General features: G+C 39.9%; 2 protein-coding genes and 1 non-coding gene across 3 annotated transcripts; 1 reads left to right on the top strand and 2 right to left on the bottom strand.

The window, feature by feature from the left end:
• The first annotated feature begins 28,476 nt into the window (after positions 1-28,476).
• LOC131350510 (uncharacterized) lies at positions 28,477-33,174 on the top strand. The gene is made up of 7 exons (XM_058385507.1): positions 28,477-28,565; positions 31,689-31,758; positions 31,846-31,932; positions 32,041-32,136; positions 32,260-32,340; positions 32,478-32,576; positions 32,678-33,174. The coding sequence occupies exons 1-7, from the start codon at positions 28,513-28,515 to the stop codon at positions 32,816-32,818; spliced, it is 627 nt and encodes a 208-aa protein (XP_058241490.1). The 5' UTR covers positions 28,477-28,512; the 3' UTR covers positions 32,819-33,174.
• A 4,906-nt stretch (positions 33,175-38,080) lies between these two features.
• Positions 38,081-42,843, bottom strand: LOC131350509 (polyadenylate-binding protein 1A-like). The gene is made up of 5 exons (XM_058385505.1): positions 42,678-42,843; positions 42,264-42,457; positions 42,053-42,154; positions 38,352-38,361; positions 38,081-38,169 (listed from the first exon to the last, which is right to left on the bottom strand). Exons 1-5 carry the CDS (start codon positions 42,841-42,843, stop codon positions 38,081-38,083), a joined length of 561 nt encoding a protein of 186 aa, XP_058241488.1.
• A 1,180-nt stretch (positions 42,844-44,023) lies between these two features.
• Positions 44,024-44,096, bottom strand: trnaf-gaa (transfer RNA phenylalanine (anticodon GAA)). The gene has a single exon. It is a non-coding gene; the product is annotated as a tRNA-Phe (tRNA).
• Positions 44,097-72,089: the final 27,993 nt, after the last annotated feature.

Here is a 72,089-nt window from a genome sequence, read left to right as displayed (position 1 = left end):
TGCACTGTTATACATGATCAAACTAACACACACTGCACTGTTATACATGATCACACTGTAACACACACTGCACTGTTATACATGATCACACTGTAACACACCCTGCACTGTTATACATGATCACACTGTAACACACACTGCACTGTTATACATGATCACATTGTGACACACACTGCACTGTTATACATGATCACACTGTAACACACACTGCACTGTTATACATGATCACACTGTAACACACACTGCACTGTTATACATGATCAAACTAACACACACTGCACTGTTATACATGATCACACTGTAACACACACTGCACTGTTATACATGATCACACTGTAACACACACTGCACTGTTATACATGATCACATTGTGACACACTGCACTGTTATACATGATCACACTGTAACACACACTGCACTGTTATACATGATCACACTGTAACACACACTGCACTGTTATACATGATCACACTGTAACACACACTGCACTGTTATACATGATCACACTGTGACACACACTGCACTGTTATACATGATCACACTAACACACACTGCACTGTTATACATGATCACACTGTAACACACACTGCACTGTTATACATGATCACACTGTAACACACTGCACTGTTATACATGATCACACTGTGACACACACTGCACTGTTATACATGATCACAGTAACACACACTGCACTGATAATGATCACACTGTAACACACTGCACTGTTATACATGATCACACTGTAACACACTGCACTGTTATACATGATCACACTGTAACACACTGCACTGTTATACATGATCACACTGTAACACACTGCACTGTTATACATGATCACACTGTGACACACACTGCACTGTTATACATGATCACACTAACACACACTGCACTGATATACATGATCACACTGTGACACACACTGCACTGTTATACATGATCACACTGTAACACACACACTGCACTGTTATACATGATCACACTAACACACACTGCACTGTTATACATGATCACACTGTGACACACACTGCACTGTTATACATGATCACACTAACACACACTGCACTGTTATACATGATCACACTAACACACACTGCACTGTTATACATGATCACACTGTAACACACACACTGCACTGTTATACATGATCACACTGTGACACACACTGCACTGTTATACATGATCACACTGTGACACACACTGCACTGTTATACATGATCACACTAACACACACTGCACTGTTATACATGATCACACTGTAACACACACACTGCACTGTTATACATGATCACACTGTAACACACTGCACTGTTATACATGATCACACTGTGACACACACTGCACTGTTATACATGATCACACTGTAACACACACTGCAGTTATACATGATCACACTAACACACACTGCACTGTTATACATGATCACACTAACACACACTGCACTGTTATACATGATCACACTAACACACACTGCACTGTTATACATGATCACACTAACACACACTGCACTGTTATACATGATCACACTAACACACACTGCACTGTTATACATGATCACAGTAACACACACTGCACTGATATACATGATCACACTGTAACACACTGCACTGTTATACATGATCACACTGTAACACACTGCACTGTTATACATGATCACACTGTAACACACTGCACTGTTATACATGATCACACTAACACACTGCACTGTTATACATGATCACACTGTGACACACACTGCACTGTTATACATGATCACACTAACACACACTGCACTGATATACATGATCACACTGTAACACACTGCACTGTTATACATGATCACACTGTAACACACACTGCACTGTTATACATGATCACACTAACACACACTGCACTGTTATACATGATCACACTGTAACACACTGCACTGTTATACATGATCACACTAACACTGCACTGTTATACATGATCACACTAACACACACTGCACTGTTATACATGATCACACTAACACACACTGCACTGTTATACATGATCACACTGTAACACACACACTGCACTGTTATACATGATCACACTGTGACACACACTGCACTGTTATACATGATCACACTGTGACACACACTGCACTGTTATACATGATCACACTAACACACACTGCACTGTTATACATGATCACACTGTAACACACACACTGCACTGTTATACATGATCACACTCTGACACACACTGCACTGTTATACATGATCACACTGTAACACACACTGCACTGTTATACATGATCACACTAACACACACTGCACTGTTATACATGATCACACTAACACACTGCACTGTTATACATGATCACACTGTAACACACTGCACTGTTATACATGATCACACTAACACACACTGCACTGTTATACATGATCACAGTAACACACACTGCACTGATATACATGATCACACTGTAACACACTGCACTGTTATACATGATCACACTAACACACACTGCACTGTTATACATGATCACAGTAACACACACTGCACTGATATACATGATCACACTGTAACACACTGCACTGTTATACATGATCACACTGTAACACACTGCACTGTTATACATGATCACACTGTAACACACTGCACTGTTATACATGATCACACTGTAACACACTGCACTGTTATACATGATCACACTGTAACACACTGCACTGTTATACATGATCACACTGTAACACACTGCACTGATATACATGATCACACTGTAACACACTGCACTGATATACATGATCACACTGTAACACACTGCACTGTTATACATGATCACACTGTAACACACACTGCACTGTTATACATGATCACACTAACACACACTGCACTGTTATACATGATCACAGTAACACACACTGCACTGATATACATGATCACACTGTAACACACTGCACTGTTATACATGATCACACTGTAACACACTGCACTGTTATACATGATCACACTGTAACACACTGCACTGATATACATGATCACACTGTAACACACTGCACTGTTATACATGATCACACTGTAACACACACTGCACTGTTATACATGATCACACTAACACACACTGCACTGTTATACATGATCACAGTAACACACACTGCACTGATATACATGATCACACTGTAACACACTGCACTGTTATACATGATCACACTGTAACACACTGCACTGTTATACATGATCACACTGTAACACACTGCACTGTTATACATGATCACACTGTAACACACTGCACTGTTATACATGATCACACTGTGACACACACTGCACTGTTATACATGATCACACTAACACACACTGCACTGATATACATGATCACACTGTGACACACTGCACTGTTATACATGATCACACTGTAACACACTGCACTGTTATACATGATCACACTGTAACACACACTGCACTGTTATACATGATCACACTAACACACACTGCACTGTTATACATGATCACACTGTGACACACACTGCACTGTTATACATGATCACACTGTAACACACTGCACTGTTATACATGATCACACTGTAACACACACTGCACTGTTATACATGATCACACTGTAACACACACTGCACTGTTATACATGATCACACTAACACACACTGCACTGTTATACATGATCACACTAACACACACTGCACTGTTATACATGATCACACTAACACTGCACTGTTATACATGATCAGCGATTATTAGTTAATAATTACTTAATTGATTATTAGTCTCTAGTTAGGGGTTTATTCACTGCTATTCAGGTGTTATTTACCAGCTGTGACTGAGGTCATGTGACTGAGGGCGTGTTAGGACATTTGACTGAGGGCGTGTTAGGACATGTGACTGAGGGCGTGTTAGGACATGTGACTGAGGGCATGTGACTGACGTCATGTGACTGACGGCGTGTTAGGACATGTGACTGAGGGCGTGTTAGGACATGTGACTGAGGGCATGTGACTGACGTCATGTGACTGACGGCGTGTTAGGACATGTGACTGAGGGCGTATTAGGACATGTGACTGAGGGCGTGTTAGGGCATGTTTCTACTTTGGAGACGACCACAGAGATCTGGGTTTGGTCCCTGCTTCCAGCGAAGTCTCCTGATTATTACACACACAATGTTAGTTAAATGAATGTGATTTCTATTTCTATGCGCTGTTGCAATCATATGCACAGGCTGTGAACACACTGTGCATTGTACACTGTCTGTGCATATGACATGACATTCATCCTGTGAATCACATTTATACCTGTGCACTGTTATACATGATCACACTAACACACACTGCACTGTTATACATGATCACACTAACACACACTGCACTGTTATACATGATCACACTGTAACACACACTGCACTGTTATACATGATCACACTGTAACACACACTGCACTGTTATACATGATCACACTGTAACACACACTGCACTGTTATACATGATCACACTGTGACACACACTGCACTGTTATACATGATCACACTGTGACACACACTGCACTGTTATACATGATCACACTGTGACACACACTGCACTGTTATACATGATCACACTGACACACACTGCACTGTTATACATGATCACACTGTAACACACACTGCACTGTTATACATGATCACACTGTAACACACACTGCACTGTTATACATGATCACACTGTAACACACTGCACTGTTATACATGATCACACTGTAACACACACTGCACTGTTATACATGATCACACTAACACACTGCACTGTTATACATGATCACACTGTAACACACACTGCACTGTTATACATGATCACACTGTAACACACACTGCACTGTTATACATGATCACACTGTAACACACACTGCACTGTTATACATGATCACACTAACACACACTGCACTGTTATACATGATCACACTAACACACACTGCACTGTTATACATGATCACACTGTAACACACACTGCACTGTTATACATGATCACACTGTAACACACACTGCACTGTTATACATGATCACACTGTAACACACACTGCACTGTTATACATGATCACACTAACACACACTGCACTGTTATACATGATCACACTGTGACACACACTGCACTGTTATACATGATCACACTGTGACACACACTGCACTGTTATACATGATCACACTGTAACACACACTGCACTGTTATACATGATCACACTGTGACACACACTGCACTGTTATACATGATCACACTGTAACACACACTGCACTGTTATACATGATCACACTAACACACACTGCACTGTTATACATGATCACACTGTAACACACTGCACTGTTATACATGATCACACTGTAACACACTGCACTGTTATACATGATCACACTAACACACACTGCACTGTTATACATGATCACACTAACACACACTGCACTGTTATACATGATCACACTGTAACACACACTGCACTGTTATACATGATCACACTGTAACACACACTGCACTGTTATACATGATCACACTGTAACACACTGCACTGTTATACATGATCACACTGACACACACTGCACTGTTATACATGATCACACTGTAACACACTGCACTGTTATACATGATCACACTGTGACACACACTGCACTGTTATACATGATCACACTGTGACACACACTGCACTGTTATACATGATCACACTGTAACACACACTGCACTGTTATACATGATCACACTAACACACACTGCACTGTTATACATGATCACACTAACACACACTGCACTGTTATACATGATCACACTAACACACACTGCACTGTTATACATGATCACACTGTGACACACACTGCACTGTTATACATGATCACACTGTGACACACACTGCACTGTTATACATGATCACACTAACACACACTGCACTGTTATACATGATCACACTGTAACACACACTGCACTGTTATACATGATCACACTAACACACACTGCACTGTTATACATGATCACACTAACACACACTGCACTGATATACATGATCACACTGTAACACACACTGCACTGTTATACATGATCACACTGTGACACACACTGCACTGTTATACATGATCACACTGTGACACACACTGCACTGTTATACATGATCACACTAACACACACTGCACTGTTATACATGATCACACTGTAACACACACTGCACTGTTATACATGATCACACTGACACACACTGCACTGTTATACATGATCACACTGTAACACACACTGCACTGTTATACATGATCACACTGTAACACACACTGCACTGTTATACATGATCACACTGTAACACACACTGCACTGTTATACATGATCACACTGTGACACACACTGCACTGTTATACATGATCACACTGTAACACACACTGCACTGTTATACATGATCACACTGTAACACACACTGCACTGTTATACATGATCACACTGTAACACACACTGCACTGTTATACATGATCACACTGTAACACACACTGCACTGTTATACATGATCACACTGTAACACACACTGCACTGTTATACATGATCACACTGTAACACACTGCACTGTTATACATGATCACACTAACACACTGCACTGTTATACATGATCACACTGTGACACACACTGCACTGTTATACATGATCACACTAACACACACTGCACTGTTATACATGATCACACTGTAACACACACTGCACTGTTATACATGATCACACTGTAACACACTGCACTGTTATACATGATCACACTAACACACACTGCACTGTTATACATGATCACACTGTAACACACACTGCACTGTTATACATGATCACACTGTGACACACACTGCACTGTTATACATGATCACACTAACACACACTGCACTGTTATACATGATCACACTAACACACACTGCACTGTTATACATGATCACACTGTGACACACACTGCACTGTTATACATGATCACACTGTGACACACACTGCACTGTTATACATGATCACACTAACACACACTGCACTGTTATACATGATCACACTGTAACACACACTGCACTGTTATACATGATCACACTGACACACACTGCACTGTTATACATGATCACACTGTAACACACACTGCACTGTTATACATGATCACACTAACACACTGCACTGTTATACATGATCACACTGACACACACTGCACTGTTATACATGATCACACTAACACACACTGCACTGATATACATGATCACACTGTAACACACACTGCACTGTTATACATGATCACACTGTGACACACACTGCACTGTTATACATGATCACACTGTGACACACACTGCACTGTTATACATGATCACACTGTAACACACACTGCACTGTTATACATGATCACACTGTAACACACACTGCACTGTTATACATGATCACACTGTGACACACACTGCACTGTTATACATGATCACACTGTGACACACACTGCACTGTTATACATGATCACACTGTAACACACACTGCACTGTTATACATGATCACACTGTAACACACACTGCACTGTTATACATGATCACACTAACACACTGCACTGTTATACATGATCACACTGTAACACACACTGCACTGTTATACATGATCACACTGTAACACACACTGCACTGTTATACATGATCACACTGTGACACACACTGCACTGTTATACATGATCACACTGTGACACACACTGCACTGTTATACATGATCACACTGACACACACTGCACTGTTATACATGATCACACTGTAACACACACTGCACTGTTATACATGATCACACTGTAACACACACTGCACTGTTATACATGATCACACTAACACACACTGCACTGTTATACATGATCACACTGTAACACACTGCACTGTTATACATGATCACACTGACACACACTGCACTGTTATACATGATCACACTAACACACACTGCACTGTTATACATGATCACACTGTAACACACACTGCACTGTTATACATGATCACACTGTGACACACACTGCACTGTTATACATGATCACACTGTGACACACACTGCACTGTTATACATGATCACACTAACACACACTGCACTGTTATACATGATCACACTGTGACACACACTGCACTGTTATACATGATCACACTAACACACACTGCACTGTTATACATGATCACACTAACACACACTGCACTGTTATACATGATCACACTAACACACACTGCACTGTTATACATGATCACACTGTGACACACACTGCACTGTTATACATGATCACACTGTGACACACACTGCACTGTTATACATGATCACACTGTGACACACACTGCACTGTTATACATGATCACACTGTAACACACACTGCACTGTTATACATGATCACACTGTGACACACACTGCACTGTTATACATGATCACACTAACACACACTGCACTGTTATACATGATCACACTGTAACACACACTGCACTGTTATACATGATCACACTGTGACACACACTGCACTGTTATACATGATCACACTGTGACACACACTGCACTGTTATACATGATCACACTGTGACACACACTGCACTGTTATACATGATCACACTAACACACACTGCACTGTTATACATGATCACACTAACACACACTGCACTGTTATACATGATCACACTGTAACACACACTGCACTGTTATACATGATCACACTAACACACACTGCACTGTTATACATGATCACACTGTAACACACACTGCACTGTTATACATGATCACACTAACACACACTGCACTGTTATACATGATCACACTGTGACACACACTGCACTGTTATACATGATCACACTGTGACACACACTGCACTGTTATACATGATCACACACTAACACACTGCACTGTTATACATGATCACACTGTAACACTGCACTGTTATACATGATCACACACTAACACACTACACTGTTATACATGATCACACACTAACACACTGCACTGTTATACATGATCACACACTAACACACTGCACTGTTATACATGATCACACTGTAACACACACTGCACTGTTATACATGATCACACTGTAACACACACTGCACTGTTATACATGATCACACTGTAACACACACTGCACTGTTATACATGATCACACTGTAACACACACTGCACTGTTATACATGATCACACTGTAACACACACTGCACTGTTATACATGATCACACTAACACACACTGCACTGTTATACATGATCACACTAACACACACTGCACTGTTATACATGATCACACTGTAACACACACTGCACTGTTATACATGATCACACTGTAACACACCCTGCACTGTTATACATGATCACACTGTAACACACACTGCACTGTTATACATGATCACATTGTGACACACTGCACTGTTATACATGATCACACTGTAACACACACTGCACTGTTATACATGATCACACTGTAACACACACTGCACTGTTATACATGATCACACTGTAACACACACTGCACTGTTATACATGATCACACTAACACACACTGCACTGTTATACATGATCACACTAACACACACTGCACTGTTATACATGATCACACTGTAACACACACTGCACTGTTATACATGATCACACTGTAACACACACTGCACTGTTATACATGATCACACTGTAACACACACTGCACTGTTATACATGATCACAGTAACACACTGCACTGTTATACATGATCACACTGTAACACACTGCACTGTTATACATGATCACACTGTAACACACTGCACTGTTATACATGATCACACTGTAACACACTGCACTGTTATACATGATCACACTGTGACACACACTGCACTGTTATACATGATCACACTAACACACACTGCACTGATATACATGATCACACTGTGACACACACTGCACTGTTATACATGATCACACTGTAACACACTGCACTGTTATACATGATCACACTGTAACACACACTGCACTGTTATACATGATCACACTGTAACACACACTGCACTGTTATACATGATCACACTAACACACACTGCACTGTTATACATGATCACACTAACACACACTGCACTGTTATACATGATCACACTAACACACACTGCACTGTTATACATGATCACACTGTAACACACACTGCACTGTTATACATGATCACACTGTAACACACACTGCACTGTTATACATGATCACACTGTAACACACACTGCACTGTTATACATGATCACACTGTAACACACACTGCACTGTTATACATGATCACACTAACACACACTGCACTGTTATACATGATCACACTGTGACACACACTGCACTGTTATACATGATCACACTAACACACACTGCACTGTTATACATGATCACACTAACACACACTGCACTGTTATACATGATCACACTAACACACACTGCACTGTTATACATGATCACACTGTAACACACACTGCACTGTTATACATGATCACACTGTGACACACACTGCACTGTTATACATGATCACACTGTAACACACTGCACTGTTATACATGATCACACTAACACACACTGCACTGTTATACATGATCACACTGTAACACACTGCACTGTTATACATGATCACACTAACACACACTGCACTGTTATACATGATCACACTGTAACACACTGCACTGTTATACATGATCACACTGTAACACACACTGCACTGTTATACATGATCACACTGTAACACACACTGCACTGTTATACATGATCAATCTAACACACACTGCACTGTTATACATGATCACACACTAACACACTGCACTGTTATACATGATCACACTGTAACACACACTGCACTGTTATACATGATCACACTGTAACACACACTGCACTGTTATACATGATCACACTAACACACTGCACTGTTATACATGATCACACTAACACACACTGCACTGTTATACATGATCACACTGTAACACACACTGCACTGTTATACATGATCACACTGTAACACACACTGCACTGTTATACATGATCACACTGTAACACACACTGCACTGTTATACATGATCACACTGTAACACACACTGCACTGTTATACATGATCACACTAACACACACTGCACTGTTATACATGATCACACTAACACACACTGCACTGTTATACATGATCACACTGTAACACACACTGCACTGTTATACATGATCACACTCTAACACACACTGCACTGTTATACATGATCACACTGTAACACACACTGCACTGTTATACATGATCACACTGTAACACACACTGCACTGTTATACATGATCACACTGTAACACACTGCACTGTTATACATGATCACACTAACACACACTGCACTGTTATACATGATCAAACTAACACACACTGCACTGTTATACATGATCACACTGTGACACACACTGCACTGTTATACATGATCACACTGTGACACACACTGCACTGTTATACATGATCACACTGTGACACACACTGCACTGTTATACATGATCACACTGACACACACTGCACTGTTATACATGATCACACTGTAACACACACTGCACTGTTATACATGATCACACTAACACACACTGCACTGTTATACATGATCACACTGTGACACACACTGCACTGTTATACATGATCACACTAACACACACTGCACTGTTATACATGATCACACTGTGACACACACTGCACTGTTATACATGATCACACTAACACACACTGCACTGTTATACATGATCACACTGTAACACACACACTGCACTGTTATACATGATCACACTGTGACACACACTGCACTGTTATACATGATCACACTGTGACACACACTGCACTGTTATACATGATCACACTGACACACACTGCACTGTTATACATGATCACACTGTAACACACTGCACTGTTATACATGATCACACTAACACACACTGCACTGTTATACATGATCACACTGTAACACACTGCACTGTTATACATGATCACACTGTGACACACACTGCACTGTTATACATGATCACACTGTGACACACACTGCACTGTTATACATGATCACACTAACACACTGCACTGTTATACATGATCACACACTAACACACTGCACTGTTATACATGATCACACTGTAACACACTGCACTGTTATACATGATCACACTGTAACACTGCACTGTTATACATGATCACACACTAACACACTACACTGTTATACATGATCACACACTAACACACTACACTGTTATACATGATCACACACTAACACACTGCACTGTTATACATGATCACACACTAACACACTGCACTGTTATACATGATCACACTGTAACACTGCACTGTTATACATGATCACACACTAACACACTACACTGTTATACATGATCACACACTAACACACTGCACTGTTATACATGATCACACACTAACACACTGCACTGTTATACATGATTACACTGTAACACACACTGCACTGTTATACATGATCACACTCTAACACACACTGCACTGTTATACATGATCACACTGTAACACACACTGCACTGTTATACATGATCACACTGTAACACACACTGCACTGTTATACATGATCACACTGTAACACACTGCACTGTTATACATGATCACACTAACACACACTGCACTGTTATACATGATCAAACTAACACACACTGCACTGTTATACATGATCACACTGTAACACACACTGCACTGTTATACATGATCACACTGTAACACACACTGCACTGTTATACATGATCACACTGTAACACACACTGCACTGTTATACATGATCACATTGTGACACACTGCACTGTTATACATGATCACACTGTAACACACACTGCACTGTTATACATGATCACACTGTAACACACACTGCACTGTTATACATGATCACACTGTAACACACACTGCACTGTTATACATGATCACACTGTGACACACACTGCACTGTTATACATGATCACACTAACACACACTGCACTGTTATACATGATCACACTGTAACACACACTGCACTGTTATACATGATCACAGTAACACACACTGCACTGATAATGATCACACTGTAACACACTGCACTGTTATACATGATCACACTGTAACACACTGCACTGTTATACATGATCACACTGTAACACACTGCACTGTTATACATGATCACACTGTAACACACTGCACTGTTATACATGATCACACTGTGACACACACTGCACTGTTATACATGATCACACTAACACACACTGCACTGATATACATGATCACACTGTGACACACACTGCACTGTTATACATGATCACACTGTAACACACTGCACTGTTATACATGATCACACTGTAACACACACTGCACTGTTATACATGATCACACTAACACACACTGCACTGTTATACATGATCACACTGTGACACACACTGCACTGTTATACATGATCACACTAACACACACTGCACTGTTATACATGATCACACTAACACACACTGCACTGTTATACATGATCACACTGTAACACACACACTGCACTGTTATACATGATCACACTGTGACACACACTGCACTGTTATACATGATCACACTGTGACACACACTGCACTGTTATACATGATCACACTAACACACACTGCACTGTTATACATGATCACACTGTAACACACACACTGCACTGTTATACATGATCACACTGTAACACACTGCACTGTTATACATGATCACACTGTGACACACACTGCACTGTTATACATGATCACACTGTAACACACACTGCACTGTTATACATGATCACACTAACACACACTGCACTGTTATACATGATCACACTAACACACACTGCACTGTTATACATGATCACACTAACACACACTGCACTGTTATACATGATCACACTGTAACACACACACTGCACTGTTATACATGATCACACTGTGACACACACTGCACTGTTATACATGATCACACTGTGACACACACTGCACTGTTATACATGATCACACTAACACACACTGCACTGTTATACATGATCACACTGTAACACACACACTGCACTGTTATACATGATCACACTGTAACACACTGCACTGTTATACATGATCACACTGTGACACACACTGCACTGTTATACATGATCACACTGTAACACACACTGCAGTTATACATGATCACACTAACACACACTGCACTGTTATACATGATCACACTAACACACACTGCACTGTTATACATGATCACACTAACACACACTGCACTGTTATACATGATCACAGTAACACACACTGCACTGATATACATGATCACACTGTAACACACTGCACTGTTATACATGATCACACTGTAACACACTGCACTGTTATACATGATCACACTGTAACACACACTGCACTGTTATACATGATCACACTGTAACACACTGCACTGTTATACATGATCACACTGTGACACACACTGCACTGTTATACATGATCACACTAACACACACTGCACTGATATACATGATCACACTGTAACACACTGCACTGTTATACATGATCACACTGTAACACACACTGCACTGTTATACATGATCACACTAACACACACTGCACTGTTATACATGATCACACTGTAACACACTGCACTGTTATACATGATCACACTAACACTGCACTGTTATACATGATCACACTAACACTGCACTGTTATACATGATCAGCGATTATTAGTTAATAATTACTTAATTGATTATTAGTCTCTAGTTAGGGGTTTATTCACTGCTATTCAGGTGTTATTTACCAGCTGTGACTGAGGTCATGTGACTGAGGGCGTGTTAGGACATGTGACTGAGGGCGTGTTAGGACATGTGACTGAGGGCGTGTTAGGACATGTGACTGAGGGCATGTGACTGACGTCATGTGACTGACGGCGTGTTAGGACATGTGACTGAGGGCGTGTGACTGACGTCATGTGACTGACGGCGTGTTAGGACATGTGACTGAGGGCGTGTTAGGGCATGTTTCTACTTTGGAGACGACCACAGAGATCTGGGTTTGGTCCCTGCTTCCAGCGAAGTCTCCCGATTATTACACACACAATGTTAGTTAAATGAATGTGATTTCTATTTCTATGCGCTGTTGCAATCATATGCACAGGCTGTGAACACACTGTGCATTGTACACTGTCTGTGCATATGACATGACATTCATCCTGTGAATCACATTTATACCTGTGCACTGTTATACGTGATCACACTGTAACACACACTGCACTGTTATACATGATCACACTAACACACACTGCACTGTTATACATGATCACATTGTGACACACACTGCACTGTTATACATGATCACACTGTAACACACACTGCACTGTTATACATGATCACACTGTAACACACACTGCACTGTTATACATGATCACACTGTGACACACACTGCACTGTTATACATGATCACACTGTGACACACACTGCACTGTTATACATGATCACACTGTGACACACACTGCACTGTTATACATGATCACACTAACACACACTGCACTGTTATACATGATCACACTGTAACACACTGCACTGTTATACATGATCACACTGACACACACTGCACTGTTATACATGATCACACTGTAACACACACTGCACTGTTATACATGATCACACTAACACACACTGCACTGTTATACATGATCACACTGTAACACACTGCACTGTTATACATGATCACACTAACACACACTGCACTGTTATACATGATCACACTGACACACACTGCACTGTTATACATGATCACACTGTAACACACACTGCACTGTTATACATGATCACACTAACACACACTGCACTGTTATACATGATCACACTGTAACACACTGCACTGTTATACATGATCACACTGACACACACTGCACTGTTATACATGATCACACTGTGACACACACTGCACTGTTATACATGATCACACTGTGACACACACTGCACTGTTATACATGATCACACTGTGACACACACTGCACTGATATACATGATCACACTAACACACTGCACTGTTATACATGATCACACACTAACACACTGCACTGTTATACATGATCACACTGTAACACACTGCACTGTTATACATGATCACACTGTAACACTGCACTGTTATACATGATCACACACTAACACACTACACTGTTATACATGATCACACACTAACACACTGCACTGTTATACATGATCACACACTAACACACTGCACTGTTATACATGATCACACTGTAACACACTGCACTGTTATACATGATCACACTGTAACACACTGCACTGTTATACATGATCACACTGTAACACACACTGCACTGTTATACATGATCACACTAACACACACTGCACTGTTATACATGATCACACTGTGACACACACTGCACTGTTATACATGATCACACTAACACACACTGCACTGTTATACATGATCACACTAACACACACTGCACTGTTATACATGATCACACTGTAACACACACACTGCACTGTTATACATGATCACACTGTGACACACACTGCACTGTTATACATGATCACACTGTGACACACACTGCACTGTTATACATGATCACACTAACACACACTGCACTGTTATACATGATCACACTGTAACACACACACTGCACTGTTATACATGATCACACTGTAACACACTGCACTGTTATACATGATCACACTGTGACACACACTGCACTGTTATACATGATCACACTGTAACACACACTGCAGTTATACATGATCACACTAACACACACTGCACTGTTATACATGATCACACTAACACACACTGCACTGTTATACATGATCACACTAACACACACTGCACTGTTATACATGATCACACTAACACACACTGCACTGTTATACATGATCACACTAACACACACTGCACTGTTATACATGATCACAGTAACACACACTGCACTGATATACATGATCACACTGTAACACACTGCACTGTTATACATGATCACACTGTAACACACTGCACTGTTATACATGATCACACTGTAACACACTGCACTGTTATACATGATCACACTGTAACACACTGCACTGTTATACATGATCACACTGTGACACACACTGCACTGTTATACATGATCACACTAACACACACTGCACTGATATACATGATCACACTGTAACACACTGCACTGTTATACATGATCACACTGTAACACACACTGCACTGTTATACATGATCACACTAACACACACTGCACTGTTATACATGATCACACTGTAACACACTGCACTGTTATACATGATCACACTAACACTGCACTGTTATACATGATCACACTAACACACACTGCCACACACACATGTGACTGAGGGCGTGTTAGGACATGTGACTGAGGGCATGTGACTGACGTCATGTGACTGACGGCGTGTTAGGACATGTGACTGAGGGCGTATTAGGACATGTGACTGAGGGCGTGTTAGGGCATGTTTCTACTTTGGAGACGACCACAGAGATCTGGGTTTGGTCCCTGCTTCCAGCGAAGTCTCCTGATTATTACACACACAATGTTAGTTAAATGAATGTGATTTCTATTTCTATGCGCTGTTGCAATCATATGCACAGGCTGTGAACACACTGTGCATTGTACACTGTCTGTGCATATGACATGACATTCATCCTGTGAATCACATTTATACCTGTGCACTGTTATACATGATCACACTGTAACACACACTGCACTGTTATACATGATCACACTAACACACACTGCACTGTTATACATGATCACATTGTGACACACACTGCACTGTTATACATGATCACACTGTAACACACACTGCACTGTTATACATGATCACACTGTAACACACACTGCACTGTTATACATGATCACACTGTGACACACACTGCACTGTTATACATGATCACACTGTGACACACACTGCACTGTTATACATGATCACACTGACACACACTGCACTGTTATACATGATCACACTGACACACACTGCACTGTTATACATGATCACACTAACACACACTGCACTGTTATACATGATCACACTAACACACACTGCACTGTTATACATGATCACACTGTAACACACTGCACTGTTATACATGATCACACTGTAACACTGCACTGTTATACATGATCACACACTAACACACTGCACTGTTATACATGATCACACTGTAACACTGCACTGTTATACATGATCACACACTAACACACTACACTGTTATACATGATCACACACTAACACACTACACTGTTATACATGATCACACACTAACACACTGCACTGTTATACATGATCACACACTAACACACACTGCACTGTTATACATGATCACACTGTGACACACACTGCACTGTTATACATGATCACACTGTAACACACACTGCACTGTTATACATGATCACACTAACACACACTGCACTGTTATACATGATCACACTGTAACACACACTGCACTGTTATACATGATCACACTAACACACACTGCACTGTTATACATGATCACACTGTGACACACACTGCACTGTTATACATGATCACACTGACACACACTGCACTGTTATACATGATCACACTGTGACACACACTGCACTGTTATACATGATCACACTGTAACACACACTGCACTGTTATACATGATCACACTGTAACACACTGCACTGTTATACATGATCACACTAACACACTGCACTGTTATACATGATCACACACTAACACACTGCACTGTTATACATGATCACACTGTAACACACACTGCACTGTTATACATGATCACACTAACACACACTGCACTGTTATACATGATCACACACTAACACACTGCACTGTTATACATGATCACACACTAACACACTGCACTGTTATACATGATCACACACTAACACACTGCACTGTTATACATGATCACACTGTAACACACTGCACTGTTATACATGATCACACTGTAACACTGCACTGTTATACATGATCACACACTAACACACTACACTGTTATACATGATCACACACTAACACACTGCACTGTTATACATGATCACACACTAACACACTGCACTGTTATACATGATCACACTGTAACACACACTGCACTGTTATACATGATCACACTGTAACACACACTGCACTGTTATACATGATCACACTGTAACACACACTGCACTGTTATACATGATCACACTGTAACACACACTGCACTGTTATACATGATCACACTAACACACTGCACTGTTATACATGATCACACTAACACACTGCACTGTTATACATGATCACACTAACACACACTGCACTGTTATACATGATCACACTGTAACACACACTGCACTGTTATACATGATCACACTGTAACACACCCTGCACTGTTATACATGATCACACTGTAACACACACTGCACTGTTATACATGATCACATTGTGACACACTGCACTGTTATACATGATCACACTGTAACACACACTGCACTGTTATACATGATCACACTGTAACACACACTGCACTGTTATACATGATCACACTGTAACACACACTGCACTGTTATACATGATCACACTAACACACACTGCACTGTTATACATGATCACACTGTAACACACACTGCACTGTTATACATGATCACACTGTAACACACACTGCACTGTTATACATGATCACACTGTAACACACTGCACTGTTATACATGATCACACTGACACACACTGCACTGTTATACATGATCACAGTAACACACACTGCACTGATAATGATCACACTGTAACACACTGCACTGTTATACATGATCACACTGTAACACACTGCACTGTTATACATGATCACACTGTAACACACTGCACTGTTATACATGATCACACTGTGACACACACTGCACTGTTATACATGATCACACTAACACACACTGCACTGATATACATGATCACACTGTGACACACACTGCACTGTTATACATGATCACACTGTAACACACTGCACTGTTATACATGATCACACTGTGACACACACTGCACTGTTATACATGATCACACTGTGACACACACTGCACTGTTATACATGATCACACTGTGACACACACTGCACTGTTATACATGATCACACTAACACACACTGCACTGTTATACATGATCACACTGTAACACACACACTGCACTGTTATACATGATCACACTGTGACACACACTGCACTGTTATACATGATCACACTGTGACACACACTGCACTGTTATACATGATCACACTAACACACACTGCACTGTTATACATGATCACACTGTAACACACACACTGCACTGTTATACATGATCACACTGTAACACACACTGCACTGTTATACATGATCACACTGTGACACACACTGCACTGTTATACATGATCACACTGACACACACTGCACTGTTATACATGATCACACTGACACACACTGCACTGTTATACATGATCACACTGTAACACACTGCACTGTTATACATGATCACACTAACACACACTGCACTGTTATACATGATCACACTGTAACACACTGCACTGTTATACATGATCACACTGTGACACACACTGCACTGTTATACATGATCACACTGTGACACACACTGCACTGTTATACATGATCACACTAACACACTGCACTGTTATACATGATCACACACTAACACACTGCACTGTTATACATGATCACACTGTAACACACTGCACTGTTATACATGATCACACTGTAACACTGCACTGTTATACATGATCACACACTAACACACTACACTGTTATACATGATCACACACTAACACACTACACTGTTATACATGATCACACACTAACACACTGCACTGTTATACATGATCACACTGTAACACACACTGCACTGTTATACATGATCACACTGTAACACACACTGCACTGTTATACATGATCACACTGTAACACACACTGCACTGTTATACATGATCACACTGTAACACACACTGCACTGTTATACATGATCACACTGTAACACACTGCACTGTTATACATGATCACACACTAACACACTGCACTGTTATACATGATCACACTAACACACACTGCACTGTTATACATGATCACACTAACACACTGCACTGTTATACATGATCAAACTAACACACACTGCACTGTTATACATGATCACACTGTAACACACACTGCACTGTTATACATGATCACACTGTAACACACCCTGCACTGTTATACATGATCACACTGTAACACACACTGCACTGTTATACATGATCACATTGTGACACACTGCACTGTTATACATGATCACACTGTAACACACACTGCACTGTTATACATGATCACACTGTAACACACACTGCACTGTTATACATGATCACGCTGTAACACACACTGCACTGTTATACATGATCACACTGTAACACACACTGCACTGTTATACATGATCACACTAACACACACTGCACTGTTATACATGATCACACTGTAACACACACTGCACTGTTATACATGATCACACTGTGACACACACTGCACTGTTATACATGATCACACTGTAACACACACTGCACTGTTATACATGATCACACTGTAACACACTGCACTGTTATACATGATCACACTGTAACACACTGCACTGTTATACATGATCACACTGTAACACACTGCACTGTTATACATGATCACACTGTGACACACACTGCACTGTTATACATGATCACACTGTAACACACTGCACTGTTATACATGATCACACTGTGACACACACTGCACTGTTATACATGATCACACTGTAACACACTGCACTGTTATACATGATCACACTGTAACACACACTGCACTGTTATACATGATCACACTAACACACACTGCACTGTTATACATGATCACACTGTGACACACACTGCACTGTTATACATGATCACACTGTAACACACACTGCACTGATATACATGATCACACTGTGACACACACTGCACTGTTATACATGATCACACTGTAACACACACTGCACTGTTATACATGATCACACTGTAACACACACTGCACTGTTATACATGATCACACTGTAACACACTGCACTGTTATACATGATCACACTGTGACACACACTGCACTGTTATACATGATCACACTGTGACACACACTGCACTGTTATACATGATCACACTAACACACACTGCACTGTTATACATGATCACACTAACACACACTGCACTGTTATACATGATCACACTAACACACACTGCACTGTTATACATGATCACACTAACACACACTGCACTGTTATACATGATCACACTGTAACACACACACTGCACTGTTATACATGATCACACTGTGACACACACTGCACTGTTATACATGATCACACTGTGACACACACTGCACTGTTATACATGATCACACTGTGACACACACTGCACTGTTATACATGATCACACTAACACACACTGCACTGTTATACATGATCACACTGTAACACACTGCACTGTTATACATGATCACACTGTGACACACACTGCACTGTTATACATGATCACACTGTGACACACACTGCACTGTTATACATGATCACACTGTAACACACACTGCACTGTTATACATGATCACACTAACACACACTGCACTGTTATACATGATCACACTAACACACACTGCACTGTTATACATGATCACAGTAACACACACTGCACTGATATACATGATCACACTGTAACACACTGCACTGTTATACATGATCACACTGTAACACACTGCACTGTTATACATGATCACACTGTAACACACTGCACTGTTATACATGATCACACTGTAACACACTGCACTGTTATACATGATCACACTGTGACACACACTGCACTGTTATACATGATCACACTAACACACACTGCACTGATATACATGATCACACTGTGACACACACTGCACTGTTATACATGATCACACTGTAACACACACTGCACTGTTATACATGATCACACTAACACACACTGCACTGTTATACATGATCACACTGTAACACACTGCACTGTTATACATGATCACACCAACACACACTGCACTGTTATACATGATCACACTAACACTGCACTGTTATACATGATCAGCGATTATTAGTTAATAATTACTTAATTGATTATTAGTCTCTAGTTAGGGGTTTATTCACTGCTATTCAGGTGTTATTTACCAGCTGTGACTGAGGTCATGTGACTGAGGGCGTGTTAGGACATGTGACTGAGGGCGTGTTAGGACATGTGACTGAGGGCGTGTTAGGACATGTGACTGAGGGCATGTGACTGACGTCATGTGACTGACGGCGTGTTAGGACATGTGACTGAGGGCGTGTTAGGACATGTGACTGAGGGCATGTGACTGACGTCATGTGACTGACGGCGTGTTAGGACATGTGACTGAGGGCGTATTAGGACATGTGACTGAGGGCGTGTTAGGGCATGTTTCTACTTTGGAGACGACCACAGAGATCTGGGTTTGGTCCCTGCTTCCAGCGAAGTCTCCCGATTATTACACACACAATGTTAGTTAAATGAATGTGATTTCTATTTCTATGCGCTGTTGCAATCATATGCACAGGCTGTGAACACACTGTGCATTGTACACTGTCTGTGCATATGACATGACATTCATCCTGTGAATCACATTTATACCTGTGCACTGTTATACGTGATCACACTGTAACACACACTGCACTGTTATACATGATCACACTAACACACACTGCACTGTTATACATGATCACATTGTGACACACACTGCACTGTTATACATGATCACACTGTAACACACACTGCACTGTTATACATGATCACACTGTAACACACACTGCACTGTTATACATGATCACACTGTGACACACACTGCACTGTTATACATGATCACACTGTGACACACACTGCACTGTTATACATGATCACACTGTGACACACACTGCACTGTTATACATGATCACACTGACACACACTGCACTGTTATACATGATCACACTGACACACACTGCACTGTTATACATGATCACACTGTAACACACACTGCACTGTTATACATGATCACACTGACACACACTGCACTGTTATACATGATCACACTGTAACACACACTGCACTGTTATACATGATCACACTAACACACACTGCACTGTTATACATGATCACACTGTAACACACTGCACTGTTATACATGATCACACTAACACACACTGCACTGTTATACATGATCACACTGACACACACTGCACTGTTATACATGATCACACTGTAACACACACTGCACTGTTATACATGATCACACTAACACACACTGCACTGTTATACATGATCACACTGTAACACACTGCACTGTTATACATGATCACACTGACACACACTGCACTGTTATACATGATCACACTGTGACACACACTGCACTGTTATACATGATCACACTGTGACACACACTGCACTGTTATACATGATCACACTGTGACACACACTGCACTGATATACATGATCACACTAACACACTGCACTGTTATACATGATCACACTGTAACACACTGCACTGTTATACATGATCACACTGTAACACACTGCACTGTTATACATGATCACACTAACACACACTGCACTGTTATACATGATCACACTAACACACACTGCACTGTTATACATGATCACACACTAACACACTGCACTGTTTTACATGATCACACACTAACACACTGCACTGTTATACATGATCACACTGTAACACACTGCACTGTTATACATGATCACACTGTAACACACACTGCACTGTTATACATGATCACACTGTAACACACTGCACTGTTATACATGATCACACTAACACACACTGCACTGTTATACATGATCACACTGTAACACACTGCACTGTTATACATGATCACACTAACACACACTGCACTGTTATACATGATCACACTGTAACACACACTGCACTGTTATACATGATCACACTGTAACACACACTGCACTGTTATACATGATCACACTGTAACACACACTGCACTGTTATACATGATCACACTGACACACACTGCACTGTTATACATGATCACACTAACACACACTGCACTGTTATACATGATCACACTGTAACACACACTGCACTGTTATACATGATCACACTGTAACACACACTGCACTGTTATACATGATCACACTGTAACACACACTGCACTGTTATACATGATCACACTGTAACACACACTGCACTGTTATACATGATCACACTAACACACACTGCACTGTTATACATGATCACACTAACACACACTGCACTGTTATACATGATCACACTGTAACACACACTGCACTGTTATACATGATCACACTGTAACACACACTGCACTGTTATACATGATCACACTGTAACACACTGCACTGTTATACATGATCACACTGTAACACACACTGCACTGTTATACATGATCACACTGTAACACACTGCACTGTTATACATGATCACACTGTAACACACTGCACTGTTATACATGATCACACTGTAACACACACTGCACTGTTATACATGATCACACTAACACACACTGCACTGTTATACATGATCACACTGTAACACACACTGCACTGTTATACATGATCACACTAACACACACTGCACTGTTATACATGATCACACTGTAACACACACTGCACTGTTATACATGATCACACTAACACACACTGCACTGTTATACATGATCACACTGTAACACACACTGCACTGTTATACATGATCACACTAACACACACTGCACTGTTATACATGATCACACTGTAACACACACTGCACTGTTATACATGATCACACTGTAACACACACTGCACTGTTATACATGATCACACTAACACACACTGCACTGTTATACATGATCACACTAACACACACTGCACTGTTATACATGATCACACTGTAACACACACTGCACTGTTATACATGATCACACTGTAACACACACTGCACTGTTATACATGATCACACTGTGACACACACTGCACTGTTATACATGATCACACTAACACACACTGCACTGTTATACATGATCACACTAACACACACTGCACTGTTATACATGATCACACTAACACACACTGCACTGTTATACATGATCACACTAACACACACTGCACTGTTATACATGATCACACTGTAACACACACTGCACTGTTATACATGATCACACTGTGACACACACTGCACTGTTATACATGATCACACTGTAACACACACTGCACTGTTATACATGATCACACTAACACACACTGCACTGTTATACATGATCACACTAACACACACTGCACTGTTATACATGATCACACTAACACACACTGCACTGTTATACATGATCACACTGTAACACACACTGCACTGTTATACATGATCACACTGTAACACACACTGCACTGTTATACATGATCACACTGTAACACACACTGCACTGTTATACATGATCACACTGTGACACACACTGCACTGTTATACATGATCACACTGTAACACACACTGCACTGTTATACATGATCACACTGTGACACACACTGCACTGTTATACATGATCACACTGTAACACACTGCACTGTTATACATGATCACACTGTAACACACTGCACTGTTATACATGATCACACTGTGACACACACTGCACTGTTATACATGATCACACTGTAACACACACTGCACTGTTATACATGATCACACTGTAACACACTGCACTGTTATACATGATCACACTGTAACACACACTGCACTGTTATACATGATCACACTGTAACACACTGCACTGTTATACATGATCACACTGTAACACACACTGCACTGTTATACATGATCACACTAACACACACTGCACTGTTATACATGATCACACTGTAACACACTGCACTGTTATACATGATCACACTGTAACACACACTGCACTGTTATACATGATCACACTGTAACACACTGCACTGTTATACATGATCACACTGTAACACACACTGCACTGTTATACATGATCACACTGTAACACACACTGCACTGTTATACATGATCACACTAACACACACTGCACTGTTATACATGATCACACTGTAACACACACTGCACTGTTATACATGATCACACTGTAACACACACTGCACTGTTATACATGATCACACTGTAACACACTGCACTGTTATACATGATCACACTGTAATATACTGTGCCATGTCTACTGTGTATACTCTATAATAATGTATCATATGTCATTACCATACTGTTTATCCAAGTATATGTTTAGATTGCAATTTAGACTGTACAGGCTGATTACAGACTATATATAGAAGTATTTAAATTTGTACATTACATATTCTACTGCAATTTCTGGAGCTGTACTCAAGAATTTCACTCACTTCTACATGTGTGGATGGTGATGTGACAATAAAGTGATTTGATCTGATCTGAGTTAAAACTACAGACAGCTGTTTACAGACACCAAACTCCTGAAATATCACCTGTGTGCTGTTTATTTTGTGGGCATGTACTCCAATAATACAGCATAAATATTTTAATTTGTAGTGTTTCAATTAGAACTCCATCACCATATCATACAAAAATAATAATAAACATAATTTATTTAGAGTAAGCGCTCTGTGTGCTGCCATTGTCCAGTATAAAGTCCACTATGATTAACTCATGTTAATAATAAGAATATGAACAATAAAATAATTACAACACAGGACAGCTGTTCTAACTGTTAGATAAGCTTTATTTCAACTCCACTGATCAAAATGTTTGCTTACAGTTGCCTTTCAGTCCCACTGCCAACACGATTTTTCCATTTTCAGACAGTTCACATTTATCTATGACAAGAAGCAAGATATGCCACAAATGATCTAAAAGCACACCATCAGACTGAGCTTTGTCCAGCAACTTCCATGTACATTAGTGTCTTAAAAATCAATTTTAGCCACAGCAGTATGTCAGAGCTTGAGATGCATTTCCTCAAAACACCTGGAATCAGTTATAAATGTTGCCTGCACAGACAAAACAAGGACATTTTAAGACACATTGAGGCCATTTCTGTCAAAAATGAACACACTTAAATTAATACACTAGCCTTCAAAATAAGGGATGTACAAAACAGAAAAGAAATATATAAAAGGTGGACACTTTATAGCCTTGCTAAGGCCATAATAATATATATAGTGGGGTCCAAATGTCTGAGACCACTAGTAAAAATGCTTCTTTTTTGCATTTTTTTTCTAATTTAATACATTAATTTGTATTACACATTATATTATTTGACAACAATTTGAAGTCAAATCTTTGAAATTTATGCAAGATGCCTTTCTGAGTTTCTAGCATTTAGCATGTTGCCTTTTTTGCTTTAAATGAGTGTGTGCATGTGAGCTTTTTGTAATATTGCTAATGAATAAATGACATATTCTATGCGCCAATCGCGTTAGCTCTAGCAGCTAATGCTAATCGCTAATGCCAATAGCTAGCTTGGTCCTGCTGACTGAAACTTTCTGTTGGTGTTGACTTGTTAGTTCAATTATTATCTTGATGTGTGGTTTGCGGGCATTCCAGTTTCGGGGTGCAGCTAAATATATATATTTTTCTTTTATTACTTTTGGGTACTGATGGACAGACAAGCAGAGAGTCGAGCTGCTTCTTCTTCTTCTTCTTGTTTAATGGTGAATAACTCCTTAGGATCATTATCGCCACCTACTGTACTGGATGTGAAGTAAGTTGACATAGGTGATGAGTCTGAAATTTGAGAAGGGGATATTTTGGTGGATGTTCCGTTTTCCTTCCAATCTATGGCGCACTCAGTTCACATGCTCATGCTAGCGCTGCGTGTTTAGCTCCTCTAACACTCACAATTAGCTCTTCATGCCCCAGATTAGGTAGAATACATATATATAGGTAGGTAGATAGGTAGAATATATATATATAGTGCTTAATTTGTAATTGAATAATTTCCGGAACAAAACCAGCAGTCTCTCACCGCTGTGACCGACACCAACCACACAACTTAAGTTTTCCCGGAACATGACGTCACTAAACTGTGGTAGCGCAATTATAAACATTAACTTCTTCTTTCGGCTTTACCCTTCAGGGGTCGCCACAGCGAATCATCTCTCTCCACCTATCCCTATCTTCTGCATCCTCAACACTTACACCCACTAGCTTCATATCCTCATTTATTACATCCATATACCTCCTCTTTGGCCTTCCTCTTTTCCTCCTGCCTGGCAGCTCCATGTCCAACATTCTCCTACCAATATACTCACTCTCCCTCCTCTGGACATGTCCAAACCATCTTAACCTGGCCTCTCTAACTTTGTCCCCCAAACGTCCAACATGAGCTGTCCCTCTGATGTACTCGTTCCTAATCCTGTCCAACTTTGTCACTCCCAAAGAGCATGAAGCCATACTGCTGCTCACAAATTTCCACTACCTTCCTTAACCTAGCTTCCACTACTCTTTCCCATAGATCCTTGTATGGCTCATCAACTTTATCCCCCTATAGTTGCTGCAACTCTGCACATCACCCTTATTTTTAAAGATCGGCACTAATACCCTTCTCCATTCCTCAGGCATCTTCTCACTCTCTAAAACCCTGTTAAACAACAGTAACAAAGTTAAAATTCCACTGCCGCCTCTCCTAGACACTTCCAGACCTCCACCGGGATGTCGTCAGGACCAACTGCCTTTCCACTTTTCATCCTCTTCAAAGCATTCCTGACTTCATCCTTTCTAATCTTATCTACTTTGTTACACAGAGTTCTCCCCTTCAACTCTTTGTTCCCTCTCATTTTCCTTATTCATCAGTTCTTCAAAGTACTCCTTCCATCTCCTCCGTACACTCTCCTCACTTGTGAGCACCTTTCCATCTCTATCCTTAATAACTCTAACTTGCTGCACATCCTCCCCATCTCGAATCCTCTGCCTAGCTAACCTGTACAAGTCCTTCTCTCCATCTCTAGTGTCTAACCTAGTGTACAACTCATCATATGCCTTCTGCTTGGCCTTAAACACCTCCCTCTTCACTTTGCGCTGTAACTCCTTGTATTCCTGTCTATTCTCTTCAGTCCTGTCCATGTCCCACTTCTTCTTGGCTAACCTCTTCCTCTGAATACTATCCTGAACTTCCTCATTCCACCACCAAGTCTCCTTATCTTCCTTCCTCCTTCCAGATGACACACCCAGCACCTTTCTTCCTGTCTCCCTGATCACTTCTGCTGTAGTTTCCCAGTCATCTGGCAGCACTACCTGACCACCCAGAGCCTGCCTCAACTTCTGTCTAAGTTCCTCACAACATTCCTCCTTTTTCAGCTTCCACCACTTGGTTTTCTTCTCTGTCTCTATCTTTGACCTCTTCTTACAGACCTTCAAAGTCGTCCACCACACCACCATCCTATGCTGTCTGGCTACACTCTCTCCCACTACCACTTTACAGTCACTAATCTCTTTCAGATTGCCTCTTCTACATAGGATGTAGTCTACCTGTGTGCTCCTACCTCCACTCTTGTAAGTCACTCTATGCTCCTCCCTCTTCTGAAAATAAGTGTTAACCACAGCCATGTCCATCCTCCTAGCAAAGTCCACTACCATCTGTCCTCCAAGGTTCCTTTCCTTAACTCCAAACTTGCCCATCACCTCCTCATCACCTGTGTTCCCCTCACCAACATGTCCATTAAAATCTGCTCCTATCACCACTCTCTCACCCGTGGGAATAGTCTCTATCACCTCATCTAATTCACTCCAGAATCTCTCTTTCTCCTCTAACTCACAACCTACCTGTGGGGCATAACCACTAACAACATTCAGCATCACCCCTTCAATCTCTAACTTCAGACTCATCACCCTGTCTGACACTCTCTTCACCTCCAGAACATTCCTCACAAACTCCTCCTTCAGGATCACACCTACCCCATTTCTCTTACTATCCATACCATAAAATCCTGCTCCTATACTACGAGCCTTGCTACCCTTCCACCTGGTCTCCTGTACACACAGTATATCCACCTTCCTTCTGTCCATCATATCAGCCAGATCTCTACCTTTCCCTGTCATAGTGCCAACATTCAGAGTTCCTATTCTCAGTCCTACACTCTTACCTTTCCTCTTCTCTCTCTGTCTGCACACTCTCCTCCCTCCTCTACTTCTTCGACCAACAGTAGCCCAATTTCCACCAGCACCCTGTAGGTCAATGGCGCTGATGGCGGTCGTTGTTAACCTGGTTTTACACTAAATCATACTTTGCCTTGTGATTCTCCAGCTAGAGCGCTAACAGACTTTAGCCAATTTTTACCGATTTAAATGACACTGTAATAGTTGGACTAATCATATCTACAGCTTATCATATTCTCAAGCTCTAGAGAACCTGTCTATTTGTTGTAATTATTACAAAATTAATTGGTAAATATAATATAAATATAATGTTTAGCCTAATGTTAGTTAAGCTGCTAGCGAACTTGGCTGTTGGTTTAAATGACACTAAAATCCTGAACCAAGTTGATGAGCTTGAACAAGGAGAATTTCATTTATTTCTACAATATAATATTCATTATTAAAAAGTGAAAAATTAAAAAGTGACTTTTAACAACCCTGACTACTGGTTTTACACTAAATCATGTTTAGACTACTGATTAATCAGCTCTCCTAAAGAGCTTGGTTACAGGTGTATGTTATCTACCTATAGAACTTCACTAATCATTTTATTTACACAATATCATAGTGAGTATAAAGCTAGTTAGCTTGATGAACTCAGTTTTAATAATTACACAGTATAATATTTGTATAGATTTGGGTGGTGGACAGGGGCAGGAGGTTTTAGAGAGTTACATCTCTTCTTTCTTAGCTGCCATCTTTCAGAAAGAGGGGTGACTGACATCGGCCTGAAGGTGCCCGCTCTCCGTGAGGCATTCGCTGTGAGTAAAACCTTTCTTCAGCTGCTGTTATTGCGCAGGTAAAGTCCACTCTTCTTTAATGTATATTGTGTGCTGTCTTATATTCAGACTCTGCTTGCCAGCATCCACAACCAGGACTTCTTGTTTGTGGTGGGAAAAAGGATTGTCATGCGACTGGCAGCAGCTAACAACCAGGTGACTTCAGAATGATGAAAGACTGTTTGATTTTTGTGATGAAAATCCTTTCAGTTACTCAGTCATAGCCAAAGTTAGTTACAGAGATTTTTTTGTTTGTTTGAACAGGATGTAGTTGGTGTGCTGTTGGCCTACGAGGCCCTGATTCGATTCCTGAGGACGTCTTCCAATCAGGAATCGATTAAAGCAGAGCTCAGCTCCTGTGTAAGCTAACAAACGCCTGTGTGAAATGGCAGATGTTTAAACATAACCAATTTTGCTAATAAAGAAAACAGGAGTCCAATATGTAAAGCTAATTTATTTTTGTAATTTTTCTGCTCTGTGCAGGATCACCACTACAACTTCCTGGATGTTTTTTATGAGCTGATTCTCTTCGGCTGCTTTATAAATGGCTCAAAACCTCAGCCAGTAAGTGTCTTATCAGGAGATTTCTAGGCAATGTTTGAGTTTCAGAACATGGTCTATTTGATCTCCTTTTCCTTTTTCCATATTTTTAAAACCTGATAAGACATGGCATTAATGAAGCTTGTCTTTCTTTCCAAAAGTTTAAGGGAGGATTCTTGGAGCGCCTGCTTGCGCTCTTCAGCATGTGGGACGTGGACGTGTGGGAGCCTGCAGCAGAGCTGTACTTCACAGTGCTTATTGTAAGTGTTGAATATCTTCTGATGCCACGATACACAAATTCTCGGGATTGTATCTTAAACTCAGTGACACTATGTTGGATGTGTGTGTCATTTGTCAATAGGATTACCTTACAGAGCTTGTTGAAGTACTGTTCACTCAGCCTCTGGAGCTGACCAGTGACCCAGCAGCCTTAGCCACCACAGTTCAGCGACTCCTCAAGCTGCACGTCCAGCTGATGATGGACATTTTGGAGGAGCTCTGAGCAATGTCTTTCCCCTTACCCACTTCATCTTTTCTTCCACTTCATTTCATGTTCTTTTCTCTCACTTCTTTTTCCTACATTGCTCAGACTCCACATGTAAGTATGAATTAATTTTATTTCTATTTTTGATTAAATTAATATTTTAAAAATCTCTTCTCCTTTTTTACAGGTTTGTACAGTGAACCCCAGGACCTGAAGAAGGGCTTAGCCCTTAAGATCATTCTTCCCTTATTAATCTATCCCTTTTTAATCAGTCCCTCTGTTCCTATCCCTCTCCCCCTATTCCCATAAGTTATTATTATAGATAATATATAGATAAATAGAATTGTTTATGAATAAACTTATTTGTATAATGATTATATACTTTACCATTTTATGATATTACCTTCATCTCGATTTATCACTTCAATGTGGAGATCCTTTCTTTTCTGCCATTGTGTTTCTGTCTTTCTGTTATATACGTAATGTCATATACACATATGCTATAATGTTATTTGTTATTTTTCCACGTTTTAGTAAACCATTTAAAAGTTGTGAAATTCTTTAAAAATGATCTGTATATGAGTGAAACATTCTGTTTGTGTTTAAAGGAAAATTTTATACATATACTGATGACTAAAAATAATCAGAATGAGGCTCTAATAGGAACAAATATAAATATTTATTTAAGTAATCATAGTAATGTAAATAATAGGATAAAGCCTTCAACCCTCCCTCTGCTTAGTGCCAAGCTGTTCCCCACCCCTTCTACATGAGGTATCATGCTGACCAGAGTAGGGGTCAGTCTACTGATCATGATTTTTGACTCAGTGGTAAAGACAAGTCTCTTTCTGTTCCCATCCTTTCCTGCCTTCTCCACAGCCATGTAAGTTAAATGCTCTATCTCTCTCTCACTCTCCCTCATTGCCAAAGCAGAAAAATATATACTACAAAGTATAATTCATCACCTGCTACATTAATCACACAAAATACATTGAAATGTGAATTAAATTAAATTAAATTATAGGTTTGTGTGATTTTGTGTTCAAAATGTTTGACATTGATTTTCACAGATCTAATTGGTACTGCAGCCGCACCCTCATTGCCTGACACCCCAACTTCCTGGCCTGCCCTTTAGATACACCTCTACTGTTTAGTTTGTGTAATACTTTATAATCTGTGTAATACTCTGTAATCTGTACAGATTGATTAGTTGGCATGTCATGCTAAGGAGGAGTCTTCATCTTACAGTGCAGTCCAAACCCTGAATAAATAAAACCAGGGGCAACAATCACTTCTGTATTATGTGGAAGAAACTCTTACTCAGATCATAAAAAGGAAATGTTTGTGACATGTAATCCATGTAAGTATCCATGTTTAACGTAATGGATATTCTCCAGCCAGCAGTTACTGCTCATTGAAATTAAAACAGAATCCGGAGTGGGTGGAATAATCAACCCATTTGCTCATATTTCTTAAACCACATCCATAACCAAACCAATAATTCCATCTAAAACTCTATCTATCCATCTATCTATCCATCTATCCATCCATCTATCTATCTTATTCCTTAGAATTCACCTCATCTAAAGGCAAAAGAAAAGTAATTCCCAAATGAATTGTGTATCTGTAAAAAGGTATAAGTCTTTCCTTTCCCTTTCTATACATCTTATACTAAATTAACTCAAAAGCTCTCAGATAAACACTTTTTCACTTTCTGCAATTTTCATTACAGCAGGTCTGAGGTCTTGAGGAACCATCCCACCCCCGTACCACAGTGTTGCTGTAATTATAAAAAATCTAATAATGTTTTCTATTACATTTTCTTCACTTTCAAGGGCATTTGCTCACAGCAAATGTATCCCCAAATCAAACTTAAATATAGTGCTTGGCTTCAACAGCTTTACTTTTGGCAGCAGAACGTCCAGCTGAACGATGATGGTCCATTTAACAAGCATACCTGAATGCAACATGTCTTCTAGTCTTTCAGCAGGAACTGAATTGTTAACTTTAGTAGTTGTGAATGTTGCAACCTTAAAATATACAAGCCTGACATTAAAATAAATAATGAGTTCATTAAAATAAAAGTAAAAAATGATCAGGCAGTTACAGAACCATATGTGTTTAACCCTCAGACAGATATAATGGACTCATTACATTGAGAAGGATACCAAAGAGCTGTACCACTCCCTCACTCATGCTGTTTAGGAGCCAAGGGAAGCACCAATTCTGTTTTTGGTGCTAGCCATGGACCTGATGCAGCAAACCCTTTTTGCTTTAGAAAGAGCTGAGTCCGGACTAAAATATGTTGCAGAGCTCCAAATCATGTCCCTGGTCTCCAGGGTGACACTATATGAGCTGACACAAAGTCATACTTGCAAGACCCAAAGGTTAAGGATGAAGTCCTGTTAGAGAAAGTGACTGAACACAGTAAAACACACAAGCATGATACACTGATGGACAAGGTGGACCAAGGCATCAAAGCTATATCTATATCTATCTCTCTCTCTCTCTCTCTCTCTCTCTCTCAATATATATATATATATATATATATATATATATATATATATATATATATATATATATATATATATATATATAAATAAATAAATAAATATAAATAAAACAGCCCCCCCATCTCCAAAAACAGCAACCACCCATGGCCACTACCTGCATGCCACGCTTACCTTACATGTCTATTATTTTTTATTTATTCATTATTTATTTATTTACTTGTGTGTTTAATATTTAGATGTGTATATATCTCCACTAGTTCATGATGCATTAAAAAAGTGAGATGTGTAGAACAGCCCAGGTCCTCCTTCACCTCCATGATGACATCACAGAGCTGGTGGATGTTAGAGACCTTCCGCTTCCCCACCTTAGGGTTTAGGTCTGGAGACATGCTTGGCCAGTCCATCACCTTTACCCTCAGCTTCTTTAGCAAGGCAGAGGTTGTCTTGGAGGTGTGTTTGGGGTCATCATGTTGGAATACTGCCCTGTGGCCCAGTCTCCGAAGGGGGGGGGGATCAGGCTCTGCTTCAGTATGTCACAGTACATGTTGGCATTCATGTTTCCCTCAATGAACTGTAGCTCCCCAGTGCCAGCAGCAGACCATGACACTCCCACCACCATGCTTGACTGTAGGCAAGGCACATTTGTCTTTGTACTCCTCACCTGGTTGCCGCCACACACGCTTGACACCATCTGAACCAAATAAGTTTATCTTGGTCTAATCGGACCACAGGACTGACAGCTCAGTTTCAGGGTCTTGGCAATCTTCTTATAGCCTAGGCCATCTTTATGTAGAGCAACAATTCATTTTTTCAGATCCTCAGAGAGTTCTTTGCCATGAGGTGCCATGTTGAACTTCCAGTGACCAGTATGAGAGAGTGTGAGAGCGATATCACCAAATTTAACACACCTGCTCCCCATTCACACCTGAGACCTTGTAACACTAACGAGTCACATGACACCGGGGAGGGTAAATGGCTAATATTTCCTGTAGGTCTATAGAATCCCATACCTGCAAGCAAGCACAATTCGTGTGTGTGTGTGTCTGTGTGTGTGTGTGTCAGAGTCACAGTAGGGGGCATTTGACTGTGAGTGATGACATGCCTTTGAGGCACACCCCTTTATGAAGTAATTAAAATTTAGCATTTTCTAAATTATCCATCCATTTTCTATACCCACTTTATTCCTAATTAGGGTCACAGGGATCTTCTGGAGCCTATCCCAGCGCACATTGGGCAAAAGGCAGGGGCACACCCTGGACAGGTCACCAGTCCATCACAGGGCCACACATATAGACAGACAACCACACACTCTCACTCACTCCTATGGGCAATTTAGAATTACCAATCAACCTAATGTACATGTTTTTGGGCTGTGGGAGGAAACCGGAGTACCCGAAGTAAACCCACGCAGGCACGGGGAGAACATGCACACTTTGAACCCAGGACCTTCTTGCTGTGAGGCAACAGTGCTAACCACTAGCCACCGTGCTGCCCCTTTTTCTAAATTAGTACACACTAATATTTGTACTAGCTGAATGTGCATTAAATATTATGTTGATGAAATGAAAGGTTTGGTTTTACATTTTTTATCATGTCAAAGTAGATATGTCTTTGTGCTCCTTAACCTTAACCCTAGGATAAGCTGTCAAACACACAATTATTTTTTTTATAAAATATAAATATATAAATATAAAATATGACAACACCATTGTGTTTCTGACCTCTTAAAAACATTTATGGTACCTGCAGTTTTACAGTACAACTTTCAATTATGGAAAAAAATATGCAAATTTATTAACCCAAAATCATTAACCCTATACACAGTGTTGTATAAAATACCCAAAAGCCATACTTGAGTAAAAGTACGGGTATTTGGTTAGAAAATGACTCAAGTAAAAGTTAAAGTCAACCATTATAATTCTACTTGAGTAAAAGTCTTAAAGTATCTGAAATAAACTGTACTTAAGTATCAAAAGTAGTATTTTCATGAATGTATTCATGTATGGAAAGTAAAAGTAGAAGTAAATTAATAAAAAAGCAAGACTGTAAAAATTTGGAGAATTATGAATTTTATTCTGTATTGCTTTCTTTCTTAAACTTCTCAACAAGTGCACCAGCAAAAAAATAAGACTTGCATGAAAGAAAGAAGAGGTCTTTAGAACTTAGTGAACTGTATTGTAATGAAGTGTACAGTATCAGTGTTTCCATACATGTGCACTTGTAACTAAGGCCATGTCCACACGTACCCGGGGATTTTTAAGAAGTGAAACAGAAAATGTATCGGCGTAAAAGTATAGAATTTGTTTCAAAAAAGTAGTGAAGTAAAAGTGAAAGTTGACAGAAATATAAAAACTCAAGTAAAGTACAAAAACTCTCAAAAAATACTTAAGTACTGTAACGAAGTCATTTTACTTCTGTTGCTGTATGCTGTGGATGGATCTGTGTGGACAGCCTGTGACCAGGAGACAGCAGTGGACAGAACCACTTGGAGACTATCACACCGTCACGGATCTGCCGTTACATCTGTCAGCTTGTGCCAGCAAGGAATTAGTGTCTATAATGAACTACAAAGAAACTACACGGACAGATACTAGTGAGTACAGATGGATAAACTATACTTTATATACTTCTGTAAAGCTGCTTGGAGACAATGTCCATTGTTAAAAGTGCTATGCAAATAAATTGAATTGAATTGAACTGAAATGAACCTGTGAAAGGGCGACTTATCACTGAAATTCAGTCAATGAACCAGACCTCAGATCTCAATTCAGTGTCTGTTCCTGTGCTCAATCTCGGCCACAAGCTCTGCCTCAGCAATGGCTATTGCAACTACCTCAAGCTCCCCTGCAGGGGCAGCTGCAAAAATTGGGATATGGACAGAGTTTGACTCTCAAGTCCTTGCATCCCAGCTGCATCACACAACTGGCACTGACGCCTTAACTGAAATGAAGCGGTACTCAGAAGAGAAGCCGATTCCAAGACTGACTACTTTGTTGAAAAAAGAATGAACCAGTGTTCCCATCTATTAGCAAGCTTGCCAAGAAACACCTGGGAGTCACTGCATCATCTGTACCCACAGAAAGGATTTTCTTGAAGGCAGGACAGTTAGTATGCCAGAGAAGAAGTGCAATAAAATGGGAACATGCTATTGTTTCTGAACAAACAAAGTCTTAACAGGGTGTATAAAAGGGGCTACAGGGAATATTTCCTTGGACATAGGAGGGCTTTGGGGGTATAAAGCCAAAGACAGAATCAGATGTATGTGCTTTTCTTTCATTATTTGCACTTTATTTACTTCATTTTTACAAGCAATTGTGTGCACTTTTTTTTATAAAATGAGGCAGATGTGTCTAATGAAAGGGATAAAAGTTTTACAAATATTTCTTCTCCAGTAATAATTTTGTGCACTTTGTTTATTTAAAATGTATTTGAAATGTATATTTGTTTTAAATTTATTTGTTTCAAAACAAAGAAGTGCTAAAAGAGCATTTTTTACTATATTATTGTTTCTAAATGAAAACCGAAAAAACAATATATATAGTATAAAAAATATAGTATAGTGTGGTCTAGTATAGAATAGTATAGTATAGTGTAGTATTGTATAGTATAGTATAGTGTAATAGAGTATAGTATAGTATAGTATAGTATAGTATAGTATAGTATAGTATAGTGTAATAGAGTATAGTATAGTATAGTATAGTATAGTATAGTATAGTGTAATAGAGTATAGTATAGTATAGTATAGTATAGTATAGCGTAATAGAGTATAGTATAGTATAATATAGTATAGTATAGTATAGTATAGCGTAATAGAGTATAGTATAGTATAATATAGTATAGTATAGTGTAGTATAGTGTAATAGAGTATAGTATAGTATAGTATAGTATAGTATAGTATAGCGTAATAGAGTATAGTATAGTATAATATAGTATAGTATAGTGTAGTATAGTGTAATAGAGTATAGTATAGTATAGTGTGGTCTAGTATAGAATAGTATAGTATAGTGTAATAGAGTATAGTATAGTATAGTATAGTATAGTATAGTATAGTATAGTATAGTATAGTATAGTGTAATAGAGTATAGTATAGTATAGTATAGTATAGTATAGTATAGTATAGTGTAATAGAGTATAGTATAGTATAGTATAGTATAGTATAGTGTAATAGAGTATAGTGTAGTATAGTATAGTATAGTATAGTATAGTATAGTGTAATAGAGTATAGTGTAGTGTAGTATAGTGTAATAGAGTATAGTATAGTATAGTATAGTATAGTATAGTATAGTATAGTATAGTGTAATAGAGTATAGTATAGTATAGTATAGTATAGTATAGTATAGTATAGTATAGTATAGTGTAGTATAGTGTAGTATAGTATAGTGTAATAGAGTATAGTATAGTATAGTGTGGTGTAGTGTGTAGTGCAGTATACCATGGTAGTATAGTACAGTATAGTATAGTAAAATGTCATGTAGCATATGATATGGTGCTATGTGGTATAGAAGTGTACTACAGTGTTATATAGTATAGTGTAGTATAGTGTGGTAAAGTATAGCATAGAATATTATATCGTAATATAGTGCAGTATCTATTTTATTTTATTTTATTTTATTCATATTTTATATTTATAAACAAGATCTGCTATGAACCCTCTGGTTTTGGTAGAAGTAAATGTTGCTGAGACAAAAGTGTTCAGCAATGATAGATTAAAATGCTTAAAAAACGATTAAAAAAGTTTTCATCATTATTATTTAAGTATAGTTTAGTGTTATATTGTATTGTAGTGTAGCAGTGAAGTATAGTATACTTTAATACAGTATAATAGTGGGTGTAGTATGGAATAGTGTAGTATGGTATTTTGACATAGTGTTCTAGTATATTTCTGAAATATTTATTATGCGTTAAAAGTCATTGTATATTTCTTTTATTGCTAAATTGATCTTAATTCATTTTATTTCGGCTTTGCGTATATGTTTGATTGGGGGACTACAGTAATGCTGATAAAGAAACCGCCTGCTGTAACACAAAAATTCCCTTATGGGATCAATAAAGTCTGTCCGTCCGTCTATCCATCCATCCATCTATACTCACATGAGTATCTGTCTGTCTATCCATCTATCCTCACTAGTATCTGTCCGTCTATCCGTCTATCCTCACTAGTATATTTTTATTTTATTTTTATTAGATTATAAGATTTATTAGATGATTATAGTAGTAGATTTAAATGTTCTTGGAAATAAATAAACATACACAAAGTTGATTTTGAAAATTTAATGAAAATACAAATGAGGTAAAATAAAATCAGGTCTAATATTATTTACAATAATGTCAGTGTAAGTGATTATTATTTACAATAATGTCAGTGAATAATGAAGTGAATTACAATAAAGGTTTAATATTAATAATAAGAATAAGAATAATACGAATAAGAATTAAAAATATAATAATAACAATAATATAACAATATAACAATAAGAAGAGGAATAAAAAAATAACAATAATAGTAATAATAAAAAGAAGAAGAAGAAGAATGATGGGGTTTATAAATTCTTCCTCTTATTCTTCTTCTTTCTCTTCTTGTTTCCATCTCTAAAAGTCCTCTTGAAGACAGAAGTCAGAAATTCATTTTATTTCCTGTGTTCACTGTGATGTGATGTAATGATCCATTTAAATATGAATCAATATCAGAAACATAATCATACACTATCTTTAACATGTAATATTTAGCATGCAGAATATTGTTATTGTTGTGTGTTTGCTTTTTGTTGTGTTTCGGACCTGAAGTGGAGCTGGAACTCTGATTTCTGAGACACTTGTGTCAACAGCTGTGTCCTTACGGACAGCTGTCTCCACGGCTTCCAGAGTTTCCTCTGGGGCAGCTGTCTCAGTAGCTTCCACCCTGTCATCTGAGGCCGTTGTCTCCACTGCTTCCACATGTCCCTCTGAGACCGGTGTCTCCACTACTTCCACAGTTTCCACCGAGGAAGCTGTCTCCACAGCTTCCACAGTTCCCTCTGAGGCAGCTGTCTTCACAGCTTCCTCGGAGTCCTCTGGGCCAGCTGTTTGAACAGCTTCCACATTGTCTACTGGGGCAGGGGACTCGGCGGGACGGACATTCTGTGAGGCAGCAGTGTTGACAATGTCCTCTGAGGCAGATGCCTCGGAGGTTTGGACAGTGTCCTTTGCACAAGGTGTCTCAACAGCCGGGGTGCTCCTTTCAAACCAGGGAGGCAGCACTGGTTGGAGCAGTTTTGGTGGTACATTGTGCAGTGTTGCACAATGCTCGGTGCTCTCTGCAGGCACTTTCTGTGGATGGTGTGGCCAATCTTCTTGATAAATTTTCTATTGCCCTGGTGTTGGGAACTGGGGCGTGCCTCCACTTTGGGCTCCTCTGCCTTGCGTGCCTCCACCTTGGGCTCCTCGGCCCTGTGTACCTCCACCTTGGGTTCCTCGGCCCTGCGCACCTCCACCTTGGGCTCCTCCCAAGACCTAAAGTACTCAATGGTGCTGTAACACAACAGAGAAGCTGCACTTAGAATCTAAACCCTGCTGTTAAAAGTTATGTCCTCAGCAGCGGAATTACCACCTGATGTTGACTGAAATACCCTCATAAGACCAAACATATCTCTGTTTCGACAATATAAAGAGTTCAATGCAATTAGTTTAAAAAGGAATGTAAAAAATCCTGATATTTGAACCCTGGCTGGTAAAAAGACACTAATTTACAGGTGACTTACACTTGCCGGTCGTTCAGGAGTTTTCCGTTCAGCCGTTCGATGGCCAGCGCCGCCGCCTCCGCTGACTCGTACTGAACGTACCCATAACCTTTTGATTCCACAACCTTCAGGAGAAACACAGCGTGTCAACACACAACAACACACTAATCATGAAACACAGATATTCAGCTATTCATATATATATATTCATATATAACAGCTCAAAGCTCGAACCTTGCATGACACGATCCTCCCGAACACAGAGAAAGTGTCAAACAGGGAGGTGCAGTCAATGGACCAATCAAGGTTCCTGATGAATATGTTCCCTCCCTTGATGGGCTTGGCGGTGGGTTCCCAGTTAGACCACATGACACGCATGGGTCTCCCCAGGAGGAGTTCAAAATTGAACATGTCAATGGCTCTCTCAGCTGAGGGAACAGAAATAAACCATTCATTTTTAATTAAAGTCTATTATAGTCTATATATAACTCATCCAAATATCTTTTCATATCTTTTTAGTACCATTTAAAACATGACCATATCCATATAGTAAAACTATAAAATACTACAGAAGTTACACATGTAGCCTTAAATCTGCTGCAAAAACAGGTAAGAAACAGTGTAGAAAAAAGAAAAGGTTTGTTTTACCGTCATCTCGATAGCGAAAGTTGATGTACGCGTATCCGAGAAGAGAGCCGATCTTCCTGTCCCTGCAAATGTGGACAGATTGGACGTGTCCTGCAGGTCTAAATCTATTAGAAAGTATCACCTCTGATACTTCAGGGTGAAGATCTTTCACAAACAGTGCAGCCATTGTATAAAACAGTTAAAAGTGGTGGAATACTGCTAAACGCTGTAAAATCGCTGCTACACAAGGGGCACTGTTTCTCTGTCGATAGCTAAAGGTGGTCTGAGGATGGTTGCTATGTACGTCATCAGGTGATGTTCAGAACAGAATTCGGAATTCTACATGATGCCAGTTGGTCACATGACCTCATGACATCATGTAAGCAGTTAACATTAAGCAGTTAAGTTCCAAACCCCAATAATGAATCCAATTCAAAATGGCTTTTAATATTAATATAGAAACACTGTATATATATATATATATATATATACATATATATATATATATAGAGAGAGAGAGAGAGAGAGATTTATTTTATTTTTTTAAATTCATGATTGGCATGGATATGGAACAGGATAATACATGAGACCATTCAGCAACGAATCTTTATAATCTTTATAATTGCGCTACCACCGTTTTGTCACAGCGGCGAGAGACTGCTGGTTTTGTTCCGGAAATTATTCATTTACTAATTAAGCACTGAGCGGGAACATGCACTAGGAGAATATTAAGAACAAAAGGCCACCCTGGCAGCAGTGGGATTTGAACCCACGCCTCCAAATAGTTGAAATGTGGATTGGCGGTCCATATCCTCCACCTCCTGTTGAAGTGGCTTGTTCATATGAACTTACAGCATGTGTGTCCAACCAGCATGGGAATGCAGCCCAAGGTTGTGGAACACTTATGCCGAGTTCACACTGCACGATTTTCAAAGTAGTCGGATCACTGTTGTTTTCACGCTGCACGACTGTCTGGGGGAGCATTCAGTTGCTGCTGTGTGGCACACAGCGGTAAATGGGAAGCACACGCACGACAAGGGTGGGACTCGACCCCACGCGTGCAGAGCACAACAGATTAGCAGTCCATCGCCTTAACCTCTCAGCCACCTCATCATGGCATGCAGGCTAGGAGGCTACCTTGCCAATGATTTGCAGGCAGGTATTGAGGCATGCGGTCATGTAAACTGAAGGGTGCAGGCTAAGCATTCAACGAGAACCTAAGAGTTCTGTAGCATCCTAGTTTTTTTGCTCTCGTCTCGGACCAGGGGGCTTTCAGACCTTTATCCTGCACCATTTCCATGTTTTGCTGTTTTCAAGTCTGAGGCATAAGTTGCAGAACTGCGCAGGTTGACTAGACTGCCTCCAGCTGCCGAAACCCGGGATTGAACCAGGGACCTTTAGATCTTCAGTCTAACGCTCTCCCAACTGAGCTATTTCGGCACCTCTACCAGGCCTCTCCCGTACGTGTGAGTGATCAGGTTTTTGTCGGCACGACTGCGCACCACGTCCAGACCGGCGAGGCAAACTTCTTCAGAAAGCGGTAGAGCTTTTTCCTTAAGGGCATAGACAGAAGGCATGGGAGCCTTACACCACTCAAATCCCACGCTACCCGAGGGCGCCGGTGGGGTTACGCGTGCGTGGTAAGAAGATGACCGAGTCATTCGGCCAGACAAGGAGGAAGCCTGGCACGGGCACTACAAATGGTCTGCCGTGCGACTAACACGCCTTCCACTTCACCAGCTCTACAGGAGACATCTAACCATTCCCAAGGAAGGAGGGAGCTCGGCCTTGGCTCGCGGCCGGTCACTGACCTTGAATGGTCTCGGCTTAAGGCCCCGTGGTCAACCGCCACCCCTGTAGCCATGGGCGGAAGGAACGCTTCTGCTTAAAGAAGAATAAGAAATGTGTTTGAATCCACATTTTCTAAAGGTGGCTATATTATTATTACTATTATTTTTTAAATTATTTTTTAACCAGTCTGCTCTGATAAAAATATTCAGCCTGATCTACCTAATAAAAATAATTATGTAGTTCAAGTAAGACTAGTCTTTGTATTTATTACTTAATTTTCTATATGTAAGAAATACTTCTTGCTCTAAATTTCTGCATTTCCTTAGTCATTGTTTTGGGTTTGCTCTACTTAACTTTGAGAGTTTTAAAAGTGTATTTTTATTGAAACTTGAACCTAATTTTTTTTAAAGCTTCCATATTACTTAACTTTGAGTGGACCCTACTTTGTTTTTCTAAATGTACTAGTCACATTTGAAAGTTACATTTACTCCCATTTTCTGGTCAGGAACTAGGCATTTCCTATGCATTACAGGTAAAATATGAATTGTGTAATTATGCATTTTGAAATGCAACTTCACCCAGCACAAGAATAAAAGGAAGGAGATTTTTTATTATATGCACACACTCATGAACAGTCAGTTCTTCCAAAATGCACTTGGTCCTGAATTTACACAACATGAAATAAAGTAAATACCAGATTTAACAAAACAACAACAACCACAGAGTAGTGCGACATGCATTGGGAGAACCTGAGAAAATGCTGTTTAACATGAACAACTGTAAAACAGGGAGCTTACTGTGACTACCTTCACTGACATATGTATGGCTTTTAGGTTTGCAAGCTGACCTTGAGACTATGTACCTTAGAGGAAATGTTTTGTTCACATCCTCATTTTAGCACAGGGTTCTCAATCGTGGAGATCAAGGACCCCTGCCCTGTCCACTACAGATGACATAAACCAGGAGTCTTCAGTGAATCAGAAGCATGAAGACACCATCTGAGTCTCACTTCCACCATGAGAGTGAAGTGGGGAAAGACAACGTGAACAGGTATACAGAGCACTGATTAAATACAGTATATATTTATGACCCAGGTTTAGGATCTAGATGATAATATGTGTGGATGGGAGTATTCTACCTAATCTGGGGCATGAAGAGCTAATTGTGAGTGTTAGAGGAGCTAAACACGCAGCGCTAGCATGAGCATGTGAACTGAGTGCGCCATAGATTGGAAGGAAAACGGAACATCCACCAAAATATCCCCTTCTCAAATTTCAGACTCATCACCTATGTCAACTTACTTCACATCCAGTACAGTAGGTGGCGATAATGATCCTAAGGAGTTATTCACCATTAAACAAGAAGAAGAAGAAGAAGAAGCAGCTCGACTCTCTGCTTGTCCGTCCATCAGTACCCAAAAGTAATAAAAGAAAAATATATATATTTAGCTGCACCCCGAAACTGGAATGTCCGCAAAACACACATCAAGATAATAATTGAACTAACAAGTCAACACCAACAGAAAGTTTCAGTCAACAGGACCAAGCTAGCTATTGGCATTAGCGATTAGCATTAGCTGCTAGAGCTAACGCGATTGGCGCGTAGACTATGTCATTTATTCATTAGCAATGTTACAAAAAGGCATCAAAGCGCGTGACATTAGACATCATTCTCACAAACTCCCGACTGGTTTTCATGACAAGTATCTAGACAACAATATCAAGTGTGGTGTCATTTCTTGTTAGCATATTAGCCACAGCTACGAGCTAAAGGTGAACATGCTATACACTCACCGGGCTTTCGGCAAGAAAAGTAGCCCAATATCTCGTACGGCTTCCAATAAGTTGTGGTTAATTCATTTTAATTCACAACCAATTATTTTTCCAATACCACTTATCAATTATTTGTACCAATCACAGGCTTAGTAATGGCACAGACCAAGCTAGCGATTAGCATTAGCGATTAGCTGCTAACGCGATTGGCGCATAAAATATGCTATTTATTCATTAGCAATGTTACAAAAAGGCACCAAAGCGCGTGACATTAGACATCATTCTCACAAACTCCCGACTGGTTTTCATGACAAGTATCTAGACGACAATTTTATAATATATATAATAATTATAATAATATTAATCCTCAATATTCTTGAATGGAGGCTTGTGCTCTAGTCATCTCTTAATTTTGGGCAAACAAAATTTGCATTAGTCCACCCTCACAGGTTTTTTTTAACATTTCACATGCTGAAAGTCTGAATTTGTCAAATGTCAGATTCATTCAATCACCGCAAAACAAAAGACTTGAAGAAACCAACTCGGGTAAAACAACAAATTCTGTGACCACATTAATAATCTGGGATTTTTCTTCAACTGCATTTTTTCCTATTTAAAATATAGAAAGTAAACAGTAGTTAATTTAAGATTCTGTACTCTTTCTAGGTGTCTATTTAAAGGTCAGATTTTCCTCATGTCTGATCTTTTTTACTGAAGCATGTGTTCAAGTGACACACTGATGCATTTGATCTAAAATGACTTGTAAGGTTTTGCATAAACTTGTGGTGTCCATGCAGCTCACATGCACACACTCATTTAAAGCAAAAAAGGCAACATGCTAAATGCTAGAAACTCAGAAAGGCATCTTGCATAAATTTCAAAGATTTGACTTCAAATTGTTGTCAAATAATATAATCTGTAATACAAATTAATGTATTAAATTAGAAAAAAATGGCATTTGGACCCCACTATATTTTATTATGGCCTTAGCAAGGCTATAAAGTGTCCACCTTTTATATATTTCTTTTCTGTTTTGTACATCCCTTATTTTGAAGGCTAGTGTATTAATTTAAGTGTGTTCATTTTTGACAGAAATGGCCTCAATGTGTCTTAAAATGTCCTTGTTTTGTCTGTGCAGGCAACATTTATAACTGATTCCAGGTGTTTTGAGGAAATGCATCTCAAGCTCTGACATACTGCTGTGGCTAAAATTTTTAAGACACTAATGTACATGGAAGTTGCTGGACAAAGCTCAGTCTGATGGTGTGCTTTTAGATCATTTGTGGCATATCTTGCTTCTTGTCATAGATAAATGTGAACTGTCTGAAAATGGAAAAATCGTGTTGGCAGTAGGACTAAAAGGCAACTGTAAGCAAACATTTTGATCAGTGGAGTTGAAATAAAGCTTATCTAACAGTTAGAACAGCTGTCCTGTGTTGTAATTATTTTATTGTTCATATTCTTATTATTAACATGAGTTAATCATAGTGGACTTTATACTGGACAATGGCAGCACACAGAGCGCTTACTCTAAATAAATTATGTTTATTATTATTTTTGTATGATATGGTGATGGAGTTCTAATTGAAACACTACAAACTAAAATATTTATGCTGTATTATTGGAGTACATGCCCACAAAATAAACAGCACACAGGTGATATTTCAGGAGTTTGGTGTCTGTAAACAGCTGTCTGTAGTTTTAACTCAGATCAGATCAAATCACTTTGTCACATCACCATCCACACATGTAGAAGTGAGTGAAATTCTTGAGTACAGCTCCAGACATTGCAGTAGAATATGTAATGTACAAATTTAAATACTTCTATATATAGTCTGTAATCAGCCTGTACAGTCTAAATTGCAATCTAAACATATACTTGGATAAACAGTATGGTAATGACATATGATACATTATTATAGAGTATACACAGTAGACATGGCACAGTATATTACAGTGTGATCATGTATAACAGTGCAGTGTGTTACAGTGTGATCATGTATAACAGTGCAGTGTGTGTTACAGTGTGATCATGTATAACAGTGCAGTGTGTGTTACAGTGTGATCATGTATAACAGTGCAGTGTGTGTTACAGTGTGATCATGTATAACAGTGCAGTGTGTGTTACAGTGTGATCATGTATAACAGTGCAGTGTGTGTTACAGTGTGATCATGTATAACAGTGCAGTGTGTGTTACAGTGTGATCATGTATAACAGTGCAGTGTGTGTTAGTGTGATCATGTATAACAGTGCAGTGTGTGTTACAGTGTGATCATGTATAACAGTGCAGTATGTTACAGTGTGATCATGTATAACAGTGCAGTGTGTGTTAGTGTGATCATGTATAACAGTGCAGTGTGTTACAGTGTGATCATGTATAACAGTGCAGTGTGTTACAGTGTGATCATGTATAACAGTGCAGTGTGTGTTACAGTGTGATCATGTATAACAGTGCAGTGTGTGTTACAGTGTGATCATGTATAACAGTGCAGTGTGTGTTACAGTGTGATCATGTATAACAGTGCAGTGTGTGTTACAGTGTGATCATGTATAACAGTGCAGTGTGTGTTACAGTGTGATCATGTATAACAGTGCAGTATGTTACAGTGTGATCATGTATAACAGTGCAGTGTGTGTTAGTGTGATCATGTATAACAGTGCAGTGTGTGTTACAGTGTGATCATGTATAACAGTGCAGTGTGTGTCACAGTGTGATCATGTATAACAGTGCAGTGTGTGTTACAGTGTGATCATGTATAACAGTGCAGTGTGTGTTACAGTGTGATCATGTATAACAGTGCAGTGTGTGTTACAGTGTGATCATGTATAACAGTGCAGTGTGTGTTACAGTGTGATCATGTATAACAGTGCAGTGTGTGTTACAGTGTGATCATGTATAACAGTGCAGTGTGTGTTACAGTGTGATCATGTATAACAGTGCAGTGTGTGTTACAGTGTGATCATGTATAACAGTGCAGTGTGTGTTACAGTGTGATCATGTATAACAGTGCAGTATGTTACAGTGTGATCATGTATAACAGTGCAGTGTGTGTTAGTGTGATCATGTATAACAGTGCAGTGTGTGTTAGAGTGTGATCATGTATAACAGTGCAGTGTGTGTTAGAGTGTGATCATGTATAACAGTGCAGTGTGTGTTACAGTGTGATCATGTATAACAGTGCAGTGTGTGTTACAGTGTGATCATGTATAACAGTGCAGTGTGTGTTACAGTGTGATCATGTATAACAGTGCAGTGTGTGTTACAGTGTGATCATGTATAACAGTGCAGTGTGTGTTACAGTGTGATCATGTATAACAGTGCAGTGTGTGTTACAGTGTGATCATGTATAACAGTGCAGTATGTTACAGTGTGATCATGTATAACAGTGCAGTGTGTGTTAGTGTGATCATGTATAACAGTGCAGTGTGTGTTAGAGTGTGATCATGTATAACAGTGCAGTGTGTGTTAGAGTGTGATCATGTATAACAGTGCAGTGTGTGTCACAGTGTGATCATGTATAACAGTGCAGTGTGTGTTACAGTGTGATCATGTATAACAGTGCAGTGTGTGTTACAGTGTGATCATGTATAACAGTGCAGTGTGTGTTACAGTGTGATCATGTATAACAGTGCAGTGTGTGTCACAGTGTGATCATGTATAACAGTGCAGTGTGTGTTACTGTGATCATGTATAACAGTGCAGTGTGTTACAGTGTGATCATGTATAACAGTGCAGTGTGTTACAGTGTGATCATGTATAACAGTGCAGTGTGTGTTACAGTGTGATCATGTATAACAGTGCAGTGTGTGTCACAGTGTGATCATGTATAACAGTGCAGTGTGTGTCACAGTGTGATCATGTATAACAGTGCAGTGTGTGTTACAGTGTGATCATGTATAACAGTGCAGTGTGTGTTACAGTGTGATCATGTATAACATTGCAGTGTGTGTTACAGTGTGATCATGTATAACATTGCAGTGTGTGTTAGTGTGATCATGTATAACAGTGCAGTGTGTGTTAGTGTGATCATGTATAACAGTGCAGTGTGTGTTACAGTGTGATCATGTATAACAGTGCAGTGTGTGTTACAGTGTGATCATGTATAACAGTGCCGTGTGTGTTAGTGTGATCATGTATAACAGTGCAGTGTGTGTTAGTGTGATCATGTATAACAGTGCAGCGTGTGTTACAGTGTGATCATGTATAACAGTGCAGTGTGTGTTACAGTGTGATCATGTATAACAGTGCAGTGTGTGTTAGTGTGATCATGTATAACAGTGCAGTGTGTTACAGTGTGATCATGTATAACAGTGCAGTGTGTGTTACAGTGTGATCATGTATAACAGTGCAGTGTGTGTTACAGTGTGATCATGTATAACAGTGCAGTGTGTTACAGTGTGATCATGTATAACAGTGCAGTGTGTGTTACAGTGTGATCATGTATAACAGTGCAGTGTGTGTTACAGTGTGATCATGTATAACAGTGCAGTGTGTGTTACAGTGTGATCATGTATAACAGTGCAGTGTGTGTTAGTGTGATCATGTATAACAGTGCAGTGTGTGTTAGTGTGATCATGTATAACAGTGCAGTGTGTGTTAGTGTGATCATGTATAACAGTGCAGTGTGTGTTAGTGTGATCATGTATAACAGTGCAGTGTGTGTTACAGTGTGATCATGTATAACAGTGCAGTGTGTGTTACAGTGTGATCATGTATAACAGTGCAGTGTGTGTTACAGTGTGATCATGTATAACAGTGCAGTGTGTGTTACAGTGTGATCATGTATAACAGTGCAGTGTGTGTTACAGTGTGATCATGTATAACAGTGCAGTATGTTACAGTGTGATCATGTATAACAGTGCAGTGTGTGTTAGTGTGATCATGTATAACAGTGCAGTGTGTGTTACAGTGTGATCATGTATAACAGTGCAGTGTGTGTCACAGTGTGATCATGTATAACAGTGCAGTGTGTGTTACAGTGTGATCATGTATAACAGTGCAGTGTGTGTTACAGTGTGATCATGTATAACAGTGCAGTGTGTGTTACAGTGTGATCATGTATAACAGTGCAGTATGTTACAGTGTGATCATGTATAACAGTGCAGTGTGTGTTAGTGTGATCATGTATAACAGTGCAGTGTGTGTTAGAGTGTGATCATGTATAACAGTGCAGTGTGTGTTAGAGTGTGATCATGTATAACAGTGCAGTGTGTGTCACAGTGTGATCATGTATAACAGTGCAGTGTGTGTTACAGTGTGATCATGTATAACAGTGCAGTGTGTGTTACAGTGTGATCATGTATAACAGTGCAGTGTGTGTTACAGTGTGATCATGTATAACAGTGCAGTGTGTGTCACAGTGTGATCATGTATAACAGTGCAGTGTGTGTTAGTGTGATCATGTATAACAGTGCAGTGTGTTACAGTGTGATCATGTATAACAGAGCAGTGTGTGTTAGTGTGATCATGTATAACAGAGCAGTGTGTGTTAGTGTGATCATGTATAACAGTGCAGTGTGTGTTACAGTGTGATCATGTATAACAGTGCAGTGTGTGTTACAGTGTGATCATGTATAACAGTGCAGTGTGTGTTACAGTGTGATCATGTATAACAGTGCAGTGTGTGTTACAGTGTGATCATGTATAACAGTATTGTAGTATCGTGTCAAACTTCCTGTTATTATGCTAAAGAGTATTTTAATGAACTGGACAAGTGTATCATTGTACAATCATTAGCATCATAGCATAACATTATTGTTGCTCAAACAGTAGAGTAGTGCGCTAACAGCACTAAGCTCATGTGTTCAGTTTCATCATGATGAAATGTAGAGCTTTAAAGTAATGTCATTCACTTTGTGTTTACTCTGATCTCTGTATTAACCCAGACTTTTAATCGGAGTCCTGTATCACCATGTCCACAGGCTCAGGTCAGCCAGATACAGGGTCAAATACAGGCTCAGGTCAGTCGGATACAGGGTCAGATACAGGTTCAGGTCAGTCAGATACAGGGTCAGATACAGGCTCAGGTCAGTCAGATACAGGGTCAGATACAGCCTCAGGTCAGTCAGATACAGGGTCAGATACAGGCTCAGGTCAGTCAGATACAGGGTCATATACAGGCTCAGATCAGACAGATACAGGGTCAGATACAGGTTCAGGTCAGTCAGATACAGGGTCAGATACAGGCTCAGGTCAGTCAGATACAGGGTCAGATACAGGCTCAGATCAGTCAGATACAGGGTCAGATACAGGTTCAGGTCAGTCAGATACAGGGTCAGATACAGGCTCCGGTCAGTCGGATACAGGGTCAGATACAGGCTCAGATCAGTCAGATACAGGGTCAGATACAGGTTCAGGTCAGTCAGATACAGGGTCAGATACAGGCTCAGGTCAGTCAGATACAGGGTCAGATACAGGCTCAGGTCAGTCAGATACAGGGTCAGATATAGGCTCAGGTCAATCAGATACAGGGTCAGATACAGGCTCAGGTCAATCAGATACAGGCTCAGATACAGGCTCAGGTCAGTCAGATACAGGCTCAGATCAGTCAGATATAGGGTCAGGTCAATCAGATACAGGCTCAGGTTAGTCAGATACAGGGTCAGATACAGGCTCAGGTCAGTCAGATACAGCGTCAGATACAGGTTCAGGTCAGTCAGATACAGCGTCAGATACACGCTCAGGTCAGTCAGATACAGCGTCAGATACACGCTCAGGTCAGTCAGATACAGGATCAGATACAGGCTGAGGTCAGTCAGATACAGGCTCAGGTCAGTCAGATACAGGGTCAGATACAGGCTCAGGTCAGTCAGATACAGGGTCAGATATAGGCTCAGGTCAATCAGATACAGGGTCAGATACAGGCTCAGGTCAATCAGATACAGGCTCAGGTCAATCAGATACAGGGTCAGATACAGGCTCAGGTCAGTCAGATACAGGCTCAGATCAGTCAGATATAGGGTCAGGTCAATCAGATACAGGCTCAGGTCAGTCAGATACAGGATCAGATACAGGCTCAGGTCAGTCAGATACAGGGTCAGATACAGGCTCAGGTCAGTCAGATACAGCGTCAGATACACGCTCAGGTCAGTCAGATACAGCGTCAGATACATGCTCAGGTCAGTCAGATACAGGATCAGATACAGGCTGAGGTCAGTCAGATACAGGGTCTGGTCAGTCAGATTCAGGCTCAGATACAGGGTCAGGTCAGTCAAATACAGGGTCAGATACAGGGTCAGGTCAGTCAGATACAGGGTCAGGTCAGTCAGATTCAGGGTCAGGGGCTGCAGGATCAGAGACGGACACATGCACTAATCAGGACATGGCCATTCCAGAAACCAGGAAAGATAAAAGCTTTAGTCTGAATGTTCAGGGCTGCCATTACAGCAGTGTTCTTGCTTATACAAGATCTACATGTTTGATATATAAAATACAGTTGTTGGTTTGTTTTTTTTGCATAATGTGTTTAAAGTATTTGACTCTGCACTTCTGTTTCTGCCCATTGCAGTAGTTTTATCATTTATAATAAGTTTTTTTTAAGTTTTTGTAATTCTGTGTCAAGGGCTGTTACTGCTAGTTCTGTCCTATGTTGAAAAAAAGAAAGAAATAAAATGAAGTTTTATTAAAGCGGTGAGTGTGATCATGTATAACAGTGCAGTGTGTGTTACAGTGTGATCATGTATAACAGTGCAGTGTGTGTTACAGTGTGATCATGTATAACAGTGCAGTGTGTGTCACAGTGTGATCATGTATAACAGTGCAGTGTGTTACAGTGTGATCATGTATAACAGTGCAGTGTGTGTTACAGTGTGATCATGTATAACAGTGCAGTGTGTGTTACAGTGTGATCATGTATAACAGTGCAGTGTGTGTTACAGTGTGATCATGTATAACAGTGCAGTGTGTGTCACAGTGTGATCATGTATAACAGTGCAGTGTGTTACAGTGTGATCATGTATAACAGTGCAGTGTGTGTCACAGTGTGATCATGTATAACAGTGCAGTGTGTGTCACAGTGTGATCATGTATAACAGTGCAGTGTGTTACAGTGTGATCATGTATAACAGTGCAGTGTGTGTTAGTGTGATCATGTATAACAGTGCAGTGTGTGTTACAGTGTGATCATGTATAACAGTGCAGTGTGTGTTAGTGTGATCATGTATAACAGTGCAGTGTGTGTCACAGTGTGATCATGTATAACAGTGCAGTGTGTGTTAGTGTGATCATGTATAACTGCAGTGTGTGTTACAGTGTGATCATGTATAACAGTGCAGTGTGTGTTACAGTGTGATCATGTATAACAGTGCAGTGTGTGTTACAGTGTGATCATGTATAACAGTGCAGTGTGTGTCACAGTGTGATCATGTATAACAGTGCAGTGTGTGTTACAGTGTGATCATGTATAACAGTGCAGTGTGTTACAGTGTGATCATGTATAACAGTGCAGTGTGTGTTACAGTGTGATCATGTATAACAGTGCAGTGTGTTAGTGTGATCATGTATAACAGTGCAGTGTGTGTTACAGTGTGATCATGTATAACAGTGCAGTGTGTGTCACAGTGTGATCATGTATAACAGTGCAGTGTGTGTTAGTGTGATCATGTATAACTGCAGTGTGTGTTACAGTGTGATCATGTATAACAGTGCAGTGTGTGTTACAGTGTGATCATGTATAACAGTGCAGTGTGTGTCACAGTGTGATCATGTATAACAGTGCAGTGTGTGTTACAGTGTGATCATGTATAACAGTGCAGTGTGTTACAGTGTGATCATGTATAACAGTGCAGTGTGTGTTACAGTGTGATCATGTATAACAGTGCAGTGTGTTAGTGTGATCATGTATAACAGTGCAGTGTGTGTTACAGTGTGATCATGTATAACAGTGCAGTGTGTGTTACAGTGTGATCATGTATAACAGTGCAGTGTGTGTTAGTGTGATCATGTATAACAGTGCAGTGTGTGTTACAGTGTGATCATGTATAACAGTGCAGTGTGTGTCACAGTGTGATCATGTATAACAGTGCAATGTGTGTTACAGTGTGATCATGTATAACAGTGCAGTGTGTGTTACAGTGTGATCATGTATAACAGTGCAGTGTGTGTTACAGTGTGATCATGTATAACAGTGCAGTGTGTGTTACAGTGTGATCATGTATAACAGTGCAGTGTGTGTTACAGTGTGATCATGTATAACAGTGCAGTGTGTGTCACAGTGTGATCATGTATAACAGTGCAGTGTGTGTTACAGTGTGATCATGTATAACAGTGCAGTGTGTGTTACAGTGTGATCATGTATAACAGTGCAGTGTGTGTTACAGTGTGATCATGTATAACAGTGCAGTGTGTTAGTGTGATCATGTATAACAGTGCAGTGTGTGTTACAGTGTGATCATGTATAACAGTGCAGTGTGTGTTACAGTGTGATCATGTATAACAGTGCAGTGTGTGTTAGTGTGATCATGTATAACAGTGCAGTGTGTGTTACAGTGTGATCATGTATAACAGTGCAGTGTGTGTCACAGTGTGATCATGTATAACAGTGCAATGTGTGTTACAGTGTGATCATGTATAACAGTGCAGTGTGTGTTACAGTGTGATCATGTATAACAGTGCAGTGTGTTACAGTGTGATCATGTATAACAGTGCAGCGTGTGTTACAGTGTGATCATGTATAACAGTGCAGTGTGTGTCACAGTGTGATCATGTATAACAGTGCAATGTGTGTTACAGTGTGATCATGTATAACAGTGCAGTGTGTGTTACAGTGTGATCATGTATAACAGTGCAGTGTGTGTTACAGTGTGATCATGTATAACAGTGCAGTGTGTTACAGTGTGATCATGTATAACAGTGCAGTGTGTGTTACAGTGTGATCATGTATAACAGTGCAGTGTGTTACAGTGTGATCATGTATAACAGTGCAGTGTGTGTTACAGTGTGATCATGTATAACAGTGCAGTGTGTGTTACAGTGTGATCATGTATAACAGTGCACAGGTATAAATGTGATTCACAGGATGAATGTCATGTCATATGCACAGACAGTGTACAATGCACAGTGTGTTCACAGCCTGTGCATATGATTGCAACAGAGCATAGAAATAGAAATCACATTCATTTAACTAACATTGTGTGTGTAATAATCGGGAGACTTCGCTGGAAGCAGGGACCAAACCCAGATCTCTGTGGTCGTCTCCAAAGTAGAAACATGCCCTAACACGCCCTCAGTCACATGCCCTAACACGCCCTCAGTCACATGTCCTAACACGCCCTCAGTCACATGACGTCAGTCACACGCCGTCAGTCACATGACCTCAGTCACAGCTGGTAAATAACACCTGAATAGCAGTGAATAAACCCCTAACTAGACACTAATAATCAATTAAGTAATTATTAACTAATAATCGCTGCTATTAAAACTGATCAGAACTAAAGGTTGTGAAGTCTAAATGTACAAACTACAACAACATGACAGAAGTACACCCAATCAATACAGGAGCTTTCTGAACTAATAGATTTGATCAGATCATTAATCTCCAGCTTTTTTGGACAAACTCTTGCTAAAGGTCATGCATGTGCACACTGGACACGGCACGTGCTTTTGCAGCTCACGGTCTCGTGCTCGTGCCGCTGTCCGGTCAGTAACCCCTCTGTCAGAAATACACTGTCTTTCTCATGGCATATGCAGGACTTAAACCCTACATGTGGAGCAGAAGCACGGTCTTGGTGCCGGACGAGAATCAGGGATCGATCCACTAACATTAGTGTCTGTCACAGTATCTTTAGGAAGCTAAAGAGTGTAAATGCTAAAGAGTATTTTAATGAACTGGACAAGTGTATCATTGTACAATCATTAGCATCATAGCATAACATTATTGTTGCTCAAACAGTAGAGTAGTGCGCTAACAGCACTAAGCTCATGTGTTCAGTTTCATCATGATGAAATGTAGAGCTTTAAAGTAATGTCATTCACTTTGTGTTTACTCTGATCTCTGTATTAACCCAGACTCTTAATCAGAGTCCTGTATCACCATGTCCACAGGTTCAGGTCAGCCAGATACAGGGTCAAATACAGGCTCAGGTCAGTCGGATACAGGGTCAGATACAGGCTCAGGTCAGTCAGATACAGGGTCAGATATAGGCTCAGGTCAGTTAGATACAGGGTCAGATACAGGCTCAGATCAGTCAGATACAGGCTCAGATCAGTCAGATACAGGCTCAGGTCAGTCAGATACAGGGTCAGATATAGGCTCAGGTCAATCAGATACAGGGTCAGATACAGGCTCAGGTCAATCAGATACAGGCTCAGATACAGGCTCAGGTCAATCAGATACAAGGTCAGATACAGGCTCAGGTCAGTCAGATACAGGCTCAGATCAGTCAGATATAGGGTCAGGTCAATCAGATACAGGCTCAGATCAGTCAGATACAGGGTCAGATACTGGCTCAGGTCAGTCAGATACAGCGTCAGATACACGCTCAGGTCAGTCAGATACAGCGTCAGATACACGCTCAGGTCAGTCAGATACAGGATCAGATACAGGCTCAGGTCAGTCAGATACAGGGTCAGATACAGGCTCAGGTCAGTCAGATACAGCGTCAGATACACGCTCAGGTCAGTCAGATACAGCGTCAGATACACGCTCAGGTCAGTTAGATACAGGGTCAGATACAGGCTCAGATCAGTCAGATACAGGATCAGGTCAGTCAGATACAGGGTCAGGGGCTGCAGGATCAGAGACGGACACATGCACTAATCAGGACATGGCCATTCCAGAAACCAGGAAAGATAAAAGCTTTAGTCTGAATGTTCAGGGCTGCCATTACAGCAGTGTTCTTGCTTATACAAGATCTACATGTTTGATATATAAAATACAGTTGTTGGTTTGTTTTTTTTTGCATAATGTTTTTAAAGTATTTGACTTTGAAAACTCAAGCAAACTATAACGCCACAGAGCCTAATAGTCATTACCATTTAACTTTTCGCAATATAAAGCCTAAAACAATATTGAACAACAAATTGGGCTTTTAAATTATTTAGAGATTGTCTGTGTAACATACACACTCTTGAATTATTACAAAACTGGAAGCTTGGAAAACTGGAAATTGAAGCTTTTCTGCTGCTGTCCCAGGTGGTAAATTCATGTCACAGCCAATTTAAATTTATTAAAACGTTTGTCAGGAACGGGGTACGAATCCCACTCAGTGCAAATGAATGAAATTTTTTAACTGAGTGAAAATTGCTGCAATGCTACAAAAAATGCTGCATACGGCTTTGTGAACTATAAGCACAAAGACAGCATGCAGTTCATGAAAGAGTTTATGTAAACACACATTTATGAATAATATATAATGAATTCTGTAAATAGAGACACAACAACAAAGAAATCAGTGTTTATCAATCAATTTATTTATTTGACATTTTTAACACTAAAGAGCAATCGAAACAAAAGTCACAAAAAATGTGAAAAAACACACACCAGAGACTGCACACACACATATATACATATTATTGCAAACTTTAAACACTAATTAATTTAATACACATTAAAATAAAGACAAAATATATACAAAATATATCTAAAAATAAATACAAATTCTATCTGAAAATATATAGAAAAGTCTGTGTGTACACTACCAGTCAAAAGTTTGGACACACCTTTTAATTCAATGTTTTTTGTTTAGGGATTTATTTTCTACATCCTAGAACAATACTGGAGATTTCAAAACTATGAAATAACACACATGGACTTAAGTAATCCATATGTAACGACAACAAAAAACAGTCAGTTGTTATTTTAAGACACGAAGGTCAGGTGTTCTGGAATAGTTCTTGCAAGAACAGTATTGTCAAGTGCATTTGCAAAACCCATCAAGCACCATGATGAAACTGGCTCACATGAAGACCATCCCAGTAAAGCAAGACCAAAACTTACCTCTGCTGCAGAGGAGAAGTTCATTTAGAGTTACCAGCCTCAGAAATCACCAATTAACAGCACCTCAGATTAGAGCCGTTATGAAGGCTTTACAGAGCATCAGTAGCAGACATGTCTCAATAGCAACTGTTCAAAGGACATTATTCTGGATTTCGGCCACCTTCAGCATTGTTTTACAATGTAGAAAGAAATAAACATCAAGAAAGACCATGGAATTAGAAGGAGTGTCCAAACTTTTGACTGGTAGTGTATATGTGGACTGTTCGGACCCTGCTTTAGTTCCATCTTACAAAACCTACACGGGCGTCCGACATGGTCAAAAGTCAAAGAAGCTTTATTACCATATATAGCTGATGCAGTACACGGTGAAATGAAACAACGTTCCTCCTGAACCAGAGGTCCTATACTACAAGTATACAACTATACTACAAGGTGCATTCTTTAGAAACTAAACATACAACATAAGTGCACAGGATGACAAGACAAGACAGTGCAGACAAACAAGACACATAACGCTGACGCAAAAGAATAGTGTTTGACCGTGAGTGCAAAGAGATACAAATATTAAAGTGACGTGTACATGTGAACAAGAAATATGTGTGTGTGTGTGTGCTGTTCAACAGTCTGGTTGTGTGGGTCTGAATGCTTCAGTACCTCTTTCCGGATGGCAGAAGGGTGAAGAGTGTGTGTGAGGGGTGTGTGGGGTCGTCCACAATGCTGTTTGCTTTACGGATGCAGCATGTGGAGTACATGTCCATAATAGAAGGAAGAGAGACGCTGATGATCTTGTCAGCTGATGGTGAGCTTCAGGCCTCTTACGTTTCTGCAGTCTTTTCTCCTCCACCTGTTGCTTGGTAGATGCAAGTTCTCTCTGAAAGAACTCAGGTGGTATGGAGAGGGCAGCAGAAGGCACTGCAAGATATGAAATCTTGTCAGGCATTTGTGTATAAGAATATAAAAGGTTTTAAATACTCCATTCTTACATTACCTTTTACTTTTAACTTTAGTGATTAATGCACAACAGATGAGATGAGATGAGATGAGATGAAATGAGATGAGATGAGATTATTTGTGTGTATTATGATGACAGGCTTTTCCCTTCAGGGGTCGCCACAGCCAATCATCTCTCTCCACCTATCCCTATCTTCTGCATCTCCAACACTTGCACCCACTAGCTTCATATCCTCATTTATTACATCCATATACCTCCTCTTTGGCCTTCCTCTTTTCCTCCTGCCTGGCAGCTCCATGTCCAACATTCTCCTACCAATATACTCACTCTCCCTCCTCTGAACATGTCCAAACCATCTTAATCTGTCCTCACTAACTTTGTCCCCCAAACCTCCAACATGAGCTGTCCCTCTGATGTACTCATTCCTAATCCTGTCCAACCTGGTCACTCCCAAAGAGAACCTCAACATCTTCAGCTCTGCTACCTCCAGCTCTGACTCCTGTCTCTGTCTCAGTGATACTGTCTCTAAGCCGTACAGCATGGCCGGTCTCACCACTGTCCTCTACACCTTCCCCTTGATTCTTGCTGAAATTTTTCTATCACACAGAACTCCCGACACCTTTCTCCACCCATTCCAACCTGCCTGCACTCGCTTCTTTACCTCTATCCCACACTCTCCATTACTCTGGACTGTTGACCCCAAGTACCTAAACTCCTGTACCTTCTTCACCTCTTCACCCTGTAATCTTACTGTTCCACTTCCCTCCCTTTCATTCACACACATGTACTCAGTCTTACTACGACCAAGTTTCATTCCTCGTCTCTCCAGCGCAAACCTCCACCTCTCCAGGTTTTCCTCCACCTGCTCCCTGCTCTCACTAGAGATCACAATGTCATCTGCAAACATCATTGTCCAAGGAGACTCCCGTCTGACCTCCTCTGATAACTGGTCCATCACCATAGCAAACAGGAAGGGGCTCAGAGCCGATCCCTGATGCAGTCCCACCTCCACTTTGAAATCCTCTGTCTGCCCTACAGCACACCTCACCACTGTCCTGCTCCTCTCATACATGTCCTGCACCACTCTGACATACTTCTCTGCTACTCCTGACTTCCTCATACAGTACCACAGCTCTTCTCTTGGCACCCTGTCATACGCTTTCTCCAAGTCTACAAACACACAGTGCAACTCTCTCTGACCATCCCTATACTTCTCCATCAACATTCTCAGAGCAAAAATTGCATCTGTTGTGCTCTTTCTGGGCATGAAGCCATACTGCTGCTCACAAATTTCCACTACCTTCCTTAACCTAGCTTCCACTACTCTTTCCCATAGCTTCATTGTATGGCTCATCAACTTTATCCCCCTATAGTTGCTGCAACTCTGCACGTCACCCTTAATCTTAAAGATCGGCACTAATACACTAATAACTTTCTGAGGCTGTGGCATTTAAGCAGCCCAGCAGGCCCAATGTGCCATAAAAACATTTCCCACACCGTTGCACCACCTCCACCAGCCTGGACTGTTTTAAATAGTAGATTATAGAAATGATTTTAAACCTCTCTTTTCTCTCTTGAAGTGAACATGATTGCATGTAGCCAGTTCACCTGATTGCATGTTTTGGGGAGCAGGGAGGAGGAAGAAACTGACACAAACATGATCATGTAGATCATGTGGATTGGGATTACATTTTTTTATGTGCTACAGAAATTTGGTTTTGGCAACACATTCATTTCCTGGATTAAAATTTTATATTCCTTCCCAGTCTCCTCAGTTTGGACAAATGGAGTATCTTCCTCTTATTTCCCCTTGAAACGTGGCACAAGACAGGGCTGCCCACTTTCACCTTTGCTTTTTGCATTGGTAATTGAACCCTTAGCAATTGCCATTCATACTGAACAATTGGGAGAGCTGGTACAGTTCACAAAATCTCAGAATGATTTTGCTCGCTGGTCAGCTCTCCCCATTTCTCTGGCTTGTCGTTTAAACTCAGTAAAGATGAACATTTTGCCTAGATTTCTGTATTTATTTTAGTGTGTTCCAATTTTTATATCTAAAACTTTCTTTAAGACTTTAAAACAACACATCTCATCTTTTATTTGGAACAAATGACCAGCCAGAATCTGCGGGGAAATACTTTTAAAACCAAATTGCCATCTCATGTTTTCCTAACAGTAATTCCATTGTCCGGCAATTATTTGTACAGTTGTTAATTATATCTACATTGATAATATTTTTCCTAGCTTTTCTAACACAAAAATTCCCCTTTCCGTTCATGTTTTTAGATATTTTCAGTTCCAAAACTTTGTTAAAAACTAATTTCCCAACTTTTCGAATCTTCCACAAAAAATCCCATCTAGATCAAATTCTTGAAGTACCTTTAGATAAAGGTTGTTTCCAACACATTAACATATATTTTGCACTTAAAAAAAAAAAAGTACTTGAGTACTTTTTACAGCGGATCAAATTGACCCGAAGATAACAGGAGGGTTAAATGATTGGAGTTTTTAGAGAAACAATAATCAGACAGAGGTCATTCTTAAAAAAGAGAGATTTGATTTGAAACCTGAACTGCTATCAGGGCCATGCTGAACACCTTCTGACCAATCCAAATCAAGTATAAATTTTAATGTCAATACTGCACATAATTATCAAATAAAAGTCTATCCAGCTGTTATGCAAAAGTCTGTAATAATGTTTCTCTTAAGCGTTTTAATTAAAATCCATATTTTGGTGTAATTTATACACATTGATTTGTCCATCATGACTTTTGGAGGCTTTATTATGTCCATTTTATAATGAAACAGCAAAAGACTTTGAAAATCATCTGTCATTTTCTGATCATGTTAAATATCAACACAACTAGACTGAAATATACAGGAAAAATATCTACTAGTTTCCTGTCAGGGTTGTGACTTTTTCTGGCCACTAGAGACCCCCACTGCCTTTTTGTTGGTTTCCAGTCTCTGTCATTATGTCTAATAGGTGTCACCTGTGCTTTGTTTAGGTTTGTGTATTTAAGTACAGAGTAATGAGAGTGTTTCTGCATGAGTGTGTGATGCAGAGAGCAGTATGGCATCCTTGGCTTATGGCTGCATGTAGACCTACAGTAGGGTCTGATTGGTTTTCTTTAAAACAATTCTCCAAAGAAGAGTTGACCAAATTTTCTCTACAGTGATGTGAAAGACTCCTTGCCAGTTATCATTTATGCTCGATTGCAGTTGTTGCTGCTGAAGGTGGCATAGCCAGTTATTAGTGTGGGGGAAATTACTTTTTTACATAGGCAAACCAGGCAGGTTTGGACAGCTTTTTTCCCTTAAGAAATGATATAATTTAAAAACTGCATTTTGTATTTACTTGGGTTATCCTTGTATAAAAAATAATTTGCTTGATGAGCTGAATCATTTAAGTGTGACAAATGTGGGGGAAAAAAATCAGGAAGGAGCAAATTTTGGTTCATTGTGACCACCTGCTGAAACAGCCCTGACCCGTCATCCACTGACACCTTTCTATCAGAACCAGCATTAACTTCAGCAAGGTGAGCAACAGTAGCTTGTCTTTGGGATCAGATCAGATGGGCCAGCCTTCGCTCCTCATGTGCATCAATGAGCCTTGGCTGCCCATGACCCTGTCTGTTCCCCACTGTTCCTTCCTTGGACCACTTTAGATACTGACCACTGCAGACCTGGAACACCCCCACAAGAGCTGTGGTTTTGGAGATTCTCTGATCCAGTCGTTTAGCCGTCACAATTTGGCCCTTGTCAAGTCGCCCAAATGCGTACACTCGCCCTTTTTTTCTGCATCTAACACATCAACTTTGAGGACAAAATGTTCACTTACTGTCTAATATATATCCCACCCACAAAGAGGTGCCATGATAAGATAATTAGTTCAGATAATTATTCACTTCATTTGTCATATATATATATAAAATTACATACATATAGGGATCTAGAGGAGACCACACCTCTATGGAGCAGGGCTGCAGGGCAGATTTGGCAGCAAAAGGGGGACAAACACAATATTAGGCAAGTGGTCATAATGTTATGGCATATATCAGTTTATATATAATATATACTTTACTATTCAAAACTCATACAATATGTGTGCATGTGTGAAAAGAAAAAAAGCTCAGACATTTAGAAACAGACCTTTTTTATTTATATATCTATTCGTCAGTATGAGTGAGGGGAATCACGGAGGTCTGCGCATGCGCTTGTCACGCTGCAGTGTCACGTGATCTAGTTTCTGTGGAGTGTTTACTTTTAAATCCTAAAGTGTTGCGGTTCTGAAGGTCGCAAGATTTGGATTATCTTTTGGCATTTTTGCTTCACACCTTTCGGATTTCTCTTTACTCCACTACTGGATTTGACTCCTACACCGACTCTACAGCGCAGCGATGATGAACTTCGGGGGAGGAGCCGAGCCTCAGCACCAGGATGTGGATCCCGAGCCCGGATGGAGCGGACTGTACGACCCCTGGAACGGTGAGTTACTGAGTTTCCTCTTTTTCACTTAAGTATAAAGTCTTTTAAACACCGCCTTATTACAAAAACCGCAATCAGGAATATCGTTTTATATGATTAGATGGTTTGAGAAATTCTGTTCGGCTAATCTTTATTTGGCTAATCGTTTTACGGACACGATCAGTATGCTAAAGCTAGCGGACAAAGCGGCAGACTCCAGTGAAACGAGCAGGGAAGAAGAAAACAGTGTTCATGTTTTCAGATATGTTAACATCAGCTTTTCATAAAAGTCCCAATGTTTATTTAACGTTTGCTAAAGTTTACTAAGTCAAGTCGAGGAGTGTTAGTAAACATTAGCTAGACGGCTAGTTAGCATGTAGCTAAGTAATTGTTTTTCAGTGTTCATAGTTTGTTTTTTTTGATGGAGTGAATAGAATGAGTTAAAATGCTTATAATAACATGAAGTAACATATTATTTTAAGGATTTTTCATTGTCCGTGTTTGTCGAGTTGTTAAAGCGGAGAGAGAAAGGGGCTGTGAGGAAAGGCAGCTAGCTGAACAAAACCAATCGGTACAAATAAATGGAGCTAGTGTGGCAATGTAGAGTGCAGCTTAGGCAAAAATATCAAGCTGTTTGTTTCAGTTCTGTTCAGCAAGGCTTTGTTTCTAGCTGTCGTGAATAAAATAGTTAGGAGTAGTGTAATTTATGATAAAGAGCGAATTTTTGAGAGGAGACACGATATTTTTAAGCATTGAAATAAATGCCCAGTGTGACTAACAGTGAAGCCGTGATACTGGAAGAGCCCCGTATAACACCTATAAATGCAGCTTAAATGTAAATACTGAGTTTTTAATGCACTTTTACAGGAAGATTACAGTAATATAACGTGTGTAAATACTTCTTGTTTTGATAGTGAGGCTTTGCTGCTTTATAAAACATACACAGTGCTATTAAAATGAAGGTTTCTGCTTTCTTTTGAGATGTTAATAGATGTGTTGCATTGTCTGTTCATCTTCTTTGACACAGGGAGTCGGAGGGAGACGTTTGTGTTTCCGCAAGATGAGCTCAACTACAACAGAGAGCTCAGCGATTACGAGGACGATGACAGCCGGCCTGCTCAGCAGAATGAAGCTGGAGATGGTGGTGAATATGAGGTTTCGACGAGGAACCCGTCCCTTGATAGAAGTCCATCCCCACCTATGAGAGGCCTCTCTCCTATATGGACCCCACCCCCTGTGAGGAGCCCATCCCCTGTCAGGACCCCATCCCCTGTGAGGACCCCATCCCCTGTGAGGAGCCCATCCCCTGTCAGGAGCCCACCCCCTGTCAGGAGCCCACCCCCTGTGAGGAGCCCATCCCATCTCACGACCCCATCCCCTGTGAGAAATCCATCCCTTGTCAGGACCCCACCCCCTGTGAGGAGACCATCCCCTGTCAGGACCCCACCCCCTGTGAGGAGACCATCCCCTGTGAGGACCCCACCCCCTGTGAGGAGCCCATCCCCTGTCAGGACCCCACCCCCTGTGAGGAGCCCATCCCCTGTCAGGAGCCCATCCCCTGTCAGGATCCCACCCCCTGTGAGGAGCCCATCCCCTGTGAGGAGACCATCCCCTCTCAGGACCCCATCCCTTGTCAGGACCTTACCCTTGACAAGATATCATTTGCTGCCTTATTATGAAATCAGCCTCAACAACATTGTGGATGATAGGGGCTATGTTCCTGCCACAATGATGACTCCTTTCCGACGCCGGGGCATAAGGAGGAGGCGGGACGAAGAGGATGGCTATCAAGAAGCCCCTCTGAGTAGACGGCAGCGTGTGGAACCTGATGGGGATGTGGATTTCATCGGGAGGGACGTCCTAGTCCCCAGTAGGTTTGTAAGGTTTTATGTGAGTGAGATGTAACTTTAAAAAGCTCAGTCTTCACCTCATATTCATCACCTCGTATTCATGATGTAAGGTATGTATCTGTGGTAAGTATGTGTGGTAAGTATTTCACCCCTAGATTTCAGCATTAGTCTTATCCCTAGTATAATCTATAAATGTAAACCATTTTAATGATATAACTGTGGCATCATTGAAGTAGTCATGGCATCTAGTTAAAATAAAATGTCTGCTGGTTTTTGTATTTTTCATATGTATTTTGATTTTGTTAAATGTTTAGAATTTTTAGATTATTAATGTTGTTTTTTTTATTGTTCTGTTGTTTTGGTGTTTGGTGTTTATTGGTGTTAAATTTGGTGTTAAATTATGCATTGCTGTAAATATGTAAATATTACATCTTTAAGATTAAGATTTTTTAAGTTATACAAATGTAGTGTACTCCCACCCCCCAAACCCCCCTCTCTTCCCCTTCTAAACCCCCTAAACACCCCCACCAGCAAGTTTAGAGATTATTAAGATATTTATACCACAGCGATTTGTTTTTGTTTTATTTATTAAACATTAATGTTAAATAAGCATTTCATAAAAAATTGTCACAACACTTTATTAAACGATAATCAGTTTTTAAATTCATTCATAGTCTCTGATTATGTCTGGCATACACGTCCCTGTGAATGCACTTTTATTATGGAAATAATTAATATTAATCTTAACATATAATAAATGCTGCTAAAATAATGCTAAGTAAGGAATCGTACTAAAATATTTTAAAATTATGCACACCTTATTTCAATTACATTCGGGCATTTCGTTGTGGTATAAAATATATTATCTGTAATAAGTTTATAGTTCATCATTGCTTGTAAATAGTTCTAAATAGTTAATAAATTATTTATTTGTTCAATACTCGTCTCAAGTGTCTTCTTTTTTTTTTTATAACACGTCATAAGCATTTCTCATTTATTTCTCATATAATTACACTGTAGAAATTCTCCCTCAGCTGGAACCTTGGTGTTCAGAAGTAATTACACTGTTTTTCTCTCACAAGCAAATACTTTCTAGCCAACAGTCTAAACCTGTTAAATCTGTATAACTAATGATCTGGTGTTGTTGTAATGTCAAATAAACTGATAACAAGTGAAGCACAAGATATGATTTTAATTGTACATGTTCAAGTTAATTCACAAAGGTGATCAAGTGATTAGTTCATAGATGAGACTTAGGAACTAACGCACCATGAGGAAGAAACTTCAGAGTTCAAAGCAGCATCAGCTCTAAATATGGAGGAAAAGCTGTCAGAGAGATGCTGTGGTCAGATAGACACCAAGTTTGCATTTCCTTACAACTCTTAATAATTATCCACAACACTTCTTTTTTTCTTTCACACAGATTTTGTTTTACATTATGCGTTATTTTTATTTTAGATTATTCATTATTAAAAACAAACTGGTCCATCTGTGGTGAAAAACACTGGTAGCTGTGGTTGCTAGAACTTTCCAAAAATGATTGTTACTGTTTATATATACATACACTATATTGCCAAAAGTATTTGCTCACCCATCCAAATAATCAGAATCAGGTGTTCCAATCACTTCCATGGCCACAGGTGTATAAAATCAAGCACCTAGGCATGCAGACTGTTTTTACAAACATTTGTGAAAGAATGGGTCGCTCTCAGGAGCTCAGTGAATTCCAGCGTGGAACTGTGATAGGATGCCACCTGTGCAACAAATCCAGTCGTGACATTTCCTCGCTCTTAAATATTCCACAGTCAACAGTCAGCTGTATTATAAAAACGTGGAAGTGTTTGGGAACGACAGCAACTCAGCCACGAAGTGGTAGGCCACGTAAACTGACGGAGCGGGGTCAGCGGATGCTGAGGTGCATAGTGCGAAGAGGTCGCCAACTTTCTGCAGAGTCAGTCGCTACAGACCTCCAAACTTCATGTGGCCTTCAGATTAGCTCAAGAACAGTGTGCAGAGAGCTTCATGGAATGGGTTTCCATGGCCGAGCAGCTGCATCCAAGCCATACATCACCAAGTGCAATGCAAAGCGTTGGATGCAGTGGTGTAAAGCACGCCGCCACTGGACTCTAGAGCAGTGGAGACGCGTTCTCTGGAGTGACGAATCGCGCTTCTCCATCTGGCAATCTGATGGACGAGTCTGGGTTTGGCGGTTGCCAGGAGAACGGTACTTGTCTGATAGCATTGTGCCAAGTGTAAAGTTTGGTGGAGGGGGGATTATGGTGTGGGGTTGTTTTTCAGGAGCTGGGCTTGGCCCCTTAGTTCCAGTGAAAGGAACTCTGAATGCTTCAGCATACCAAGACATTTTGGACAATTCCATGCTCCCAACTTTGTGGGAATAGTTTGGAGCTGGCCCCTTCCTCTTCCAACATGACTGTGCACCAGTGCACAAAGCAAGGTCCATAAAGACATGGATGACAGAGTCTGGTGTGGATGAACTTGACTGGCCTGCAGAGAGTCCTGACCTCAACCCGATAGAACACCTTTGGGATGAATTAGAGCAGAGACTGAGAGCCAGGCCTTCTCGTCCAACATCAGTGTGTGACCTCACAAATGCGCTTCTGGAAGAATGGTCAAAAATTCCCATAAACACACTCCTAAACCTTGTGGACAGCCTTCCCAGAAGAGCTGAAGCTCTTATAGCTGCAAAGGGTGGACCGACGTCATATTGAACCCTATGGATTAGGAATGGGATGTCACTTAAGTTCATATGCGAGTCAAGGCAGGTGAGCGAATACTTTTGGCAATATAGTGTATTTACAGTATATCACTCATGGGATCAATAAAGTCTATCTATCTATTTCTACTCTCTTGTATCATTATTCTTTTATTATTATAAAAGTTCAATAAACATATAACAATAATCTGTGGTGAAAAACACTGGTAGCTGTGGTTGCTAGAATTTTCCAAAAATGATTGTTACTGTTTATATATATATATACAGTATATCACTCATGGGATCAATAAAATCTATATCTATCTATCTATCTATCTATCTATCTATCTATCTATCTATCTATCTATCTATCTATCTATCTATCTATCTGTCGTGTTTCTATTCTCTTGTATCATTATCCTTTTATTATTACAAAAGTTCAATAAACAGGTTCAGCAAAAGAAAAAAAAACAGAAAATGACTGAAATAAAGGAATGAAAGTTACATAGTGTTATTGGAATCTCCTTCAGTATATGTTAAACATTCTCCTTACAGAAAGTTTCAGCATTACAGTAGTTCTATGTATTCAGTATTTCTTTACATCACTGCATTTAAAAAGTATAAATTTTAATGTCAATACTGCACATAATTCTCAAATAAAAGTCTATCCAGCTGTTATGCAGAAGTCTGTAATAATGTTTCTCTTAAGCGTTTTAATTAAAATCTATATTTTGGTGTGATTTATACACATGGGTTTGTACATCATGACTATTGGACGCTTTATTATGTCCATTTTATGATGAAACAGCAAAAGAGTTTGAAAATCATTTGTCATTTTCTGATCATGATAAATATCAACACAACTAGACTGAAATATACAGGTAAGATATCTACTGGTTTCCTGTCAGGGTTGTGGACTGTTTTCTGGCCACTAGAGATCCCCACTGCCTTTTTGTTGGTTTCCAGTCTCTGTCATTATGTCTAATAGGTGTCACCTGTGCTTTGTTTAGGTTTGTGTATTTAAGTCACGTGCTTGATTCACAAGAAAGGGATGAATAATTATTTCAATTAATGGTTCTATAATTTATCGCTTGTTATAATACTACTTCAAAACAGATCAAATAAATAAATAATACAATGCAGATATTATATTTCTCTGATCCACCAGTGTGTCTCCACATCCTTATTTGACAAGAAAAAAGGCCATTATATATTTACACCACACTGTCTGGGAGCCAAAGTCAAAACATTGCATGCAAAGGACTGGCTTACATGGAAATCTGGTGACCAGCTAGAAGGGAAGATGCTTCCCTTCTTCATAATCTTCATGAATGTATCCTTTGAGTGGTACAAATCATGGACTGGCTGCATTCATGTTCTATTCAGTTCAATTCAATTCATTTTTTTTGTATAGCACTTTTAACAATGAACATTGTCTCAAAGCAGATTTACAGAACATAAGAAACAAAAAACATAGTGTAAAAAGTCCTAGATGTTAGACAAAATCATCCCTAGTGAGTAAGACTGTGGAGACATGTGGCAAGGAAAAACTCCCTTAGATGGTATGAGGAAGAAACCTTGGGAGGAACCAGACTCTAAAGGGAACCCATCCTCATTTGGATGACACCGGAGAGTGTGATTATAAATTATTCTAATCACCGAAGAGTGTGATATGAACAATGTCCTTTCTGCAGTTATGTACAGTCTACAGTGTGATGTAGAATGTTAGTGTGTATTAATTAGGAGGTTGTTGTCGTCCTCAAAGTCCACATAGGGCTGGCAGCATTGCTTTGATATACCCAAATCCTCACGAAGCAGAATCCAGCTGAGGTTGGTCCATCTCTGGATGCCTCAGGATCCTCGCAGGGTTGGCCTCTGTCTACTGGAGCTGGCACAATCTGCAGATGCCTCGGGATGGGTAAAAAAAGGAACAGGTGGAAAGGAATTAGCATTCGTAATATTAGCAGGACTAGATGATAATGTGCATTTGATCAGATGTACTGGAGTACAAGGTTATTGGGTGTGTTATGTTTATGCCAGGCTAAAGAGATATGTCTTTAATCTACTTTTAAATTGGGAGAATGTGTCTGAGCCCCAAACACTGTCAGGAAGACTACTCCAAAATTTGGGAGCTGAATACGAAAACGCTCTACCTTCTTTTGTAGACTTTAATATTCTGGGAACTACCAGAAGTCCAGAGTTTTGTGATCTTGAAGAGCGTGGTGGATTGTAGCATGTCAGAAGACTGGTTAGATACGTGGGAGCTAAACCATTTAGAGCCTTGTATGTAAGTAGTGCTAGTTTGTAATCAATTCTAGACTTAACAGGTAGCCAGTGCAGGGATAATAATATTGGGGTTTGATGATCATATTTTCTTGATCTGGTAAGAACTCTGGCAGCTGCATTCTTCAAACTTGTTTATTGAAGATGCAGGACAACCACCTAGTAATGCATTACAATAGTCCAGTCTGGAGGTCATGAATGCATGAACTAGCTTTTCTGCATCAGATACAGATAAAATGTTCCTGAGCTTGACAATATTTCTAAGGTGGAAGGCTGTTTTAGTAATAGTGGAAATATGATTTTCAAAGGACAAGTTGCTGTCTAATATTACACCCAGGTCTTTCACTGCCGAGCTAGCCATAACAGTACATCCTTCTAAATGCAAGCTAAATTCTAATGGAGGGTAATGTAACTTCAAACAGGCTTCTTCAAGGTGAGTTGTTTTATTATGGTTTGACATAATAGGCTTGCTTAGTCATATCCATGGTCTCTGCTATTTGTGTCCCTAAATTAGTGTTAGAGTGAATGAGTACAAAGGTTACTGTGAAGACAGAAGAGAGAAAGGAGAAATGTGAAAAGAACTCCACACAAATCTCATGCTTACTCTCCCCATCTGGGAAGCATCCGATCTTGAATGGGAAAAAACATGTATTGTGGAGCTGCATCTGT

Source organism: Hemibagrus wyckioides, unplaced genomic scaffold (genome assembly GCF_019097595.1).
Source record: "Hemibagrus wyckioides isolate EC202008001 unplaced genomic scaffold, SWU_Hwy_1.0 Contig38, whole genome shotgun sequence".
Classification (NCBI taxonomy): Eukaryota; Metazoa; Chordata; class Actinopteri; order Siluriformes; family Bagridae; genus Hemibagrus; species Hemibagrus wyckioides.
Note: the sequence above shows the minus strand (reverse complement) of the source record. Positions and strands in the feature narration are given on the sequence as shown.

Coding starts and splice junctions, on each gene's coding strand:
- LOC131350510 (XM_058385507.1), top strand. CDS start 28,513: ATGGTGAATAACTCCTTAGGATCATTATCGCCACCTACTGTACTGGAT. Junction 28,566..31,688: donor CCTACTGTACTGGATGTGAA/GTAAGTTGACAT, acceptor CTTCTTTCTTAG/CTGCCATCTTTCAGAAAGAG. Junction 31,933..32,040: donor TGGCAGCAGCTAACAACCAG/GTGACTTCAGAA, acceptor TTGTTTGAACAG/GATGTAGTTGGTGTGCTGTT.
- LOC131350509 (XM_058385505.1), bottom strand. CDS start 42,843: ATGGCTGCACTGTTTGTGAAAGATCTTCACCCTGAAGTATCAGAGGTG. Junction 42,458..42,677: donor CTTTCGCTATCGAGATGACG/GTAAAACAAACC, acceptor CTGTTCCCTCAG/CTGAGAGAGCCATTGACATG. Junction 42,155..42,263: donor GGAGGATCGTGTCATGCAAG/GTTCGAGCTTTG, acceptor TTTCTCCTGAAG/GTTGTGGAATCAAAAGGTTA.